Below are 60,948 nucleotides of genomic sequence, written 5' to 3'. Positions count from 1 at the left end.
TTGTATTTTTAGTCTAGACAGGGTTTCACCATTTTGACCAGGCTGGTCTTGAACTCCTGACTTCGTGATCCACCCGCCTCAGCCTCCCAAAGTGCTGGGATTACCGTCATTAGCCATCGCGCTGAGCCACAAAGTCACCTACTCTCTAAAACGCATTTGTAACCTCAAAACTGAGTACTTGTGGTGCTTCTGTGGTCATTTGCAGACATGTGCAAAGCTGTGAAAAATGTGAGTTGCCTGACACGCAGTTCCCTGCTGCGGTCAAACAAGGCAAGGCTCTGCCTCTTGTTCTCTACACACAGGGTCTTTTCCTGGTCCATTTAGTGCCACATCTTTTGCATTTTGTACTTTTGGGTGGTGATTTTGCTGTTTAACGTGGTCCCCAGGCATAGTGCTGAAGCGCTAATTGTTCCTAAGTGCAGGAAGGCTGTGATGTGCCTTCCGGAGGAAACACACTTGTTAGAGAACCTTCATTCAAGCATGAGCTACAGCGTTGTCCAGTGTTTGAGGTGCCTTTATAGGACACAGCTACTGCCGGCTTCCCAGCCAGACTGAGAGCTCAGGGTGTGGGCAGCGCCTCCTTCGTGCATTCATAGCTCCAGGGCTGTTCAGCTTCAGTGGAACCTGGTGAGCGCTGCTCTCAGCAGGCTGAGTTTCCAAGGGGTCTACGGCCACATACAGCCTTCTCTGTACCCACAGAGACTAGCAGGGAGCTCTTCTTCAGCCACTCGTGCAGCCTGGACACCCCACCCCCTGCGAACCCTCTCCCCTGTGGAAGCTAGTAGGAACTAGAAGGGAAGGAAAAAGAGTCACGGAGCATGCACTGTGCATTCTCGGGCACAATTCAGGGAAATCGGCCCCATTTATGACTCTTAAATTCATATGTGCCTTTTTCAGTGCAAATATCTCAAGGAACTTAAGTTCCTATGAAGGTTTTCCGCGTTACAGATGGGCAATGAATCCAAATGTTCTTTCTGGGCTAAGCTGGTTAGAGAAACATCAGCCACATCGAGAGAGCACCTCTGTCCTTGGTGACCAGATGGGCTTTGCGATCTCTGGTAGGGCCAAGCCAGCATGCAGGAGGGGTGTGGGAATCACCCCAGGCCCAGTGGATAGCCAGCTATAGCTAAGTGAAGGGTCCCTGCAGGAAGGCTTCCCAGCGTCCCCAGAAGGCAGGCTGTGAACTCTTGGTAATCCTCCTAATGTCCTTCTGCTACACAGTTAACCGGCTAACAAAGTAGTTCTTGGGTGTGAATATCGAAGATCCTCCATATTTTTTGCTCTTGTGATCCTTTAAAAAATTATGTAATCTGAGCCAAGACAGACAGATCAGGAAAGATCTTTTGGCTGAAATAGGTCAAAACACTCTTGCTGGAAGACTTGTTTGGTGCTGTCCATTCTGAGTGATGGAACAGTGGGGAGGTGTTGCTAAGCAACACTGCACATCCTTCCAAAGCCCATCATCTCCTAGCAACAGGTGGCAGGGTGCGAACCCCCTGCTGCGGGAGCCACCGCAGGTACACTGCCTGATGCCCATTTCACTCCCCTCTGGTCACAGCCATTCACTCTTAAGACAGCTGGACTTCTTGAGTGCCTACAAATCCCCTTACCAGGAACCGGGGATACAGGAATCCAAAGTTGAGGTCTCTGCCTTCAGCGGGAGTCCAGCCTGGTTTAGAGTGAGATACAGAAACAAACAAAAAACTGTGTCATCTCAACAGTTGACCTCAGAGTTCTTCATCAGGAGGGCACTGGCTTTATTTAGGAAAGATCTTGATAAACTTCTGCAGCACCACAATTTGGTTCACGAGGGCATGGATGTTGTCAGAGACAGGAATTGGTGGTTGGAGTTACTGAAAGAGAGGGGAAGAGAAAGCAGGACGTGCACAGGTGGCCCAGCTGTGAGAAAGCCTGGCTGGAGGACCACTTTGAAGAGTGATATGGATTTTTCAGTGCTTTGCCTTTAAAAGTACCTTCAGTGACCCACAAATCTTCAGTAAACATTCTGTGGCTCCCAGCAGAATTCTGTTCACTGTTACTGCAGATGCAGTGATCAAAGAGAAGGGGCTCTGTTGGGTGCATGCCAGGGCAGAGGTCAAGGAAAAGCCACCGATAGAGACAAAGAACAGCTTGACCAAGGCTGAAAATTGGCACAAAGGTGACCTTGAGAACACAAGCCCCCTGCCCCCAAAATTCAGAGAAACATCGGGCAGGACACTGACTCCAGTCTGAGAAGCTGGGTGGTGGGATCTGAATGGGTCCTATCCAGATCTGAAGGGTGGGGAGCCCCCACTGACTCCTGGCTGTCTGGTGACAAAAGTGAGGGGAGGAGCTTCCAGTTCTACCTGGGAGGCAGGGAAAGGTGCCCAGAGGAGGTGATGCCAAGCAAACTCCTGCAGGAGGAGACAGGAGGAGGTGCTGATGAGAGGGCTCCAGCCAAGCAAAGGGAGCAAGGGCCCATCTGCCCATTGGATGTCAAACCTCTGAACATGAAGAAGTTGTCATTTAGTGAGGTGTGGGGCAAAGGTGGAAAACCTCAGACATGACATTCCAGCTTCGGAAAAAAAATACCTTTTTTTTTCTCAAATTCAAATCTCACACCAGGATGGCCCTGTCTACCTTCAAAAATGGTGCCGTATCCAGAAATAGATGATGGCTGGATGGATAAACAGACACCAAAGAGAAACCCATTACCCTCTCTCAAGAAGATTGTCTATGAGTGTATTCTCAGAGCAGCCTCTGATGCTGGGCATGGCAGAGCTCACAGAAGGACTGAACTTTTCAAAATTCACACTGTGCTATCTGGCCTGCTGAGTCAGTTTGCAAAGCACTTGAATCGTTAGTATCTGGCTTGCCTCCTTATGTCAGGGAGAAAGTTTCCCGGCCTGTGTTGGCTGCCCCGAGGTGGCCTGCCAGCTTCCCTGTGTCTGCTCTGCCTCAGTCATCTCAGGGTGCAGGCAAAGCCGGACCTTCTACCCGGCAGTGCTGAATTGGGTAAAAGTTTGCTCAGCAACACTGAGCAGCCGGCCCTGGGGATGGGTGCGTTCAACGTGTCTGCGCTGTCAGATACAGCTGGCTTCTGCATTCAGGACAATTACGGGGCACTCTGCAAAATTACTTACTGAGATGGAGGGCCCGAGAGCACTTCTGTTGTGACAGTGGAGACAGCCACTCAGACAGGCTGCCCTTTAAAGGGCGATGGAAGTGCTAACGGAGAGCCCGGCTCCCAGGCTCACCCACATCTTCCAGGGCATGTGGGTGGACGTGGAAGTCAGTAAAAAGCAAGGGCTTCTCTCAGCACATGGGCCTGGGGCTGGAAGAGGGAAGGGCATGGGGGCCCTCTGGCTCTGGTCCTACCAGCTGGTTGGGAAAGGCTTCTTATGAGCACTTCACACACAAAGCAAGACTGATGGATGTTCTGAGAAGCCACCTTGCATGCCGGTGTCTGTTGAAGGAATGAAAGTGTGGACAGCGCGGGTGCATAGATCCAGGCTTCCTCACTGGCTATGGTGATCTCACTGATCCACATGCCCCCTCTGTTCTTACAGGAACCAAACAGTCCATTTCGAGGTGGAACCTCACAACAGCCCTCCGGGCCTTCCCATACACACCCTGGAGTGGGGAGGGGAGTATGCTCTAGGGCTAGGGTCACCTGGGGTTATTTTGTTTCACAGTTGTCAAACAGACCGACCCTCAGCAGACAGGCAGGGCGAGGAAGGCAAAAAAAGGGAGACCTGGGCTACAACTGAGGTTGCCACTGTTTCTATCTCTGCTCAGGGTCTTGCGTCTGCGGATTTGATTCAGAAAGTGGAGCTGGTAGTATACCAAGAAGGAAGGTGTCTGTAGGAAATTAATTTGCACTCACAGGGCTTGTAAGCCAGAAGGCTGGCTTCCTTGTTGATTGTGGGAGGCATAAAGATGACCTTGCCTGTGAGCCCGGCCTGAGCACTTTGCCAAGCTGTCCTTCAAGTATAAAGGTGACAGAAAAACGTTCTCCAAGACCAGAGGGAGACAGCACCCAGGGCCCTTTAAAAATGTAGTTGATCATAGTGAGATCCTGTCTCTACAAAAAGTAGAAATAAAAAATTAGCTGGGCATGGTGGCACATGCCTGTGATCCCAGCTTACTGGGAGACTGAGGTGGGAGGATCCTGTGAGCCCAGAAGTTCAAATCTGCAGTGAGCTATGATTGCACCGTTGCACTCCAGCCTCTGCGACAGAGACAGACCCTGTCTCTAAAAGAAAAAAAGTAGTTGAAAATGAAGTCTGGCCAACCAAGAGATGAAGCAAAATGAGAAATGAAGTGAGGGAGAGGCCATGGGGAAAAGACTGGTAAGAGAGATGACTCCATGTAAGCAAATAGTTAAAGCTAGACTATGGAAGAGATTGTGGTTTCAGAATAAAATGTAAATCTTGACAGGAGAAAGCTAGCAAACTCAGGGGGCCGAGGAGAGGAGGGAAGAGGCAATGTAAGAATGTCAATTTCCTTATTCATAACAAGCAGTTAGTAGATACCATCTGTAATTAAAATACATTTTAGAATAATTGCTACTTATTAATATTTTTCATAAACCCTTTCCTTAATTTTAGCAGGTTATTTTATAAACCAGTATTTCTTTTCCTTTTTCTTGTTTTAGTTGTTTTGACACGGGGTTTCATTCTGTTGCCAAGGCTGGAGTGCAGCAGCACAATCATAGCTCACTGCAGCCTCACAACCTTCTGGGCTCAAGCAATCTTCCCACCTCAGCCTCCCAAGTAGCTGGGACTACAGATACGTGCCATCATGCTCAGTTAATTTTTTTTCTTTTTCTTTTTTTTTTTTGTAGAGACGAGGTCTTGCCATGTTGCCTAGGCCGGACTTGAACTACTGAGTTCAAGCAATCCTCATGTCTCACCCTCCCAAGTTCCTGGGACCACTAGTATTTTTTGTAATGAAGAAATACTTCTCTGAAATTCAGCAATTTCTTTCATTTTACTTCAGTTTCTTTTGTGTGGCCAGGGCAGAGGGTGGGAGTTGTTACATTTAAGCACAATTATCCTCAATATTTATTGTTTAAAATAGGACTTAGGCACTAATCATAAAATAAGAAGCTGTCATCAAGAAACAACATTAAAGGAGTTCAGGGAGAAGCCAATAGGATGTGAAAGGTATTTGCAATGTAATCCTAAAAAATCAGTGAGAAAAAGGCAAACCTACCCAGTAGAAATAAATTGGGTGAAAGATTTGAACAGGCACTTCACAAAACAGATAGTAGCTCAATTGGCCAATAAATACAAGGAAAGGTGCTCAACCTCATTAGTCATCAAAGAAATGTATATTAAAACCACAAGAAGCTATGGCATCTTACTCAGAATAGCCAAAATGAAGGGGAAAAAAACCTGAAATATCAAGTGTAGACAATGGAGATCCCTGGAGCTCTCATGCATTGTTGGTAACAGGGTAAATGGGTACAGCTATCTGGGAAAACTGGCCCTCCCCTCCCCTTCCCCTTCCCCTTCCCTTTCCCCCCTCCCCTGCTTCTCTCTTTACCCTCCCTCCCTCTCTCCCTCCCTCCCTCCCTCCCTCCCTCCCTCCCTCCCTCCCTCCCTTCCTTCCTTCCTTCCTTCCTTCCTTCCTTCCTTCCTTTTGTCCTTTCTTTCTTCAGGATCTCACAATGTTGTCCAGGCTAATCTGGGCTCAAGCTATCCTCTTGCCTCAGCCTCCCAAGTGACTGGGACTACAGGCATATGGCATCACAGCAGGCTGTTTGGCCTTTTCTGATTAAAGTTGAGTGTATACATTCTTCGTGAACCAAAAATTCTACTCCTGGGTAACAATTCTATTAGAGTAATATCTAACAAATATATACATATGTATACCAAAACATGGACAGGAATATGCATAGCAGCATTATTTAGAAAAGCCCCAAACTGAAATAATCCAAATACTCACTGGCAGTTGAATGCATAAATTGTGGCGAAAATGGAATAGTCATAGCAACCAAAATGAACGGGTATGTGAAATGTTATCGATAATTCTCACAAAGACAATTTTGAGCCAAAGAAGCCAGACAGAATAATACTTAATTCCTTTTATAAAAAGTGAAAATGAAAAGATGAAAGGAATCTATGCTTTTAGAAGTCTGGGGTTGGGCGCAGTGGCCCATGCCTGTAATCCCAGCATTTTGGGAGGCTGAGGCAGGCAGATCACGAGGTCATGAGTTTAAGACCAGCCTGGACAACACCGTGAAACCCCGTCTCTACTAAAAATACAAAAAAAAAAAAAAAAAATTAGCTGGGTGTGATGGTCGGTGCCTCTAATCCCAGCTACTTGGGAGGATGAGGCAGGAGAATTGCTTGAACCTGGGAGGCGGAGGTTGCAGTGAGCTGAGATGGTGCCACTGCACTCCAGCCTGGGCAACAGAGAAAGACTCTATCTCAAAAAAAAAAAAAAAGTCTGGACAGTGATACTTAGGGGAAGAAGGAGGGAATCATGGTTAGGAGGACTTTTGCTTTGTTGAGGACAGATGGGAAGCTTTTGGGATGCAGGTAATGTTCTATTGACCTAAGTGAAGGTTGTACAGATGTATTTATTTTGCAATAATTTTTTTTTTAGGTTTTTTTTTTTTTTTTTGAGATGGAGTCTCGCTCTGTCGCCCAGGCTGGAGTGCAGTGGTGCGATCTTGGCTCACTGCAAGCTCCGCCCCCTGGGTTCACGCCATTCTGCTGCCTCAGCCTCCGGAGTAGCTGGGACTACAGGCGCTTGCCACCACGCCCGGCTATTTTTTTTTTTGTATTTTTAGTAGACACAGGGTTTCACTGTGTTAGCCAGGATGGTCTCGGTCTCCTGACCTCGTGATTCGCCTGCCTTGGCCTCCCAAAGTGCTGGGATTACAGGCGTGAGCCACTGCGCCTGTCCTTTTTTTTTTTTTTTTTTTTTTAGATGGAGTCTCTGTTGCCAGGGCTGGAATGCAATGGAGACATCTTGGCTCACTGCAACCTCCACCTCGTGGGTTCAAGTGATTCCCTTGCCTCAGCCTCCTGAGTAACTGGGGTTACAGGCATCTGCCACAGTGCCAGGCTAATTTTTGTATTTTTAGTAGAGACGGGGTCTTGCCATGTTTTGGCCGGGCTGGTCTCCAACTCCTGACCTCAGGTGATCCACCTGCCTTGGCCTCCAAAGTGCTGGGATTACAGGCGTGAGCCACCGTGCCTGGCCTTTTTTAGGTTTTTACTATTTATTTATGACAAATATTCCACTTCCATGATTCTCTTCAGTCAAAAGTTCTTTAATACAATCCGTCGGCTTTGGCCAATTGGAGAATGGAGTCATGTGACTTACCCATCCTGCGAATGGCCCCGCAGATAGTATAGGTTTTAAACTGGCGGTTAAACCTGCCTGCTACCTTGTCAACCTTGGCCCCATTCATCCAGATGGATTTATGGTCCTTGGCATCGATGATGCAGTTGCTATTGGACCATTTCCATGGCACCTACAGGTCTACGGACTCACCAGTGTAATTCTGCATCTCAAAGCCGCACCTGTTGCCACCACACTGCGCGTCAGCAGAGAAAGCCATTTTGTGATAATTACTGCATTTGCAATTTTAATTTGTTCCCAAGCTGGTAATATGTATGTATGCTGTACTTCCACAAGAGTTTTTTGATAATAAGGTTAAAATTGAAATTTAAAAGTAGAATTGTGATATCTCATTTTGGTATAATTATTTTTTCTATGTGTAGGTAAGCATTCAGAGTTTTTTTTTTTTTTTTTTTTTTTTTGAGATGGAGTTTTGCTCTTGTTGCCCAGGCTGGAGTGCAATAGCGTCATCTTGGCTCACTGCAACCTCTGCCGCCCGGGTTCAAGCAATTCTCATGTTTCAGCTTCCCAAGAAACTGGGATTACAGGCATCTGCCACCACATCCAGCTAATTTTTGTTTTTCGTAGAGGCGGGGTTTCACCATGTTAGCCAGGCTGGTCTTGAACTCCTGACCTCAGGTGATCTGCCTGCCTTGGCTTTCCAAAGTGCTGGGATTACAGGTGTGAGCCAGTGCGCCTGGCCTGCATTGAGAGATTTTTATTTATTTATTTTTTAGACGGAGTCTCACTCTGTCACCCAAGCTGGAGTGCAATGGTGCGGTCTTAGCTCACTGCAACCTCTGCCTCTTGAGTTCAAGCTATTCTTCTGCCTCAGCCTCCCAAGTAGCTGGGACTACAGGCACGTGCCACCACACCTGGCTAATTTTTGTATTTTTATTTTTTAAATTTTATTTATTTATTTATTTATTTGAGACGGAGTCTTGCACTGTCGCCCAGGCTGGAGTGCAGTGGCGCAATCTCGGCTCACTGCAAACTCCACCTCCCGTCCACACCCAGCTAATTTTTTGTATTTTTAGTAGAGACGGGGTTTCACTATGTTGGTCAGGCTGGTCTCAAACTCCTGACCTCGTGATCCGCCTGCCTCGGCCTCCCAAAGTGCTGGGATGACAGGCGTGAACCACTGCACCTGGCTGAGAGATTTTTATAAGGATCTTTGCTAAATATTCATAAAGGTTTTTTCTGGATGGTAACATTTAAGGTGAGTTAAAATTCATATTACTGTTTGAATTTCTTTTTGCTTTCTTTCTTTTTTGAGATGGAGTCTTGCTCTGTCCCCAGGCTGGAGTGCAATGGTGCGATCTCAGCTCATTGCAACCTCTGCCTTTCGGGTTCAAGTGATTCTCCTGCCTCAGCCTCCTGAGTAGCTGGGACTACAGGTGCCCACCACCACACCTGGCTAATTTTTGTATTTTTTTTTTTTTTCAGTAGGATGAGGTTTCGCCATATTGGCCAGGTTGGTCTTGAACTTCTGACCTTGTGATCCGCCTGCCTCGGCCTCCCAAAGTGCTGGGATTACAGGCGTGAGCCACTACGCCCGGCCTATTGTTTGAATTTCTATAATGTATGCATCATTTCTACAGAAATCGAGCGATGGCATTTTGCTACAATGTAAAAAGACCTTGTTTAATGGCAAGGATGGGTGAAAACCAAGAGGTATTAGAAGAGGAATAAATGTAATTAGGACTGCCCAGCAACAGGACAGAGCAGTGTGCTTTACAAGGGAGTGATCCTCTGGCTTTGGAAGTATCCCAGCAGAAGAGGATGAAGGGCTGTCTCTGCAGAGATTTCACCCTGTGCCTCCAGCCCTGATTCCGTGCGTCTGATGCCATGACTGTGCTGCAGTTGGCTACTGTTCAGCGACATTTGAGAGGCACTGGTCTCATTAGAGCCTTTTGCTCAAAGCCAACTGGAGGAGGGGTTATTTCTGGAAATTATTTCTAGACATGTCTGTTGTCTTTGCTGATGTGTGGATTCTTGTTAGCCTCAAACACAGAGGCTGTTCCTTTTAATATGGGTGTTCTATCATCCTTTGCAGCCTATCCCCATTATTCCTTGAGCACTTTTTACTTTCTGGTACAAGATGCTCCAAGCTTATATTTTCTGTGCTTCAGGCCTGGAATCAGCCATTTTTCTTAGAAAACCTGATTTCTTTTGAGGAGAGAATAATATCTAAAAACCAAGGTCTTGGGTGCTCACTGTGATAGGTGAGTGTATGGCTGCAGGGGTTTTCATTGCTCACAGGCTTCCTCAGTGAACAGAGCAGGGAATACATGGGTATACATAAATATGCATACATGCACGCATACATTCACCTATATTTCTGTATTAAAATATGTTGAAACCATGGGTTCTCACCAATACTTTCAATTCTAATCCAGTTTCATAGTGTTGATTCTAGTTGTTCCCTTTAGTACAGTTGATCCTTAATGCAGGGACTAGGGGCACTGACACCTCTCCACAGTTGATAATCCACATAAAATCTTGTAGCCACTTCCTGTTGCTGTTGCAGTGAGCTCAAGTGTAATATCACTTAAAGTGCTGTGTGATGCTTATCCAGGGTCTATGCTACCTTTTTTATAGGGATTACCTCATTTTGGAAATACTTCCATTCAAAATGGGTTTAACTAAAAGTATTTTGATATTTGAAACTGCAGTTGGCTGAAAAATCCATTTATATGGAAAAACTAATTCACTATGACGGATTTGGTTAAATGATGACTTTTATGTACTCTGTCTTCTTACTCTCTCCATAATTGTATGTGTGTGTACATATATATGTATACAAAGAAAAACTTCTTTTATATATAAATATTCTATATATATGATACAAATATGTTCTCTCTCCATTTTTTTAAAATATATAATTGACCTTTTAACAACTTGAGGGTTAAGAGTGGCAACTGCCACTCTGACCCACCCCCTGAACAGTTGAAAATTCACATATAACTTTTGAACCCCCAAAAACTTAACTACTACTAACCTACTGTTACCAGAGGCTTTGATAACATACACAATTGATTAACACATATTTTTGTTGTTCTTGCTGTTGCTGTTGTTTTGAGATTGTGTCTCACTCTGTTGCCCAGGCTGCAGTGCAATAGTGCAATCTCAGCTCACTGCAACCTCTGCCTCCTGGGTTCAAGAGATTCTGCTGCCTCAGCCTCCCAGGTAGCTGGGACTACAGATGCCTGCCACCATGCCTGGCTAATTTTTTTATTTTTAGTAGAGAGGGCATTTCACCGTGTTGGCCAGGCTGGTCTCGAACTCCTGACCTCAAGTGATCTGCCTGCCTCAGCCTGCCAGAGTGCTGGGATTACAGGCGTGAGCTCCAGCGCCTGGCCCAATTAACACATATTTTGTATATTGTGTATATTATATACTGTGTTCTTACAATAAAGTAAACTAGAGAAGAGAAAATGATATTAAGAAAATCATAAGGAAGAGAAACTATATTTACTAGTCATTAAATGGAAGTGGATCATGATAAAAATCTTCATCCTCATCGTCTTCATGTTGAGTAGGTTGGGGAGGAGGAGGAATGTATATATACACAAGCTAGACACCTGAGGCTAATTCTTCTTCTGAACCAGTCTCTGTCAATTCCCCATTCCCCATTCTCTTTAGTCTTGCAGTTGGTTTATGTCTTGTATATCCTTCAAGGGCCACTGGAGCCGAGCCTCCTTGGGGTCACCTTCCTCAACTGCCCTGGTTCCTAGTCTTCTCCTTCTCTGAGCTCCTGGAGCTCTCTATTCCTTTGCAGTTCATTCAGTACACATCAGTGCAACCTGGTTTTGCCGTTCATCATTTCATGTGTATAGAGGGAGCCACTGATGCTAGTGCCAAATCCTTTGAACGATCAGCACTTAGTGCTCCGAATCCCTCCCAGCTCCTGGGATGCTTGCTACTGTTGAAGATAATTACTCAAGTCACTGTATGTCATTCATTCTTCCATCCTCTGAGAGCTGCAATTTTCTCATCTGCATAACAGAGATTATATCACCTACCTCATGGGTGGTGTTTTAGCCATTAAGGAGAATAAGTTGTGAAAAAAGTTTTTTAACTTCAGCATTGCTATATCATTGTTATTTATTTGTGGTGCATTTTAAACAGGACTTAGTGTACTGAAATGTGGTTTGCACTCAGCTTTTTGGGAACATTCCTCGAGTGGATGGTTAGGAGGGAATCTGTCCAGCTTGGGCCTTAGGCAGGGCCCCACCTGCTGCCACTGGACTTGTAGAACTAATACTGGAGACAGCCCTTTCTGGGTACACTTGCTTGATCATCTGGCTCAAGCTGGGGTACTCAGATTTTCTCCCTTAAATTTAGGATTGAGCTACTGAAATGTTAGTTATTCTTTGCTGTAGATGGAATGTTTGTGTCTTCCCAAAATACATATGTTGAAACCAAATCCCCAGTGTGATGGTATCAGGAGGTGGGACCTTTGGGAGATGATTAGGTCATGAGGGTGGAGCCCTCATGAATGGGATTAGTTTCTTTACAACAGAGACCTCAGACAGCTCCCTTGTCCTGTCTGCCATGAGGACACTGTGAGAAGATGGTTGTCTATCTATCAGGAGCTGTCTACGAACCTCACAGGACACCTGATCAGCTGGCACCTGCATTTTGGACTTCTAGTCTCCAGAGCCATGAGAAATACATTTCTGTTTGTTTCTGAGCTGCCCAGTCTGTGGTATTCTGGTATAGCAGCCTGAATGGACTAAGAAATTCTCTATTAGGTGCTTGAAGTGGAAAGCAATACAAACTTTAAGCCATCTTTGGACAAATCTACACCGTAGTATAGACAGCAGCTTTGAGACAGTGAGAGTGAGGTAGATGTTAAATGAACAGCTGGTAGAAGACCCTTCCATAACCCTGTAGAGATGGAGATAACATCCTCAGTCCCAACTTTCTGTTTCTGGTTCTTGCTTTGCAGGAGCCCCAGCTGTTCATCGTGCTACTAGATTCCAGCAGATGCTATTATTCTATGTGTTACCAAATTTTGCCTAAGGTATTTTGCGTATTTTCTATATATATGTATTTTTTAACTAAAAGCACCTCAGTGAAGGCAACCAATAATGTTAGGTGCACCTGTCCTGTATTTTCTGATCAAACCAGTTATTCTAAACTTGAAAACAATAATGAATTTCAGAGCAGTAATATAAGACTATTTTATGAGGCAAATGCCTTTTTATTACCAAAATGCCCTTAAGGACCAAAAAAAAAAAAAAACTGTCACAATATGTTTTCCCAGAAATTTCTTTTCTGCGTTTGAAATGTCAAGGGAGTGTATTTTGTTTTTCAAAACATACTTCTGCATTTTATAAGCACTAGGGATTAGTGCTTATAAAATACAGCAATGCAAGCCTGTTCCAAGAAGTGGGTGGGGGCTGGGGCAGGTCACACTCTGCTTTTCCATGTCCAAGTCCAAAATCTGCTTTTAGTTTTCATGCTCTTGACCTATTTATAATCCTTGCCACTATCTATTAATTGCTTTCATTCATTTACTTATTCATTCATTCATTTATTCATTCATTCATATGGGCTACCTTCACATGAAAATCTTTTCATTCAAACAAAAGGTCTTTTTTTCCATTACCAGACTTTTTTCTTCCTTTTTGTATTGACCCATAATATTGTACATATTTATGAGCACATGTGATATTTTGATACATGCATATAATATGTAATTATACATGCATATAATATGTAATGTGTAATGACCAAATCAGGATCTCCATCACGTCAATCACTTATCAAATGTACTGTGAACATTTTACATTTTCTCTTCTAGCTATTTTGAAATATACAATGAATTATTGTTAACTATAGTCACATTAAAGTGATTATAGTTGTAGTAAATTAGTTCTATTATTCTACCAAACAATATAACTTATTTTTTCTATCTAAATGTGTGTATCTTTTAACCAACCTGTCTTTGTCCCCACTCCCCCACCTCCCCAGCCTCTGGTAACCACCATTCCACTGTCTACCTCCGTGAGACCCACTGTTTTAGTGTCCACATATGAATGAAAACGTGATATTCGTCTTTCTGTGCCTGGATTATTTCACTTAACATAACGCCAAATGGTCTTTTTATCTCAATGGATTCTCCTTTGCTGAATTCTGAAATGTAGGTTTTCTTTCTTTTTTTTTAATTCTCTTTTTCTCCCTGGTCCTCTCCTAGGAGAAGAGGGAACAAATCACGTTGTTCCCATGCTCAGGAATTTTAAAATGACTCATTGTAGCCTACAAGTAGAAATCTAAACTGTTTACCATGGAATTCAAGGCCCCTCAAGGTCTTCAGCATGGGGTTTTCTACTTTCCAACCACATTTTCTACTCCACACACCCTCTGCCCCCCACGCTGGGTTGTGTGCCTGCCCGGAGCCTGCCCCTGTTGTCATGTCACACCTTCTCTTGTCCTCTCTTGTCTTCCTGGATTGGCTTTCCCCTTCTCTTTGCCCATGACAATACTCTGGGAAACCTGGTCCTCTCTGTTGGATTTAATGGTACTCCTTGTGGCCTTCCCCATTTCCATGCTTGCACTACAAACATGGTCTTTGTTTCTTTCTGCCTCGTATTAGAGCTGCTTGTCACTGCCACCTTCCTTGTTAGGTTGTTAGTTCTTACTTAGGAAAGGCGGTACCTCTTATTTTTATCCTCCCCTCATCTGCCCATTGCTTTGTAAGTGTGTTCAATACACAGTTGCTGAATGTTGAGGACGTTGAGTGTAGTGGTTAAGAGATCTGGACCCTGAAATCAGACTATAAAGGATTGGAAGCCAGCTCTATTCTGCACTCAGTGTGTGATCTCAAAAGCTATGCATCTGTGATATGAGAAGAATAATAACTCAATAACTGATGTCCTAGGCTGTTGGGGGATTAAATGAGATAGTAGAAGATGTAGTACAGTGCTTGACACATAAACAATGCTCTGTGTTTGCTCTTATTCTAAATTAACCTAAGTGCTTAGAGCATCCTTAAAAACTAAGTTCCGGCCGGGCGTGGTGGCTCATGCCTGTAATCCCAACACTTTTGGAGGATGAGGCCAGCGGATCATGAGGTCAGGAGATCAAGAACAGCCTGGCCAACATGGTGAAACCCCGTCTCTACTAAAAATACAAAAAAAATTAGCGGGGTGTGGTGGTACGCACCTGTAGTCCCGGCTACTCGTAAGGCTGAGGCAGGGGAATCGCTTGAACCTGGGAGGTGGAGATTGGGAGGCGAAGATTGCAGTGAGCCGAAATTGCGCCACTGCACTCCAGCCTGGTGACAAAGCGAGACTCCATCTAAAACAAAAACAAAAACAAAAACAAACCAAAATGAAACAAACAACAAACAAAAGAGCAAAAAAAAACCACTAAGTCACAAAGTATTTGTACCCAGGGGAGTTTACATAGAGGGGAAGAGTATTTTCTATTTCTTTTACCTTGGAGAGGGCTTGGGTGCTTATAGACTGATTCCCACCTGTCATATATGCACTTTTATTTTTTCAGGATCTGTCTATACCAGCTATTTCTGTCCTGCTCATTTCCTCCTTGAGTCAGAGCCCATCCATTATTAGTTACAGGCGTTTTTAAACTTGAATGAGCAGCAGGATTCCTTGAGGGGGCGGGGACTGCTAAAGCACAGATGGCTGGATCCTGCCCCAGAATTTCTGACTCTATAGGTCTGGGTGGGCACTTGAGAATTTGCATTTTGAACAGGTTCCCAATGATACTGGTGCTGCTGATCCAGCGACCCCACTTTGAGAACCACTGCACTCTCAGGACTCAGCTCCCCAACCCAACAGCCTTTTTTGTAGTCTTTTAGGGTAGGGTACCCAGTAGAGGAAAGGTCACCAGATCCTTTGATCCCCAGACTTGACTAAATGATTCTGTTAATATTAACTTGTCAATCTCTAAACTTCCTTAAATTATTCAAGTTGACATCTCAGGTGGAAATATTTCAATGTCACATTAGACAGGTGCTGAGTTGAGGATTCTCAGGTTACCATCCTCATTAACTTGATGCTGTGATGTTGCCTCTGTCGGCCAGGTTAGCAAGCCAAAGGTGTGTCCTCCTGGTGTAGATGTTGGCTGCCCCTACTATAGTGTGGTCCTTGCTTGGTCGCTGATGTCAGCTCCTCTGCCAGGAAGGAGCTGTCTCTTTTGCCAGGCAGATTGGCAGGAGAGATGGAACATGAGCCAGGAGAGGCTGGAAGCACATCCCTGCACTCTATAAAAAACACATCCCTGCACTCTATAAAAAACATGCTCCCAGCTAGGCATGGTGGCTCACGCCTGTAACCCCAGGTTACAAGCCTTTGGGAGGCCGAGGCGGGCGGATCATAAGGTCAGGAGATCGAGACCATCCTGGCTAACACGGTGAAACCCTGTCTCTCCTAAAAATACAAAAAATTAGCCGGGCATGGTGGAGGGTGCCTCTAGTCCCAGCTACTCGGGAGGCTGAGGCAGGAGAATGGTATGAACCCGGGAGGCGGATCTTGCAGTGAGCTGAGATCCTGCCACTGCACTCCAGCCAGGACAGAGTGAGACTCCATCTCAAAAAAAAAAAAAAAAATACATGCTCCCAGAGATTGCGCCATTGTACTCCAGCCTGGGTGACACAGCGAGACTTCATCTCAAATAAATAAATAAATAAATAAGTAAAAATAAAACACTCCCTCTGGGATGGACACAGCACCCCTGAACATTGCCTGCCTTTTGGTATACAGGTGCCTGCCTTTTGGGGTACAGGGTTTCTTAAACCTGAGATTATTTTCATAGTATGTGCATGGGGTGTGAGAGGGAGCTGGGAGATGACATCAGCTTGTTTAATCATCACAACAGCCTCTGTGAAAGTATTTACTACTGTCTTCATTGCATAGATGAGGAAACTGGGGCCTGTTGAGACGATGTTCACTAACATCTCCAGGTTCTCACGGTGTGTTAGTGTCAGAGCCGGTGTGTGAGTCCGTTCTCACATTGCTACAAAGAAACACCTGAGGCTCGGTAATTTGTAATAAAAAAAAGGAGGTTTAATTGGCTCACAATTCTGCAGGCTGTACAGGAAGCTCAACTTCTGGGGATGTCTCAGGAAATCCACAACCATGGTGGAAGGTGAAGGGGGAGCAGGCATGGCACATGGCGAAAGCAGGAACAAGACAGTGAGATGCCACACTTTTAAATAGCAAGATCTTGCCAGAAGTCACTCACTACCAAGAAGACAGCACTCAGGGGATGATGCTAAGTCATTCATGAGAAATCTACTCCCACAGTCCAATTACCTACCACCAGGCCCCACATCCAATATTGGGGATTACAATTCAACATGAGATTTGGGTGGGAACACACTTCCAAAGTATATCACCTGGGTTATAATTATAACTAATTGGGCCCCAGCTAATGGGCGATGGAGCTACAGAAGTAATAGCCTTGTGTCTTCATGGCTGAGGCTCTGTATCAGACAGCTTGTGGCTTCCTTCATTCATTTATACATTTATTAAGTACCTACTATATGCACATCATCATGTAAAGCATTCTGGGGAATAAGAATATGAATCAGCCAAAAATGTTACCTTGAGAAATTAGTCTAGTCTTTTTCAAACAAAACATCTTGCATATTTATTACTAAACCTACCAATTAATGGAGAACCATAAAACAACAAAAATCAATATTTTCTCCATAAAACATGTCCAACTATTCATAGTAGTGACTTTTTCAGTTTGATAAGGTAAGAATGTAGTGACCTCAATGCAGTGTAAATATATGAACCACCACATATGTGATTCCTTATAACTCAGCTTGGTTCTTTCCCAATGTCTCCTCTTGGAGTTAAACCCGATTTTATTACCGGTTTTCATTTAAACTCATTAATGATGAATTCAAGTGAGCAATGAATCATAACATGACAGAATGGAAATATTGGCTATCACTGTTATTTGATAGACGAACAAATAATAGAATAAGGAAGTAAAGAGGTTGGAGTAATGGCAAATCCAGGATTTAGTATAGCATAATGCTGCTACCATCATTAAATTTCATTACAAAGGGTCATAATTGAGAAATTCTAGTAAAAACAGTTGTAAGGTAAGAAGATTTTGGATGTAAATAATCCCAAATCAATTGACTTAAAACAAAGGACACTGAGCGTCAAAAGTCCCTGGATGTCCAGAGAAAGGGCATGGCTCAGCAGTGGCTCTGTAATTTGGTCAGGTGCCAGGTTCCTATGTCCTTTCTCTGTGCACTCCTTAGGTTGGGCTTCATCCCAGGTTTGCTTCCCAGCCAGGATTCAAGATGACAACAAGTAACAACAAACATCACATCCGGATGTGACAAGGTCTGGTTGGGAAGAGGAGCTGTTTTCCCCTGTGGCCCTTTCTGTGAGCAGGGTATACTTTTCCAAGAAGTTCCACAGCAGACGCTCCCTCAAGTCTCAGCTGGCCACTCCTAAACCACTTCCTGATAAGCGCTTCCCAGGTTTGGCTTAGATCAATCATAATTTACCTGAGTCTCAGAGCAAAACTCGGGCTCTGCCAACATGAAAGGGGCAAGGGGCTGTTGCAGGCAATAAATGTGTCTGCCTGAGTGCTATAAAATGTAGGCTGCCCCAGAGAGGTATATTGTAAAATGACATGTACAGTAAGTGGCCCTGAGGGTAAGCCCTTTGTGCATTTCTTACTTTGAATGAGAATAGCAAGTGAAGTATATTGCCTTTCTTTGCCTTGTAAATCACTATGATAGGCATGTACAATCTTCTGCATATAGCTGACAGTAGGCTTTCACTGATCCATTTGAATATATGCCCACCAACTTGATGGAATTCATTTCTGTTCAAATGAAAATTTAAAAGATGTTGGCTGGGCGCGGTGGCTCACGCCTGTAATCCCAGCACTTTGGGAGGCCAAGGCAGGTGGATCACAAGGTCACGAGATCAAGACCAACCTGGCTAACACAGTGAAACCCCGTCTCTACTAAAAATACAAAAAATTAGCCAGGCCTGGTGGCAGGCGCCTGTAGTCCCAGCTACTCGGGAGGCTGAGGCAGGAGAATGGCGTGAACCCGGGAGGCAGAGCTTGCAGTGAGCCGAGATCGTACCACTACACTCCAGCCTGGGTGACAGAGGGAGACTCTGTCTCAAAAAAAAAAAAAAAAATTTAAAGATGTTAACAGGATCTGTGGTCATATTTTCAGTAATTGTGTCAAAAGCTATTTCTCTCAGGTGGATTTTCAACATGGGGGATTGTATGAACTCTGGGAATTATATATGTGATAATATGATTCAGTAGAAGGTGCAATGTCCCCACATTCAAACCGTAACAGTACCTATATGGTTAAAAAAAAACACTAGTCTGTGGCTGCATTGCTTGTGGTTAATATGGCATCATCATTCCCATCCCATCTGAGTTCGGGGATCATTTTCCTACTTGGGTTAGAATTGGCCAATGAGAAAACTCATGAGATTTGGAAGGTAAAGCACATCAGAGGCCATCACCCTTGGGAAGTGGTAAGGGTCAAACACGTAGGTTCTCAGATCTTTTCAAAAGCTCCAACTCTATGGACACAACAGTTGTGCCACCCTTTCCAGGAAGCTTTGTAGATGTAGTGGAACCCACCACTGTCGACTACTCTGAGTTTTGGTGGCACCTTTCCCGGCATCCCCTCCTGCTGTTCTTGCAGTGGGCATGAAGGCCTCAATTCTATCTTAAATGCTTCACACCCAGAATGCAGAGAATGGCTACTGCTTTCTGCATCAAACCCTGACAGGTCAGAGCCTCTTGCATCTCTCTTTTCAAATCCATCCCTCAGTGTGCGGGGTGGGGGTGGTTATCGGGGGTCGGAGGGTTAGGGGAGTTGGGTGGGGGAGGACACACACACACACATACATTTTGTTAACTCAACTTCCTTTCCCAGAGTTAACTACTATTCACAGTTTGGTGTGTATCATTCCATTTATAAACACACAAATATCTTGCATACATAGTATTTAACAAAAATAATACAAATGAGATGGTACAATATGTATCATTTAGCAGTATTTTTTCCTTTTATAGATCTTAAATTTATTTTTATGACATAGATACTGTATTATTTTTAAGAATTTCATAGTATTCTTTTATATGACTATAATACAATCTGTTTAACCATTCTCATATTGATTAGCAGGTAGGTTGTTTCCAGTATTTTGCTACCATTAATAGTGCTGCAATGAACATGGTTGTAAGGTTATCTGTGTGTTTGTGGGAAGTGTTTCTGTAGGACACACCCTAGAGGTGCAGTTGCTGTTACTGAGGGCACGTATATTCAATATTTTGATACATATTGCAAATTTCCCTCTAAAAACTGTGGCAGTTTTTATCCCATCAACATTATATCTTGATTAGTAATTCCTTATTTGCTGTGTAAAATGTCAAAATAAAGGGTCCCTTGTCACTTCTCGTAACTCCATAACCTTTTCTGATTTACATTTTGTATCACTTTATCTCTACAACTTTCAGGATAGATGTGAATTTAAGGGTCAAAAATGTTGGGACAAAGAGTTATGAGGGGTAAATAGACAAAGAAAATTTGGTTACCTAATTTCCAGTCTTAGGTACTAAATATGTCATTTTAATTCAGCACTTTGCCTATAATTCTTTCAATAAGGGATTTAGAAATAATTATTAGCAGCTTAGTATTAGGGTGAGCCACATAAAATTATTGTTTTTGAAAATTAAAGATGGTCCTATATTCACAATTTCATATGGTTCATCCCAATACATACACAATACAGGAAATTCTGTACACATCAATTTAGCAAACATTTATTGCTGGAATTATTGTATGTCTATTATGTACAAGGCAATGCATAGGACTCAAAAAAAATATTGGGGATAATATTGAGCTTAAGGAATTCATGATGATGAACATGAATGACTGGGTCTTTATGGTTTGAGATGTGTTTCTCCTTTCTTTCCACAAAATCATAGCACTCTGAGGCAGACATCCAATCTGTCACTTCTTTTGTCTCATCTAGTAGAACATATTGCACATAGTAGGTCTCACAGATTTAGGCACTTTTGTGGTTTATATTCTGGTAGAAGAAAGACAACATAAAAGTAAACAAAATAATATATACCTGTCAGGAAGAGCTATACCCCATAGAGAGTGGCTGGAATTAACCTGCCACTACTCACAGGTACCAAAAGTAGACACAGAGTTGCACCAATCCCCCATACCCCAAGTGCATGAAGTGAGGCCACATGGGCCTAGCTGGATAGTACACATGCAGTGGGTTGCACCCAACCACAGGAGTGCAGGGTCAAAGGTTTTTTGTCTTGGGAGGTGAGCAGCCAACGAGACAGCTCCCCTCCTCTGAGGAAGCAAGCAGTTACACAGTAGTCACTGTGTGGTTGTGGTCATCTTGACCTGTTGAGCTTCATGCCTTTGAGAAACTTATCAGTAGATTCAACACAGCCAAAGAAAGAATCATAGAACTTAAAGAGAGATAATTAGAAATTACATTGATTAAAAGACAAATGAAAAAAGAGTTAAAAGAACAGGACAGAGAAACCAAGAGCTGTGGGACGATATCAACTGATGTAATGCACATGTATTGGAATTCCAGAAGGAAAAAATAGAGAGGAAGGGGCAAAGAAATATTTGAAGAAGCAATTGCTGATAATTTTTCAAAATTAATGACAGATACCAAACCACATAACCAAGAAACTCAGAGAATGCCAAGCAAGATAAATATAACATGAAATAAAATAAAACAAAAAACAAACCAACCAAAATAACAACAACAAAAACCTACTAAAAACCTATGCATCTACATATGTCATATTTAAATTTCTCACAAGACAAAAAGAAGATTCTGAAGGCAAGAAGAGAAAAAAAGACACATTACATACCAGGAAACAAATGTAAGAATTACATTTGTTTATATATTGTTATTGAATTATACTGTCAGAAGTTACGTAAGCCAGAAGTTATCTTTGACGTGGTTAAAGAGAAAAAAAATCTGTCAACCTAGAATTGTACATATAAGTAAAATACCTTTCAAAAATGAAGAAGAGGCTGGGCACAGTGAGTCGCACCTGTAATTCCAGCACTTCAGGAGGCTGAGGTGGGCAGATCACTTGAGGTCAGGAGTTCGAGACCAGCCTGGCCAACATGGTGAAACCCCGTCTCTACTAAAAATACAAGAATCAGCCAGGCGTGTTTGCGCGTGTCTGTATTTTCAGCTACTCAGGAGGCTGAGGCACAAGAATCACCTGAACCCGGGTGACAGAGGTTGCAGTGAGCCAAGATTGCGCCATTGCATTCCAGCCTGGGTGACAGAGCGAGGCTCTGTCCCCTCCCTTGCAAAAAAGAGAAGAAGAATAAAGTCTTTTTTTTAGGCAAACAAAAATTGAGAATGGATTGTCAACAGATCTACACTAAAGGAAATGTTAAGGAAAGTCTTGAGGCAAGAAAAAATATGGTGCAAGACAGAAACTTGGATCTTCACAAAAATTAAGGAAAACTGGAAATAGAATAAATGAAGTTAAAATAATTTTTCCTATTTTTAATTTTTCTAAAAGAGAACTATCTAGAGCAAAAATAGTAACAATAAATTATATGTTTATAGAATGTATACAAGCAAAACATATGACAAAAATAGCACAAAAGATGAGAGGGAAAAATTGTATAGAGTCCACCTTCAGTATCCTTAGAAAATTGGTTCCAAGACCCTTGGGGATACCAAAATCCACTGATTCTCATGTCTCTTATATAAAATGGCATAGTATTTGCATATAACCTATGCATATCTTTCTATATGCTTTAAATTATCTGTGGATTATTATAATGAATACAGTGTAAATGCTGTGTAACTTGTTCTACTGTATTTTTTGAATCATTTTTATTGTTATATTGCTATTTTTTATTATTATCAATTTAAATATTTTCCATTTGTAGTTGGTTGAATCCAGGGCTGACTGTGTTATTGTAAGATCTTTATATTACAAGCAAAGTAACATCATATTATTCAAAGATAAACTGTGATTATTAAAGGTGTACACTGTAAACACTAGGGCAACCACCAAAATTTTGGAAAAACTGTTTTGTCCTTTCATCTTGGCCACTGACATGCCATGCAGACTGAGGAAGATTTGGAATCTTTGGGGCCACGTGAGTCTCTTGCTGCATCGACAAGCACTGAAATTACCTGGGGGGCCAGGATCCTGCTGGGATCATGCATCACCACAAGATCAACTTCCACAAATATCACCTAGGTTCCTTTCGGAAAGTTGGTATGAGGTATTACCACTTGAAGAGGAACCAGAGCTTTGCCCGAATGATTGCCTTACTGTAAACTTTGATAAATTGTGGAACTTGGTCAGTGAGCGGACATGGGTAAATGCTGCCAAAACCAAGACAGGAATTGGTCCCATCATTGATGTGGTGTGGCCAGGCTTCTACAAAGTTCCAGGTAAGGGAAGACTGCTAAAGCAGACTGTCATCATGAAGGTCAAATGCTTCAGCAGATTTGCTGAGGAGAAGATTAGGGGTGTGAGTGTGGTGGGCCTTGTAGCTTGAAGACACATGGAAGGAGAGTCATTAAATGCTAACAAATGCTTTTCAAATAAAATAATAGATATGAATAATGACTCCATAGGGAAGATAAAATGGATAATAAAAAATCCCCAATTAATCTGAAACAGCAGGAAATGAGGGAAAAAAAAACAAAGAATAAATAGAAAACAAGTAGAAACATGATCATTTTAATCCAAGTGTATCAATAATCACATTACATGTAAATAGTTTAACTGCACCAATTTAAAGACAGTGAGTATCAGATTGGATGAAAATGTAAGACTGAAGTTTATGCTGCTTAAAAGAGACCCATTTCAAATACTAAGGTATGATGGGTTAAACGTAAAAGGTTGAAAATATATATGGTGCAAATATTAACCAAAAAAGCTGGAATATCGGAAAAAGTAGACTTTTGAACAAAAATATTGTCAGAAAGAAAGAGAGACATTACTTAGTGATGAAAGGGTCAAGTCTTCAAGAACACGTGGCAAATCTAGAGGTGTAGGCACTGAACTAGAGAGCTTCAAAATAGATGGAACAAAAACTGCTAGAAATGAAAAGAAAAATAGACAAATCTACAATTATGGTTGGAGACTTAAAAATCCTCCATCAGGAACTCACAGAACAAGTAGGCAGAAAATCAGTACAGATAATGAAGACCTCCACAACACTTTCAATTGCCTTGACCTAGCTGACGTTTATAGACCACTCCACCTGATAGCAGAACACATATTTTTTTCCATGTGCACATTGACATTTACCAGGATAGATCACATTCTGGGCCTTAAGAAAACCTTAACACATTAAAAAAATAGAAATCATACAAAGAGTATTTCATGTTATAATTAAAGTAGAATTCAATAGCAGAAAATATTCTTGAAAATTCTGAAATATTTAGAAACTAAACATCATATTTCTAAGTAACTCATGAGCCAAAGACGACATCTCAAAGGAAATTTTTAAATGTTTTAAACTGAATTAAAATAAAAAGATATTTTTATCAAATGTGTATGATGCAGTTACAGCAATGCTTATTGAGAGTTTTATAACATGAAATGCTTATATTGGAAAATAAATGTCTCAGATTGATCATCAAACCTCCATACATAGAAACTACAGAAAGAAGAGCAAGTTAAAGCCTAAAACAAGCAGAAGTAGGAAAATAATAGTTATAAGTTAAAATCAATAAAATTGAAAACAGAAAAACAATAGAGAAAACAAAACACAAAAGCTGGTGATATGGCTTGGCTCTGTGTTCCCACCCAAATCTCATGTTGAATTGTAATCTTCAGTGTTGGAAGAGGAGCCTGGTGGGAGGTGACTGAATCATGGGGGCAGACTTCCCGCTTGCTGTCCTCGTGATGGGGTTCTCATGAGATCTGGTTTTTTGAAAGTGTGTAGCCCTTCCCCCTTTGCGCTCTCTCTCTTCTGCCAGCAATGTGAAGATGTGCTTGCTTCCTACTTTGCCTTCTGCCATGATTGTAAGTTTCCCGAGTTTTCCCCAGCCATGGTTTCTGTACAGCCTGTGGAACTGTGAGTCAATTAAACCTCTTTTCTTTATAAACTACCCAGTCTCAGGTTGTTCTTTATAATGGACTAATACAGCTGGTTCTTTGAAAAGACAAATAGCACTGATTCTGAGATGCACAGAAAACAGAAATTATCAACATCAGGAATGAAAGAGGGCACATTACTACAGACATTAAAAGGTACTAACACTATATGAACAACACTGTGTCTATAACCTCTATAATTTAGATGAAGAGGAGCAATTTCTTGAAAGACACAAACCTCAGGAAGAAATATATAAGCGAGTGAAGAAGAAATATAATTTGAATTATATTTCAATATCTCTTAAAAAATGGAATTTGTATTTAAAAACCTTCCAACAAATACAATCCCAGGCCCAGATGGTTTCCCTGGTGAATTCTACCACCATTTAAGGAAAAAAATACTGTCAGTTCTAACACAACCCTTTCCAGAAAACAGAAGTATACTTCCCAACTAGTTTTATGAGACCAGTATTTACCCTAATTACAAAACCAGACAAAAACATTATAGGAAAACTAGGGACAAATATCCCTCATTATCCATAGATGCAACAATCTTTAACAAAATATTAGCAATTTGAATCCAGCAATATATAGAAATACTGCATCACGGTCAAAGCAGGGTTTATCCCAGGAATACAAGGCTGATTCAGCCATTCCAGATTGATCAATATTATTCCCCATGTTAACAGAGTAAAAAAAAATGCGTTAATCATCTCAATGAATGCAGGAAAAGGATTTGATGAAATTCAACTTACTTTAGTTCAAAATTCAATTCAATGAGTGAATTCAATTTATTCATTCATGATAAAAATAAAACTGCAAAAGCTAAAAATAGAAGATAATTCCCTTAACCTGAGAAAGGATATCTATGAAGCACAAATAGCTAACCCTATGCTAAACAGTGAAAGGTTGAATGATTTATTTCTCCCCCTCCCAGAATTTGATCACAATCTGTCATTGTTTGATGTATTATAGTTTGTTTATCTATTCATAGATTGAAGGACATCTGGATTACTTCAGAGATCGGTAATTATAAATAAAACTGTTATGACTATTCATATATTGCAGGTTTTTGTGTAAACATACATTTTTGTTTTTCCTAGGTACATACCTAGAAATGGGATTGCTGGGTCACATGGTAAGTATGTGTTTAATCTCATAAAAAAACTGATAATATATTTTCTACAATGATTTAACTATTTTGCATTATATCAGCAAGATAAGAGAGCACCAGTTTCAGTTCCTATATCTTTGCCAACTCTTCAGATTGTTGGTGTATTTTTCTAATAGATAGATATGTTTCTATCTAGTAGACATGTCTGGTATCTTATTGTGGTTTAAATTTGCACTTCCCAAATGACTAATACTGTTGAGGATTTTTTCATATGCTTGTCACCTGTATATCTTCTTCGTTAAAGATTCTATTCACATTTTTTGCCCAATTTTTAAAAGCTGATTTTATTTCTTATTGCTGAATTTTAGGAACTCTTTATATAGTCTTGGTGGATGAAAGTCCTCTGTCAGAAATGTGATTTGAAAATATTTTCTTTTAGTTTGTGTCTTGTTTCATTCTCTAAATTGTATCTTTTGCAGAGCAAAAGTTCCACATTGTAACAAAGTCTAATTCATCAATGTTTTCTTTTACGAGTCATAGTTTGAAGTTGCATATAAAAACTCTTCACCTAAATCAAGGTCATGAAAATTTTCTACTATGCTTTCTTATAGAAGGTTTATAGTTTTAGCATTTTTTTTTCCAGTCTGTTTTGAGTTAATTTATGCATAAGGTGTGAAGTATGGATTGAGATTTATGTTTTTGTATAGGATTGTTCAATTATTCCAGTGTCATTTATTGAAAAGACTGTCATTTCTCCATGGAATTGCCTTTTCCAGCCTTGTCACAAATCATTTGTCTACTTTTGTGTGTACCTCTGTTGTGTTCTGTTGATTTGTCTGTCCTTTCACCAATGCCACACTGTCTTGACTGCTGAAGCTTTAGAGCTAACTTGTCCAACCCACAGCCCGCAGGCCACATGCGGCCCAAGATGGATTTGAATGCAGCCCAATACAAATCCATAAACTTTCTTAAAATATGAGAATGAGATTTTTGCAAGAAATTTTTTTCTTTTTAGCTCATCAGCTATCATTAGTGTTAGTGTATTTTCTGTGTGGCCCAAGACAATTCTTCTTCTTCCAATATGGCCCAGGGAAATGAAAAGATTCGATACCCCTGCTTTAGAGTAAATCTTGAAATCATGTAGGGTGAGTCCTCTGATCACTTTTTTTTCCTTTTCAAAAAGTTGTTTCTGGCTATTTTATTGGCCTTATGTATATTTTAGAATCAGGTTATTTATATCTGTAAAACAGCCTGCTGGAAGATTGACTGGGACTGTGTTGAACCTATAGACTAATTTGGGAAGAACTGACATTTTAATAATATTGAATCTTCCAATCCATGAACACAATGTATTTCTTTTTGGACAGTATTAGTAGCCTCTATAGCATCTGTTGGTTAAAACATAGGTGAGTGACATAGCTTTCTCCTTTTTAACCTCTCTACCCTGTTTATGCTACAATGTCATCAAGTCTCAGAACAAATTTTACTACATGAACAATAATTATCAAGTAGGCCCAAGAACACACTAACACGGTTTTTGAGTCTACTATGGTACGCTCTCTAATATATATTACAACTGTCTCTGCTGGTTTAAGATGAAGATAGTTGAAAGTTCCTGGTAGCCTCCAGGGTGAGGGTTTTGATTTGACTCTTTCAGCTGCTAATTAACCATCCCTTTTGAAGCGTGTAGGCCTGATTAGGGTGGTGATTCACATACAGCATCTTCCAACATTCGTGAATGATTGTTTAGATGGCAGAGTTGTAGAGCAGAGGTGTGGCATTGATGAGAATGCTTCTGGCTGAGGACGGACCCCATGGAGCACACCTGACCAAGGGCCCAGCTGCTGCACTTGAAATCCGTAAGTGCTCTTCCTTTGAGGCCACACCTGCCCCAGGCTGCTTAGAGCCAGTGACCGAGTGTGGCAGGGATACCAAAGCAGATGTGATCCTGAGAGGCATGGGGCCCCTTTGCTGGCTGACTTTAGCTCAAGGACTCCCCAGCATGTCCTGCAATTTCCGTGTGCAGCAGCCTAAGGTGCTTGCACCCAGTCTTCTGTCCCTTTCTCCTTTGGGCGAGGTCACACTTGCACTGTGCTGAAATGGCTCTCCCCCTCCCTCCCCACTTCTTTTCTACCCAAGCACTTTTCCTAATGAAATCCTCGCTCATTTAACCCCATCTTGACGCCTGCTTTTTAGAATATGCCCACTAACAAAGCGTCACAGGCAGGTTTTTTTGTTTGTTTTGTTTTTTTGAGGCAGAGTCTTGCTCTGTCACCCACGCTGGAGTGCAGTGGGGCGATCTCGGCTCACTGCAACCTCCACCTCCTGGGTTCAAGTGATTCTCGTGCAGCCTCCCGAATAGCTGGGATTACAGGCGCACGCCACCATGCCCGGCTAATTTTTGTATTTTTAGTAGAGACGCGGTTTCACCACGTTGGCCAGTCTGGTCTCAAACCCCTGACCTCAAGTGAACCCCCACCTCGGCCTCCCAAAGTGCTGGGATTACAGGTGTGAGCCACCGCCCGGCCAAAACTATTTTGTAAAGGCGGGGTCTGGGCCTGGTGATGATTTCAAAGGGGCATGTGCAAAGATTTTCACAAAAGTTTCTAATTTTACTTTTAGGAGACCATCCTTCCAATCACAACCCTGATTCAGTAAAATGGTCAGACGACAGAGGTGTGCCACGACAATTTCGCAGTAAGCCCCAGGACCTGGGGCGCGTTTTGAAGCCAATGGCCGTGAAGGGGAAGGAGCGACTCCATTTGGGAGGAAGAATCTCAAAAGCGCCCTGGTGATGCCTCTGGGAGGCAGGGGCGGTCCTGGCAGGTTGGTTGATGTGGCCTGCGCAGCCTGCAGCCCTTGGCCTCCCTTTCCTTGACTTCCCCGTGGGTGCGACCAACGTGAGGCGCGGGTCCTGGGTGGGCGCAGAGAATGTCCAGGAGTTTGTTTACCTTCCTCCCCGGTCCCTGCTTGGCTCGCGCGGTCCTGCTGCTCTTCGTAGCTCAGGACAGCTGGCCTCTCCCACGCAAGGCACGGAGGAGAGCTTTGTCTGCACTCCAGTACCGCATTCTTGCGTCTTTCAGGCCTGGCAAGGTCGCCGCTTCCTACAGTACCTAGCCCCTGGGTGCTTTCTGCTGAGTTCCCTCCTTCTGCCCAGCTCCCACCTCTGCCGATAGCCCCTTTAGTAAACTCCTTTCAGCAAAACTCCTTGAAGGTTATTAAGAAGATGGAATAGGATAAGGATTGCAAAGTCACCTGGGCAGTGTGGAGCCCCACGTGGATGTGGCATTGCTTTATGATCTGTTTGCTGAATTACAGTTCCTAGTCTGTGAGGGGCCTCCAGGTAACTCATGAAAAACCTGAAGCTCCCAGAGGGCTCTATTAATCTCCAGCCCCCGCCACCCCACCCCATTTTTTAAATTACTCCGCATTCAGTGCTATTTTAATCACCTCACACTGCTTTAGGTGGTATAAAATCAGAATATTAACCAAATTGAAATGTCTGAGAATAGAAATAAGGGATGTAATTCCTAATTTCTCCCTGGTAATGGCCTCTCATTGGTATTTCTCCTACTGCAGGCTTCCTTTTAAGACTCATGGCTTCAACTCCCAGCCTCCTGTAGTTCTTCTTTCATCCTGTTTTAAAATACAAGATGAATATTGCCTGAGGTCTCGTGTTTTCTTGGAGGGTCATATTTGATCTACTGTACATAGTTGTATATTCTTACTAATGGACACTGAAATATTTGTATCAGCAGGGTCCTGCCAGGTGACTTCTCTTAGAAAATGCTGCCTTCGTTGTTTTTGCTAAAAATGATTGGCCTGTCTGCACCGAATTCATTGGGACTGCACTTTTTCTACAACTAACCATTTCAAAGAAAAAGAAATGATAAATTCATACTTGTAACAGTTAAATCAAGGCTACCAGTATTGCTTGTAAACCAAATAAATCAAGTCACTTTAAAAGAGCACTTCATGGCCGGGCACGGTGGCTCACTCCTGTAATCCCAGCACTTCGGGAGGCCAAGACAGGCGGATCACAAAGTCAAGAGATCAAGACCATCCTGGCCAACATGGTGAAACCCCATCTCCACTAAAAATACAAAAATTAGCTGGGCGTGGAGGTGGCGTTCGCCTGTAGTCTCAGCTACTCGGGAGGCTGAGGCAGGAGAATTGCTTGAACCTGGGAAGCAGAGGTTGCAGTGAGCCAAGAACGCACCACTGCACTCCAGCCTGACAACAGATCGAGACTCTGAAAAAAAAAAAAAAAACCTCATGATGGATTACTTATTTATTTAAATAACTTCCAACAATCAAAACATTAAAATGCAAAGAAATTTGAGTTTACTCAAATTTCTGCACAATCTCGGCTCACTGCAACCTCCGCTTCCCAGGTTCAAGCAGTTCTCTTCCCCTCCCAAGTAGCTGGGACTACGGGCATGTGCCACCACGCCAGGCTAACTTTTGTATTTTTAGCAGAGATAGGTTTTCACCATGTTGGCCAGGATGGTCTCGATCTCTTGAACTCATGATCTACCTGCCTTGGCCTCCCAAAGTGCTGGAATTACAGGCGTGAGCCACCACAGTCAGCCAAGTTTACCCTTTAACATGGACACAGGGAGGGGAAAATCACACACCACTCTGGGGCCTGTCGGGGGGTGGGGGGTGAGGGGAGGGATAGCATTAGAAGAAATACCTAATGTAGATGACGGGTTGATGGGTGCAGCAAACCACCATGGCACGTGTGTATACCTATGTAACAAACCTGCACCTTCTGCATATGTATCCCAGAACTTAAAGTATAATAAAAAAAAAGAAAGAAAAAGAAAATAACTGGAAATCTATAATTTAGTTGTCAACAGGTAATTGTTAGTAACGGTAACATTATAATGTGTGTCAATTTGTTTAGTTAATCACTAAGCCACCCTATAATCCTACTGCATTTTTAAGGACAAAGCAATTCATCTTAAAATTGATTACTAGTTAATGACATCTATAATTAGGGGCTGGGGGAGGGGAAGAAACACTCTTATTCTCTAAAGCCTCAGGCAGTAGAACAAGAGCCTTAGCTTGAAAGGCCTTTAGTTTTCTGGGGAAAAAGTGTTCAAGGCTGCTGCTTCTTTGAATGGGTGTGCAGTTTTCTGCTATTGAACCCATGAGTCTTTTTAATGTGGGGGCCTCTTGAGTTTCTTTTGATGCTGGTTCATTCCATATGAAACAATGGCATTCTTGGTAACATTTGGCAATAACCAAGTCTTGGGAGAAATTTAGTTTAAAAAACCCTTCAGGGTGGGTTTTATAGGACAGTGGCTCTCTACCAGGGACAATGTTGCCCCTCCCCAGGGGATATTTGGCAAGGACTAGACATGTTTTTGATCACCAGGACGCAAAAGGGGGGTGCTCCTGGCTCGTGGGTGGACACCAGGGATGCAGCTCAACATTCTACAATGCATAGGACACCCCCCACAACAAAGAACAATCTGGTCCAAAATGTCAATAGTGCTGCCACAGAGAAACTCTGGTAGAGGATGCTGAGAATGACGGGGGCTCTGTGCTTTCCTCAAAGATGGCATGGGCCTCATGGATCAACTCTGTGGTAGAAAGGGAATTACAAATGAACGACAGCTGATGTGTGGGAGCATCAGATCTTATTGGCCTCTCAGGGTCTCTCCTCAAAGCAGGCCGCACTCAGACATTCTTATTGACTGGATTCCCGTTTTTGTTTTTTTTTTATTGTTGTTGCTGTTTGTTTTGAGACAGAGTTTCGCTCTTGTTGCCCAGGCTGGAGTGCAATGGCTCAATCTCAGCTCACTGCAACATCCACTTCCCGGGTTCAAGCGATTCTCCTGCCTCAGCCTCCCGAGTAGCTGGGATCACAGGCATGCGCCACAACGCCCAGCTAATTTTGTATTTTTAGTAGAGATGGGGTTTCTCCATATTGGTCAGGTTGGTCTTGTACTCCCAACCTCAGGTGATCCACCCGCTTGGGCCTCCCAAAGTGTTGGGATTACAGGCGTGACCCACCATGCCCGGCCTAGATTCCCGTTTTAGTAAAACTCAATTGTTTAGGCTTTTTCTTTTAACTTGTTTGAAAAGGTCAATATATATATGTACTTTGTTTAACTTTTCAAACAAGTTAAAAGAAAAAGATCATATATATATATATATATATATATTTAAGCTGACTAAAACCAAGGAAGTATTTCCTTTGGGATTTCTACAAATTTTCCTTTCTTCCCTCTTTTTTAAAAAAAATTCCACATGGACCACCAATGTTCACCATTGTCCACTGTGTTATAGATACAAAGAAAGCAGGCTGATCGGTGGGAAACTTTTCCAAACACAACCACAATAACCCTCCAAAGGAAAATGGCCCTTCAGCCTTTTAAGATGTTTCTGAGAACTGAACAAAGCGAACTGCACTATATAATGAATTTGAGCTTCTAATTGGCTAAACCTCTTTTTGTTTAGGAGAAAGAAATGAAGAGGGCCATGTCATGCCCAGGGTGGAGTCAAGTTTGAGTTAAGCAAAGGGAGGTTTGATTTCGAATTATCTTGGTTGCACCACTTCCCTCTGGGGCTTTCAAAACACTGCATCAGAGAGATGAAAATCGGTAAGATAAGATTTGTATAGCACTTTTGGTTTTTCGGAGGAAGTGTCACGGAGATGGAAGCAGTATCATTATTCACATTAGACTCGGTGCAGTCATATAACAGAGAGGAACGTGCTGAGCAGAGTGCTTTGTGATGACTTCATCTTTTTCTGAGCTAATCGCTGTTAGCCGCTAACATAGGTCCATATGGAGAGCCTGTCACATAGCTCATATTACCAGCCTAATGATTTTGTCGGGTTCCTTTTATTTATTTCTTTTTTGTCATCGTCAGTATTCAATATAACTTCTTTTTGAAAGTCTAACCAAAAATATAAGCAAGTGAATTTTAAAAATGTATACAATGAGCCCTCAATAAAAGCCTAGGAAATTGTCAATTTGATTTTCAGGATTTGTTTCACTGGTAATATGTGTATATATATTTTTTGAGATGGAGTTTTGCTCTTGTTGCCGAGGCTGAAGTGCAATGGTGCAATCTCTGCTCACCGCAACCTCCGCCTCCCAGGTTCAAGCGATTCTCCTGCCTCAGCCTCCTGAGTAGCTGGGATCACATGCATGCGCCACCATGCCCAGCTAATTTTGTATTTTTAGTAGAGACGGAGTTTCTTCACGTTGGTCAGGCTGGTCCCAAACTCCCAAATTCAGGTGATCCGCCTGTCTTGGCCTCCCAAAGTGCTGGGATTACAGGCGTGAGCCACCGCGCCTGGCCTCACTGGTAATATCTTAAAACAAGTTATTGGCATGTAAAAATGTGTGAGAGTGCAAAGATAGATATAAACTCGAAATAGTAGAATATTCTATGAAATCTTTTAACATCTCATCTTATTTAGCCCTTAACATAATAATTATTGAGCATTTATGAAACACTGTGTTTTATATGGAAGTGATCAAAACAGACCATCAAATTGAAACATAGTTGAAACCTAACAAAGATAGGAAAACTATATATTGATCAGAGATAAGAGAAGATAGAGAAATATTTATATGGAGAAATTTTATAGCAAGTGATAAATCTATTTGGAATACAGCAATTGTATTAGTGGGATTCTCCTCTGAACAAAAAGATTTCAATGTGAAGAGAAAAGAAATTGTACTGATTGCCTCCAAAGGGCACTGGGCTTTGGTCAAAAATAACAACTTCACAACAGAGGAGGAAAGTAAAAAGCTTATGTTCTACCAGGCAGGAGATGGGGGCTGTACATTGGGTCGAAGGTGATGTTAGGCCAAAGTGGATGGTGTTCTGCCATGGCTTCTGCTAAGGTCAGGGTCATAGGGGTGCATCCTCAAGGCCAGTTAGGAAGCAGGTCTTTGTACAAGCCATAGGAGCTAAGAACAAAGTCAGGGGAAGGCAACACTTTCCTCAAGAGACTGCGGATATCCATCACACTGTTCAAGAAATGGGTATGAGCAAGTTTATAAATGCATCAACAGAGACTCTCGAGATCCTAGCTAAGGTCAGGGTGAAATTTTTTTCTTTTTTTGAGACGGGGTCTCGCACTGTTTCCCAGGCTGGAGTGCAGGGTCGCCATCTCAGCTCATAGCAAGCTCCACTTCAGGTTAGGGTGAAATTTCTTTCGGGACTAGAAGTTTAGATATTAGGGATGTATCCTTTGATATAATTCTATCCTTTTTTGTCCTGTCAAGGGACCTATTGTATCAGGTCTCTGATCTTCCCTCACTTAATTAAGCATTTCTTACTTCTACATACATACTGGCCTGAAAGTTAATATAAGTTGAACTCTGCTGTCCTTCAACAGCGAGCTGCGGGGCCAAAGCACAGGCTTCCTATGCAGGGAGGACTGCATCTGAATTCTGAATTTGCCACTTGATTGTTGTGTATCCTCGGGCAAATTACTTGCCATTCTCAAACCTTACTAATTTTCTCATTTTACTTACAATATTGTTAGGATTAGAGGACATGGATTTTTTTTTTTTTTTTAAGACAGGGTCTCACTGTGACGCCTAGGCTGGGGTGCAATGGTGTGATCTTGGCTCACTGTAACTTCTGCACCGGGTTCAAGTGATTCTCCTGCCTCAACATCCGGAGTAGCTGGGATTACAGGCACCCGCCACCATGTCCAGCTAATTTTTGTATTTTTAGTAGAGATGGGGTTTCACCATGTTGGTCAAGCTGGTCTTGAACTCCTGACCTTGGGTGATCCACCTGCCTCGGCCTCCCAAAGTGCTGGGATTACAGGTGTGAGCCACCGCGCCCAGCCGAGGACATGGATTTTTAACATGACAAACAGGGTGCCTGGAATATAGTAGGAGCTTACAAGATGTTAGCGCTAATTAATTTGGGACACACTGGTCACCTATCAGGTTAAAAGAATCAAACACATTTTGGAGTATCTAACCCATCCAGGGCTCCAAGAATAACTTGGCATCAGGGATGAAACTTAGCAGTGAAAGCAACAGAATGTTTTCAAGAAACCTCACCGTCAAGCTCCCAGGCACCTCAGTGTTTGCTGAATTGATTCCAAGTGCTTATTTGTTTATTTAGGGGAGGTAGCCAAAAGAACTCTAGAGTCTTAAACAAACACAGGCAGCATTATAAACACCATTCATGCTGCAGATCACAAACATCAGCTTCTCAATTTTTTTTTTTTTTTTTTGTGAAGACAGAGTCTTTCTCTATCCCCCAGGCTAGAGTGCAGTGGCGCAATCTCGGCTCACTGCAACCTCCTCCTCCCAGGTTCAAGCGATTCTCCTGCCACAGCCTCCCAAGTAGCTGGGATTACAGGCCATCACGTCCAGCTAATTTTTTGTATTTTTAGTAGAGACAGGGTTTTGCCATGTTGGTAAGGCTTGTCTCCAACTCCTGAACTCAGGTGATCTGCCTGCTTTGGCCCCCCAAAATGTTGGAATTACAGGCGTGAGGCACCGCGCCTGGCCCTCAAATTCATCTTTTGTGTAGGAAGAAGCACCAAGAGCAGAGGCCTAATTCTCCCCCAGGCCACTTTGTATTGATCTCATTTCCTCTCAGGATGTTTAGTTAAACTAGACATCACGGTCATACTTGATAGAAGAGGGGCCTGTCATAGTAATATTAGGGCCCACCTTCTAGGATACAGGGAAGGGCAGTTGTCAGATGGTCTCTACGAATAAGAACTCTCTTGGTCATTAATTATTTGGCAGATAAAGAGCTTTGTTAGAATCAGAAAGTGTCTTCTATGGTCTGATTGTTTTTCCTACCCAGGAGAATTGATGTTAAGTTATCCCACCCTTACATTTGCAGGTACTTCAGAATGTCCCTCTAACAGATGAGGACTTATTTATTTAAAAATGTAATCCCAATGCCAGGATCACACCTAAAAACAATTCCTTCCTACAATCCAGTCAGAGCCCAGATTTCCCCAATTGTCTCACGAATATTATTTTACTGTTAGGCTTTTTTGAATCAAGAAGACCCAGAGAAAAGCCACAACCTAAATTTGATTGACATATTCCTTCTTATTCCTTCCTTGTCATTTTTTTATTGTTGTTGAAGAAATTGGGCCAATTATCTCATTTGTTAGATTTAGCCGGACAATGGCAGGTATGAAATGGGTACTTTTATGGCTTTGAATCAGTTTCTGAATATGCTGCTTAATTAATGATTTTTTTTCTTTTTCTTTTTCTTTCTTTTTTTTTTTTTGTGAATCTCTGATTGCCAAGCCCCTCAAACCCTGCTGCTTCCCTCTGGCTCTGTCTCCTACCTGGTGTTTGAGCATCATGCTGGGTCCTGCTGTTCCTGCTGCTTCCTCTCTCTCACTCATCACCTATGTTGTCTCTTAGGTCTCAACTCCAGGAGTGTGTCCTGTCCACACAGTAGCTCTCTCCAGCTCCCTTGACTAGGTAAAGCCCCCTAGTATATACATCCTTATTGTTTCATGTGCCTTCACTTTGTACCATTTATCAGGGTCATCACCTTACTTTTATTTGTGTGTCATTGTTTGATGTCTATTTTTCCCCCTACTCTACTCATGTCCCATTGTATTTCGACAGTGTCTTTTCGTCATTGTGTTCCCAGTACTTAGCACCATGCTTGCCATATGGTAAATGCTCAAGGAATATTTGTGGAATGAAGACATACACTGTCTATGGGCTTTAAAAAGTATCTACACAATCCTGTATATATAAGATACGGAAATAATTGTACATTCCACCCTCTGCCTCTGTGACTTCCTCCACATTTAGATGTCTGCATTTATATAACTCTCACAATGGCCTTGGATAATGTGTCCGTGTTGAACCATAATTACTGCTGTTTTGTAATTTTCAATCTATCTAAGTGTGTTCAGTGCTCACCATCTGTTCTTCTCCCATGCTAATGGCAGTTATCTCTGAGTTGCTGGCTTTAGTCCCTAAGATGGTTCTTCAAGGAGGGCTCATGAGTGCAGTGGTCCATGACACATTTAAAAATACCTGAATGTGGGCTGGGCGTGGTAGCTCACACCTGTAATTCCAGTACTTAGGGAGGCTGAGGTGAGTGGATCATGAGGTCAGGAGTTCGAGACCAGACTGGCCAAGACGGTGAAACCCTATCTCTGATAAAAATACAAAAATTAGCTGGGCGCAGTGGCGGGCGCCTGTAATCCCAGCTACTCGGGAGGCTGAGGCAGGAGAATTGCCTGAACCAGGGAGGTGAAGGATGCAGTGAGCCGAGATCACGCCACTGCACTCTAGCCTGGGTGACAGAGACTCCGTCTCAAAAAACAAACAAACAAACAAACCTGAATGTTGTAATGGTGTTCAGGAAAATGCTACTCCAAAATATGACACCTTGGCACTTGAGAAATGGCAGAAGCAGGAAGGTTACCCTCAACTTTCCAGCCCCTTCTCCCCTGAAACAGACTGTAAAACCTACGAAGGATTTTCTGACCTTTCCCTGAAGCAGATTGTAAGGCCTTCATGTGAGAGGTGCTCTCTCCATACTAGAAAGAAAGGAAAATCCTTATCTCTGAGGACAAAGGGACAGAGAAAAATCTGAGCAAGCAGGCCTTGCTAAGTTCCTCCTGGTTTATTGCCATTAGATCACACTCCTTTGTCCATTTATATTTCTCCTTGATGGTTCACTCCTCATCAAACGTAGCATAAAAATACACAAGTGTAACTGTTTCTGTGAGCCTGCATTTCCCTATGAAGGCTCCCATGTCCTGGAAAGCTTTTATTAAGTAAATACACTTTTCTCCTGTTAATCTGTCTTCTGTTATAGGGACTTCAGCCATGAACTGAGCAATGGGTGAGGAAAAGATATTTTTCTTCTCGTCTTTTTTTTTTTTCTGAGACAGAGTCTCGCTCTGTTGCCCCGGCTGGAGTGCAATGGCGTGATCTTGGCTCACTGCAAGCTCCGCCTCCCAGGTTCACACCATTCTCCTGCCTCAGCCTCCTGAGTAGCTGGGATTACAGGTGCCTGCCACCACGCCTGGCTAATTTTTTGTATTTTTAGTAGAGACGGGGTTTCACTGTGTTAGCCAGGAGTGTCTCGATCTCCTGACCTTGTGATTTGCCCACCTTGGCCTCCCAAAGTGCTGGAATTACAGGTGTGAGCCACCGCACTTGGCCTAATTTTTGTGCTTTTAGTAGAGATGAGGTTTCACCATATTGGTCAGGCTGATCTAGAACTCCCGACCTCATGATCTGCCTGTCTTGTGCCTGGAGTTGGTTCCTTCTGGTGGGTTCATGGTTTTGCTGACTTCAATAATGAAGCCACCGACCTTCGCGGTGAGTGTTAAGCTGTTAAAGATGGCAAGGACCCAAAGAGTGAAGGGTAGCAAAGTTTATTGTGAAGAGTGAAAGGACAAAGCTCCCACAGTGTGGAAGGGGACCCGAGCAGGCTGCCTCTGCTGGCTGGGGTGGTCAGCTTTTATTCCCTTATTTGTCCCCTCCCATATTCTGCCATATTCCATTTTTGTCCTATCAGAGTGCCTTTTTTCCAATCCTCCCTGTGATTGGCTACTTTTAGGATCCTGCTGATTGGTGCGTTTTACAGAGCGCTGATTGGTGCATTTTACAGAGCACTGATTGGTGCATTTTACAATCCTCTTGCTAGCTACAGAATGCTGATTGGTACGTTTTCACAGAGTGTTTATTGGTGCATTTTACAATCCTCTTGCTAGCTACAGAGCACTGATTGGTGCATTTTTACAGAGTGCTGATTGGTGCGTTTTACAGTCCTAGATACAGAGTGCTGATTGGTGCGTTTTACAATCCTTTTGCAAGACAGGAAATTTCTCCAAGTCCCCATTGGACCCAGGAAGTCCAGCTGGCTTCACCTCTCAGTTTCAGCCTCCCAAAGTGCTGGGATTACAGGCATGAGCCACCACGCCCGGCCCCTTCCCCTGTCTTTATACTTGAATGATAGCTTGGTTGGGAAGAAAATGTTGAGTTACGTGTGTCAGACAATTAAGAAGAATATTAAGATTTTGCAGGTTGTGTGTGTGTGTGTGTGTGTGTGCACGCGACAGAGAAACAGTCTATTTCAATGACCTTCTAGTAGGCTTTATATTTCAAAATATTTCTAGTCTCAGTGCTTTAGATGGAGAAAAAAATGGAGTCTTTCATTGCAGTCTCTGTAATGAATTAAATCAACTGTTGAATTAAAATACAAAAACTTGCTGTTTATCTCGTTGTGTAATCATCATTTTTGTTGTTGATATTTATGTTAGAGTAGGCTGATAGCTAGACATGAGCAGTAGGGGGAGGAAGCCTCACACCTGAGGGACCACCCAAAACGTGCACACTGATAACATTGCTAATGCTGGAGTGGGCCAGCAATTAGTCAGATGTGGGGGAAAAAGGAGGGGAGATACCTATGCAGAAAGGAATGCCCCCAAACACCGTGTAATAATTCACTCTGCAGTTAGCCTGTCGGAATGTATCTAGCTGCATGCAGATAAGAAGGGAAAAAGGACAAAGGGGAAATTTCTAAGAGACAGCCCAGTACAGGTTTAACCTCCATAGACCTTCCTGGGGTGGTGGTCACGAGCAAGGCCGCTGTTAGGAAGGATTCATGGCCAACATCAACTTATGCACGAGCCTCAACTGATGGTAAGGGGGCATCCACAGACCGGGGCAGGGAACGAGGCTGGGGGAAAAGGCTGAGACCTAAGACATGGCCAGGCACAGTGGCTCACGCCTGTAATCCCAGCACTTTCGGAGGCTGAGGTGGGCGGATCATGAGGTCAGGAGATCAAGACCATTCTGGCCAACATGGTAACACCTCGTCTCTACTAAAACACAAAAAAATTAGCCAGGCGTGGTGGCGCGTGCCTGTAGACCCAGCTACTCGGGAGGCTGAGGCAGGGGAATCACTTGAACCCGGGAGGCGGAGGTTGCAATGAGCCGAGATCATGCCACTGAACTCCAGTCTAGCGACAGAGCAATACTCCGTCTCAAAAAAAAAAAGACAGAAGCAGGAACTTAAGTTTTAAACAGTCCCTCTTAATAAAAACCACAACGCAGGGCTCTTGGGACTGTTTCCAGCCCTGTCAGCCTGCTTCTCTCTTGCAGTGTTCTTTTATTTCCTTAATAAGCCTTTTGCTTACTTGACTAATTGGTCTCTTGGCCAAATTCTTTCCTCTGAGAAGGCTAAGAACTGAGGACCCCACACTTCCTGATAACATATAGCTTAAATCAAGATAATTATTATAAGAGGAGGATTGAAACATTATGTTGTTATTTATCGCAGAAATTCCAATCCTAGTTTTGTACCCTAGAGAAATGTTCACACATATGCTGAAAGAACTGTATCAAAGAAGGTTTATTTCAACATTGTTTATAAGAGCTTAAAATGTGGAAACAAGCTAAATGTCTCAGCAAGATGATTAATTTCTGTTTCTTCATATAATGTAATATTACAAATCAGTGGAAATAATAAGCCAAAGCCGGGCATTAGAAATATAGATAAATTTCAATTATATGTTGAACTTAAAAGAGAAAATTGCAAAGGAATACTATACATTGTATATGAATATGGAGAAATGTACCAAGGACAGACAATGCCAAATGCCAGATGCCAACGAGCTGGAAGTGGGAGCCTTGGGGAGGGGCAAGAGAAGGAGGGAATGCGTTTGGGCAGAGGCAGGTAAGTGAGGCTTTCCATGTATTTGTATCATTTTATACATCTTCTAGCGTTAAAATATTTAATAGCACTAAAGAAAGCTATGCTGTTGAGTAAAAGTTAACCTCCGGTAATTAAAGCCTACCCCATTTTTTTTTTACTAAACACGTAGTGGCTCAACAGTTCATAAAACCTCCCCACCCATGTTATTTTCTTATCTCTTTCCTACTTTTCTCTGATTCCTTTCACAACTCTTCCTTCCTTTCTTCCCGCTGATGATGCATCTGAAAAATTAAATGTATGTCCTATCTATCTATTGATTGATCTATCTATTCTCTGTATATCCATCAATTCATATATCTATGTCTATCTTTCTAATTTATGTGTCTGTTCGTCCATCCATCCCACTCATCCATCCATCCATCCATCCATCCACCCATCCACCCACCCATCCACCCATCTCTCTATCTCTCTCTAACTATTCATCCAATCAGCAATCTATCTGGCATGCATCTGTCTGGATGTATATCTCTAGGGAGAACTGCTGGTTTACTCTACTGATGCCAGGTTTGACTTAAATCCCTCTATCTGACAGAACCAGTTCTCAAATGCTTTGAACTTGAGAAAAGCTTCCTCAAAAAAGAGGAGGAGAAGTATAATCCCAATAGCTTTCCAAAAGACCAGCACTAGTTACACTGAATTTGTCAGCTCTGCTGAGCCTTTGAGTTCTGTTCTGAGCAGAAGAAGCTGTCAGAAGTCCCTGTGATTTCCTTTCGGTTGCCGGAGGCAAGCCACTGATGGTTATCTTTTATGCTGTTATTTATCGCTTGCTGATCTTTCTTGGAAGACTGCACTTAAGTGTTTTCATTTCAGGCCTCATTCATAGCTTCCACGCTGTGACTGCTGAGAAGCTGTTCATTCCGCAGACATCTCTCACCTTACGTTTGAAGTGAGATTGATGTTGGGTCTGAAGGAAAAATAGGAGAAAATGTGTCCTACACAATATGTAATTTTTGGGGGTTTATTTGCCCAGAGTTCCCTAGAGAGTAGCAGCTAAATGGTTTCCCTTGCTGTCTCTTTGAGGCATTATTAAAGGTGATTATCTGTGGGGAATGGATTGTTACTCTATTATTATTTTCAGAAGAGTGAACAAAATGTTTAGTTTTCCCCTGCATTTGAACATATGATATATCGGGGTGATGTGGTGACTCAGCTGGCTGGGACACACTGCACAGACGGCACACATCGGCACAGGATGGGGAGATGAAACAAGCAGACTAGGATACCACTTTTGCTTGACCCAAAGCAAGAAATGTCAAGTAGCGAGCTTTATTCTGGAACCTTTCAAAATGTTTTTGCCTGGTGCAGTTGAATACATATATTAGAAATCTATACAGAGATGTCATCTGTAGGGTCTCAGAAAATAATAGCCCCAAAATGAGGGCTTCAGAAGTAGCTCTCTCTGGCCTTTTCCTGCCCTCGTGTCTCTCACCCTTCATTCTCCCCTAAATCAAACCATGGAAACTAGAACCCCTCTTCCTCAAGGTGGCTCTCCAATGCCAGACATAAAACCTAAAAATATTACTCAATTTCCCCTCTGCAAATGTGTAAAAACTGGCCATGAAGAAATGATCTGACTTATCTTGTTTGATTGTAGGTCATAGGACCCTCATTCCAGAGAAGGTCCTACCCTATACCCAGAAGGAAGTATCAAAGAAAAAAAAAAAAAAACAAGCTTTTAAATAACTGGGCCGGGCACAGTGGCTCACACCTGTAATCCTAGCACTTTGGGAGGCTGAATGGGTGGATCTCTTGAGTCCAGGAGTTTGAGACCAGCCTGGGCAACATAGTGAGACTCTGTCTGCAAAAAATACAAAAATCAGCCAGGCATGGTGATGCACACCTGTAGTCCCAGCTACTCAGGAGGCTGAGGTAAGAGGATCTCTTGAGTCCAGGAGGTCATGGCTGCAGTGAGCCATGATAGTACCACAGCACTTCAGCCTGGGTGGCAGAGTGAGACCCTGTCTCAAAAAATAAGAAAAAGAATTAAAGTTAGTTCTATTCAGAAGTCTTACTGAGGACTGTAGGCAGAAGCCTATAGTCAGGAAGCAGTTCTGTGAGACAGCTCCGGCTGTGTTTTAGCCACTGCTTATACACAGGAGGTGGGGCTCATATGGGCAAAATTACATCACACTTGCTCAGAAGTTATGTCAAGCACAATCACATCAAGGTTTGGGTGTAAGAACACATCTGGTTATAGATCACTAAAGTACATTTGGTTATAGATTATAGAAGCATAATCACTAACTCTGCCAGATGTTTTCTTTCTTTCTTTTTTTTTTTTTGAGATGGAGTCTCACTCTGTTGCCCAGGCTGGAGTGGAGTGCAGTGGTGCGATCTTGGCTCACTGCAAGCTCCTCCTCCCGGGTTCACACCATTCTCCTGCCTCAGCCTCCTGAGTAGCTGGGACTACAGGTGCCCACCACCACGTGCGGCTCGGGTTTTCACCGTGTTAGCCAGGATGGTCTTGATCTCCTGACCTCGTGATCCACCCGCCTTGGCCTCCCAAAGTGCTGGGATTACAGGTGTGAACCACTGCACCTGGCCCAGACATTTTCATATTTGCAGGAAAAGGCAAGGAGTAGGATCATTTATCTTTTAAGGAATATAGTGACTCAGGCAAGAGACATGGGGGGCCATGTGCTTTATTCTGTTTTGTCGTCAAAGCATCTTTCCAAGAGCTGCACAGTGTCCTCACAGAGTCAGGGGCTTTGGGAAATTATGCTGGCAACCCTTCTTCTGCTTGTTACTTCATCTCACAGAAGGAATCCTGCTCAGAGGCCAAGAAGAATCTAGACAGACAGGCCTCGCTGGGTTACCCTCTCCACCTATTAGCATTAGACCCCACCCCTTTTGTCCAATCCTGGGGTAGGGTCTAATGCTAATAGGTTATGAATTTAAGCATACACATGGGCGTTTTCCCCTGTATCTTTGGGTCTTCATTCTGAAGGCTCCTGTGTCACATAAAACTGTGGTCACATAAATTTGTGTGCCTTTGCTCCTATTAATCTGCCTCTTGGCAATGATTTTCAGCAAACCCTCAGAGGGCAAAGGGGAAATTTTCCCTCCATCTCTGCAAATCTACATAGAGACTAAGGGATCTGGGACTGGCCTGAGATTTCTCTAAGCCAAGGACCCTGCCTGCCCTCCAGTCCTACCAATACCACCATCTCTTCAACTAGGGTCCACTAAGAGCCTCTGATCCGCACTCTAGGCATTATTGAACTACAGATTAGAGGAAACTCAGGTTTCTAGGGCAGCAGCCTCTTTCTTATCTTCACAAGGGCAGGGAAGGGTCTGAACTCCTTTTGTGTGTCTTTTAAAACCAAGACAGTATGTGTTCAGTTAATATTGATTAAAGGATCAGCCCTACATCTTTCAGTCTAAATCGTAACACTGTATCATGAAGCCACAATGATTAAAACAGTGACCTGCTGGTAAAGAATAGACAAATTACTGGAATAGTGTAGAGTCTTGAAGTAGTCCCAAATAGTTAAGAAAATTTAATACACGATAATTTCAAAGCAGTGGGGGAGGAGATGGGTTATTTAGTAAATGGTTGAGACAACTGATGAAAAAGATTATAACTCTCCTGATACCAAATCCATTCCAAATGACTTAAAAATTTAAATGTAAAAACTGTCAGCATGGGAGAATTTTAAAAGAATATTAAGAAAATAGTAAGAGCTGGGAAGATCCTTTCAAACAATACTCAAAACCAAGATACCATGAGAAGTAAACATTAATACACGTGACTACATTTTAAAAATTTCTACGAAGCAAAAAATGCAAAAAGTGAAAGGTAAAAAAAAGTTAGAATTCAAACCACAAACTGGGCAAATAAATACTTGCAATGAATATAACAACCACTTAATCATGTAATATAAGATCATTAGCCCACCAATAAGAAACAGACCTTAGAAAATATGCAAAGGATATGAATAAGCAAGGTATTAAGAAAGAAATCTAAGTGACTGAACCACCTAAAAGGATGCTTGTTCTCACTGAAAATTAAAGAAATATAAATTAAAATAATGAGATGTCACTTTGTACCTATCAGATAAATCAGATGACCCATCAAAATCAGAAAATTCAGTAATACACAGGGAGTGGGGAAATGGCATTTCCAACATTCCTACACATTGCTGGTGGGAGTGTAAGATTTTTAGAGGGCAATTAGACAATATTCTTCAAAAATGCATAAACTTTTAAATTTGGTAGTTCATCTTTTAGAAATTGATTCTACTGATTTTCATACAGATGCACAATGAAACGTAAATATTTATTGTGCCACTTTTTATAGGAGCCTAACTCTAGACAAAACCTAAGTGTTTACCAAACAAGAGGACTGGTTAAACAAATTATAAAATAGTATTATCTGATAATGAAATTATTAACATCGCTGTTATAAATCAAGTAGATCTATGCATGCAAAGAGGAAATAATCTTCTAGATATACTGTTTAGTTAAAAAATGCACAGGGGGTGGCTAAGCCTGCAATCCCAGCACTTTGGGAGGCTGAGGCATGTGGATCACGAGGTCAAGAGATTGAGACCATCCTGGCTAACACGGTGAAGCCCCATCTCTACTAAAAATACAAAAAAATTAGCCGGCCATGGTGGCAGGCACCTGTAGTTCCAGCTACTCAGGAGGCTGAGGCAGGAGAACGGCCTGAACCCGGGAGGCGGAGCTTACAGTGAGCCGAGATCGCACCACTGCACTCCAGCCTGGGCGACCAAGTGAGACTCCGTCTCAAAAAAAAAAAAAAAAAAAAAAAAAAAATGCACAGGGGCTGGGTGCAGTTGCTCATGCCTGTAATCCTACCACTTTAGGAGCCTGAGGCGGGTAGATTGCTTGAGCCCAGGAGTTTGAGACCAGCCTGGAAAACATGGAGAAGCCCTATCTCTACTAAAAATACAAAAAATTAGCCAGATGTAGTGGCAGATGGCTGTACTCCCAGCTGCTTGGGAGGCTGAGGTAGGAGGATCACTTGAGTCTGGGGAGGTGGAGGCTGCAGTGAGCTTTGATCATACTACTGCACTGCAGCCGGGGTGACAAAGTGAGACCCCATTAAAAAAATGCACAAGATAGCACAGGATAGTGTATTCCTCTTTGTGGGATTTCAAGTAAATGAGCAAATGATGAAATACTCTAAAAATCAAATTGGGCAATTGGCTATCACAATACATGCAAAATATAATTTAGTTTCAGGAACAGGAAAGAACACAAGATATAATAATAATATAGTTTGAGCATCTGTAATCCAACAATCCAAAGTGCTCCAAATCCAAAACTCTTTGAGCTCTGACATGCTCAAAGGAAATGCTCATTGGAGAGTTTTGCATTTCAAATTTTTGGATTAGGAATGCTCAACTGGTTTGTATTCTACAAATATTCCCAAGTCTGAAAAAATCTGAAATCTGAAACACATCTGCTCCCAGGAATTTTGGATAAGGGCTGCTCAACTTATAATAATAATAGTAATACCAATAATACCATATATAATATGAGAAAATGTAGAAAATAATTTTTTAATAAACTTTGATTGAGGAAAACTCTAAGCAACTGCAAAACCCAGTAGTCATAAAATTAAATAAGCTGACAGATTCCACTACAGGAAGATTTTTAAATTTCTGAATATGAAAGGACAGCAGAAACAAAAAGGGAATTAATGGAAGAAAATAGTTAATGTGTAGAAGAGATACATTAATATGTCTGCATGTGCAAAGAGCTACTAAAAAATCTACTAAAAACAAAAGGTAAATAACCCAATAGAACAGGAGTTGTAAAACCAAGTGCCTGCAGAGGTGAGGCAGGTCACAGGGGAAGGTCAGTGGCCTGTTCCAAGAGGAAAGGAAAGTGGGGCCCATGGGTGCCCCTGCCCACTAGAAGAGCCTTTCCTCTGCTTCAGCCATTTGTTGCCAGTGGGGGCCCAATGTTGTCAGAGCCTCCACATTTTTTAAAGAAGCTGAAAATACACATTTAAAAAATATTAACTATCTCAATATCTAAATGTTGGCAACTGGCTTAATTTGAAAAGAACTATGAAACACTGTGTGAAATGAGCAAAAATATATGCCTTCAAACCTTGTTATAGAAAAATGAACAATGGTCATAAACAGGCATTCACAAGACAAAAGTCATGGCTGACATTTATTCGTTGGAAAAAGGCCACAAGATACACTTTTTACCCATCATATTGCCTGGAATGAAGAAAAACAAATACTATACAAGACTTTAAGTAAAAGGGTAACTGCATGGTCAGTTGTTAGCAGCTTAAATGTTGATGTCCTCTTACTGAAGGGCATTTTGACACTATCAAAAATTTTAAAGGTATGTCCTTTGGTTCAGTAATTCTACTTTTAAATATTTATTCTACAAAAATATTTTTACTTGTGCAAAAATATGCACTTAGTATTCTTTGTCACATTGCTTATAAATACGAAACACCAGAAAACCCATTCCCTATGAAAGGATAGTTAAGTAAATTATGGTTGAATCTGCACCGTGTAATGCTCTGTGGCCACTGAAAAGGATGAATTAGCTCTTTATGGCCTTCAAAGAGCTCCAAGGTATGGCGCATGAAAAAAAGCAAGTTATAGAACAGTACGTATTATATGATCTCATTTATGTGGAAAATTATTTGTATGCATACATCTGTGTCTATAAATGTATACAGAACAGCTTGAAACTCTGTATTCCAACTGTGAGCAGTGTTAGTTCTGGGTAAAAAGTGTGATTCATGGTGGTGGTAGTGGTGTTGTATGGGGAGACTTTACCTTTTTATTTGGATCAAGGTCAGCAAACTATATCTGTAAAGAACCAGATTGCAAATATTTGATGTTTTGTGGTGTATTAGTTGGGGTTCTCGAGAGAACCAGAGGAGATTTATTATGGGAATTGGCTCATGCAATTTTGGGGGATAAGAAGTCCCACAATCTGCTGTCTGCAAAATGGAGACCCAGGAAAGCCAGTGGTGTAATTTAGTCTGAATCTGAAGGTCTGAGAACTAGGAGCTCTATGTCCCAGGGAAGCAGAAGGTGGATGTCCCAGCTCAAGAAGAGACAGAGAGAATTTGCCCTTCATTCACCCTTTTGTGGTATCTGGGCCTTCAGCAGATTGGATGAGGCCCACCCACTTTGGTGTGAGCAGATCTTCTTTACTCAGTCTACTAATTTAAATGCCAATCTCTTCTGGAAACACCCTCCCAGACACACCCAGAAGCAATATTTTACCAGCTATCTGGGTAAATCTATTGGGATAACCTACCCCCAGTATTTCAACGTAGGTCTTTCTATTTTCCATAAGTGTCAGCTGGCTGAGAAATAAAGAGAGACAGTACAAAGAGGGGAATTTTAAAGCTGGGCCACCGGGGGTGACATCACATATTGGTAGGACCGTGAGCCCACCTGACTCTCAGACCAGCAAGTTTTTATTAAGGGTTTCAAAAGGGGAGGGGATGTAAGAACAGGGAGTATGTTCAAAGATCACATGCTTCAAAGGGCAAAAAGCAGAACTGCTAATAAGGGTCTAACAAGGATCACATGCTTTTGAGGGAACAGGGCAAAGGGAAAAAGCAGAACAGCTGGTAAGAGTCTATGTTCAGTGGTGCACATATTGTCTTGATAAACATCTTAAACAACATAAAACGGGTTCAAGAGCAGAGAACCAGTCTGACCGCAAATTTACCAGGGCGGACTTTTTCCCCACCCTAGTAAGCCTGAGGATACTGCAGGAGACCAGGGTGTATCTCAGTCCTTATCTCAACTGCATAAGACAGATATTCCCAGAGCGGCTGTTTATAGATCTCCCCACAGGAATGCATTCCTTTCCCAGGGTATTAATATTCCTTGCTAGGAAAAGAATTTAGCGATATCTCTCCTCCTTCACGTTCATTTATAGGTTCTCTGCAAGAAGAAAAACGTGGCTTTTTTTGCCTGACCCTGCAGGCAGTCAGACCTTATGGTTGTCTTCCCTTCTTCCCTAAAAATTGCTGTTATTCTGTTCTTTTTCAAGGTGCACTGATTTCATATTGTTCAAACACACATGTTTTACAATCAATTTGTACAGTTAACACAATGATCACAGTGGTCCTGAGGTGACATATATCCTCAGCTTACAAAGTTAACAGGATTAAGAGATTAAAGTAAAGACAGGCATAAGAAATTATAAAAGTATTATTTGGGAACTGATAAATATTCAAGAAATCTTCACAATTTATGTTCCTCTGCCGTGGCTCCAACCGGTCCCTCTGTTCAGGTTCCCTGACTTCCCGCAACATATAGCTTACCTCAGTCAAGTAGCCATGTAAAGTTAACCATCACTGTGAGTTAATTAATACAAGTAAAGGGCTCACAGCAGTGCCTGGCACAGAGTAGACACAGATGAGAGTTTGCTGCTGCTATTATTTAATGCTATTCCATGGTAATGACACTTATCACTGTTTTCAATGCGAATATAGCTCTCCTTTGCTGGAGTCTGTTTTAGGCAAACTTAAGAGAGCTTACTTTATTATATGGAGTTTCCTAAGTAACTTCTTTTGTCCTACAAAATGAACGAAGGAAGGAATATGGATCCCCTTAGGAGGGGCACAAGGATTCTGCCTCAGGAGAAGACACACATCTTCACCTAAAAAATTCCCAGCCCCTAAAAGTTATTTCTGGGACTCAAGGCTTCTTTTTTAGTTCTCTGTATCACCAGCACTGAGTGAGGAAACTGACACATCTGAGTGTGAATCAATATTTTTGAAATGATTTAAATGTGAAAAACACTTCTGCTATAAAAATATGTGGAAAGGCATGATGTACAATGATGTATACACAGTTGATGGTAAAAAGTTTTAGGGTAAAAAAGATAAATATCCAGAGTGGTGACTAAAAATAACACCCCACTTGTTAACCACAGTCATGTGAGTCGTGGGACTCAGAGAGCCTTTTTCATGTCTTTCGTCTACCGTTAATTTTTCTGTAGCAAAGATGAATAACCTTGAAGATGAAAGTATAGCAAGAAGTACAGTTTTTCTAAGATTTGACCCCAGAGGATCTCCTAGGGCAGTGGTTGCCAACCCCCGGTAGCAGTCCGGGTCGGTTAGGAACTGGGCTGCACAGCAGGAGATGAGCAGCAGGAGAGCAAACAAAGCTCCATCTGTATTGATAGACAATCCTCATTGCTTGCCACCTGAGCTTCATTTCCTGTCAGATCAATGGCAGCATTAGATTCTCATAGGCATGTGAACCCTGTTGTGAACTGCACATGTGAGGGGCCTAGGTTGCATGCTACTTCTGAGAAACTAATGCCTGATGATCTGTCACAGTCTCCTATCACCTCCAGATGGGACTGTCTAGTTGCGGGAAAACAAGCTCAGGGCTCCCACTGATTCTGAAACCAACCCAATAGTTCCATAGACAGTTCTTTTGGATAAACAGAGAAATTAACCTTCCTGATCTTAAGCTTGAAGCTTACATTTGTTTTTGTCTGGGTTTCTTCTTCAGGAACGGACCTTCAGTCCTCTCAAAAAGAGTATCAAAGAACTGAAACTCACCAGATCACCACATCCAGACAATGAGACATGGATCCCTCATTCATTATGATTGCTTTCTTACCCCTCCCTAGTTCCGGTTTTCTTACATATTGTTACCTTTCTTCCCTGTTATAAAAGCCCCTAGTTTTGGTCAGAGAGATTGATTTCAGACTGAGCTCCCGTCTCCTTGGCTGCGCACCCAATAATGCCTTCTTCCTTGGCAATACTCATCCTCTCAGTGATTGGCTTTCTGTGCCGTAAGCAGCGGGACCTAGACTGAACGCTTGGTATTTTGGTAACAATTCCACATTATGGTGAGGCATATAATTGTTTTGTTATATATTACAATGAAATAATAGAAATAAGGTACACAGTAAGTGTAATGCACTCGAACCATCCAGAAACCTCATGGGAAATATTCCCTCTTTCAAAGACCTTTGGTTCTACACATTGTTTTATTTGGCAACATTTATTTATGATGATATGCCTTTCGCTGAATGATTTCTGTTGCTTTTCTCATTTCTTAAGCTCCTTGCCAAAACACAGTGCTGAAGTGCTACTGTGTCCGGCGTTGGTTCCTTCCAGTGGGTTCTTTGTCTCCCTGACTTCAAGAATGAAACCATAGACCCTTGCAGTGAGTGTTACAGTTCTTAAAGATGGTGTGTCCAGAGTTTGTTCCTTCAGATGTTCAGATGTGCCTGGAGTTTCTCCCTTCTGGTAGGTTCGTGGTCTCACTTGACTTCAGGAGTGAAGCTGCAGACCTTTACAGTGAGTGTTACAGCTCTTAAAGGTGGCGTGTGCAGAGTTGGTTGTTCCTCCCGGGGGGTTTGTGGTCTCGGTGACTTGAGGAGTGAAGCCGCAAACCTTTGCAGTGAGTGCTACAGCTCATAAAGGTAGAGTGGACCCAAAGAGTGAGCAGCAGCAAGCTTTATTGTGAAGAGTGAAAGAACAAAGAGTCCACAGCATGGAAGGGGACCTGAGCAGGGTGCCACAGCTGGCTCCGGTTGCCAGCTTTTATTCCCTTATTTGGCCCCACCCACATCTTGCTGATGGGTCCATTTTAAAGAGAGCTGATTGGTCCATTTTACAGAGTGCTGATTGGTCCATTTTACAGAGTGCTGATTGGTGCATTTACAAACCTTTAGCTAGACACAGAGCACTGATTGGTGCATTTTTACAGAGTGCTGATTGGTGCAGTTACAAACCTTTAGCTAAACACAGAGTGCTGATTGGTGCATTTACAATCCTTTAGCTAGACAGAAAAGTTCCCCAAGTCCCCACCCGACCCAGAAGCCCAGCTGGCTTCACCTCTCACTACTGTCCTGTGGGTCAAGTTAACTCTAAGTTTGTTGTATGGAAGGGATTCCTGCATTGGCTGGGCTGTTGGATGAGATGGGTTCTGAGGTCACTTCCAACACTAAAGCTCCTTAATTCTTTTTTTGCTTTGTTTTGTTTTTGTTTTTGTTTTTTGAGACACAGTCTTGCTGTGTCACCCAGGCTGGAGTGCAGTGGCATGATCTTGGCTCACTGCAACCTCTGCCTCCTAGGTTCAAGCCATTCTCTGGCCTTAGCTTCCCGAGTAGCTGAGATTAGAGGTGTGCACCTCCATGTTTGGCTAATTAAGGTTTCACCCTGTCAGCCAGGCTGGTCTTGAACACCTGTCCTCAAGTGATCCACCTGCCTCAGCCTCCCTAAGTGCCGGGATTGCAGTCATGAGTCACCATGCCTGGCCTCTAACTTGTACAAGATGCTCATCTCCTTCCTGGAACTCTATTGAATTAAAATGCAAGCCAATTAAATACTGTTTAAGACTATGGAGGGAACAAAGCTTTGAGGGCACAGGTTGTCCACAAATCACCACTTTGACCCAGAAAGGAGGGACAACGTTCAGTTTTGATATGGGTTCACATTGCTATGTGATACACATTTCTCCCTCTACTTTGAAGGGTCACATGAAAATGGTTTCTTGTGCTCTCCTGATCCCTATAGTGCCCTGGAAAAAATATCTAAGGAAACATGTTGGTTTTTAAAAAATGTCCATGTCTGGTTTTTTTCATCACGTAATTGGATAAGATTTCCATGCCCTCAAGTTAGAGCATTCCTTCTTAGACCTGATCCTCAGAAAACTGAAGACAGATTTATATTGCCTGGGGGGGGTCTGGAACTGGGGTAGGTCCTTGTTCCATGAAGTCCATCAATTCCATAATCAAGTTTGTATTGCCTTTGAATTATTAGTACCAGTTATTAACACTTGGCCTGCAGGTTTAAGGCCAAGCCTTTATCCAGGAGTCTGAGAGTTTCCTGAATTTGTCCCTATCTACTTTTTAACCTTTACCCTCAATGCCTGACAAAGAATTCCCAGCTAAAGTGCATGTCATATGGGATATGCACTGTTCTCTAAATAGACCTTGGCATTCAGTCATTCATTTATTCAACAAATATTTATCCAGGGCTTATTGTTTCTATGACCAAGACCGTGTGACAACAGCTTTCAAGGTACTTAACATTTCTCTTTGTTCTTTTTAAACTCAGTGTCCCAAGTCTCTCTGAGCCTCAGCGTTATTCTTTCTTTTGAGGCCAACACAAATTCCATCTCTTTGTGAGGTACTCCTAGCTCATTTCACTTTAAATTTATGCCTACAAATTTCTATCAATTCTCAACCTCAATCCTGCATTTCTCTGGTAATTTACACCCACATCTTCTCTCTTCTTAAAACTCTGCCTATCAGTTCATAACTCCATCTGTTACAGAGAAAACAGAAGCAAGGAGAGAATAGCCTACTTTTCCATTTACAAGTCTGCCAAAATATCTATGACCCTATTCCCTCTCGCCTGCTTAAGGGATCTACTCCTGCAATTACTCCCCTTCTCTCATGAAAAATGCAGTTTACCTTTCTGCTGAATTATTACCCGAAGCATTGACATATGCTGCAATAGGCTGGGCTCAGTGGCTCACACCTGTAATCCCAGCACTTTGGGAGGCCAAGGCGGGCAGATCACGAGGTCAAGAGATCGAGACCATCCTGGCCAACATGGTGAAACCCCAACATGGTGAAACCCTGCCTCTACTAAAAATACAAAAATACAAAAATTAGCTTGGTGGCACATGCCTGTAGTCCCAGCTACTCGGGAGGCTGAGACAGGAGAATCTCTTGAACCCGGGAGGCGGAGGTTGTAATGAGCAGAGATGGAGCCACTGCACTCCAGCCTGGCGACAGAGTGAGATTCCATCTCAAAAAATGAAAATAAAAAACGCTGTAATAATAGGTAGGAAAAAAAACCTCCTTCCTAGACCCCATGTCTCCCTCAACTATGGACCATTTCTCTGCTCACCTTCAGAGCAATCATGCCGGGCAATATTAGTCTATATTCATGGTCTCATTTCTTTCTGATTCTCCTGTTGCACACTACAGTCAGGCTGTGAAGGCCCTCTTGTCAAATCCACAGTGACTCTCAGTTCTCATTTCATTTGATCTCTCAGCAAGTGCTTGACATAGTTTATCAGCGGCTTTGTTCTTATCATTCTTTTTCCTTGGCTTCTTGGATGCCATGCTCTGCCAGTCTTCCTTTCCTCTCTTTGGCCGCCTTTTCTAAGGGTCTTGCTGGCTCCTCCTCTTCCCTTTGACTTCTCCATGGTGCAGTGCCCTGGTTCCCTTCTCTGCACTTTCCTGGTCTCATCCAGTCCTGTGAACACGTAGAACACCATTTATGTTCTGATGGTGCTCAAGTATGTATCACTAGCCCTGACTCTGTCTCCCTGGGAGTTTTCTGAACAATCTTGACCAGATGATGTGATGGAAGCCTTCTAAACCTGCAAAGGTTTTGCAGCAGAGCCAGAGTTCAGTCAGACTCCTGCCTTTCCTACTCTCTGCTCTAGCTGCACAAGTTTCTTTGTAGTTCCTCCAACAAACCAGGACCCTTCTAGTTCTCCCTACTGAGCATTTTCTTTCCATAGATACTCACTCTCTCACTTTATTTAGATCTTGTCTCCTGTGTCACCTTATTAGAAGGCTTCCCTAACTACCCTGTGTAAAATACTAATCAAATAGATTACTCTCTAAACTCCCTTCACAATCTGTCCCCTAACCCTGCCTCAGTTTTCTTCACTGCACATGCACCTGTCATTATATCATTCATCTTATTTGTTTGTTAATTGTCTGTCTCCTGCCCTAGAAAGTACATTCCATGAGGTCAGTGATTTTGTCTTGCTCATCTTCAGATCCCGTGTACCTAGAATAGTGTCGAGCACATGAGTGAAGGCATGGATGTTCCAGGCATTAGTGATCTTGCCTTTCCCTAAAGAGCTGTTGCAATTTTAAATCTGCACATTTGGCAGGAAGCCTTGCCTTGCTTTATTGTGTATGTGTTTGTCTCTATGTTTTCTTTGCCAGGTCAGTGTCAGATAGCGCAAGACAGGGACTGTGCTTCATGGCCTGTCATGCTTTTGCACAGCAGTGCTCTGACCAGTAAGTGTTTAGTATGTGGATGTTAATGTGGTTGTGGCTTACGTTTTCCTTCTGATGTAAGCATTTCTTTCTTTTTCCCTTTTCTTTCTTTTTTTTTTTTTTCTGAGATGGAGTCTCACTCTGCCACCCAGGCTGGAGTGCAGTGGTGCAATCTCGGCTCACTGCAACCTCTGCCTCCTCGGTTCAAGCGATTCTCCTGCCTCAGCTTCCCGAGTAGCTGAGATTACAGGCATGGGCCACCACACCTGGCTAATTTTTTGTATTTTTAGTAGAGATGGGGTTTCACTGTGTTAGCCAGGATGTGTGCTGTTGACTGTACTGGGCCAATTCTTTCTTTTTTTGAGATGGAGTCTCGTTCTGCTGCCCAGGCTGGAGTGCAGTGGTGCGATGTTGGCTCACTGCAATCTCTGCCTCCTGGGTTCATGGGATTCTCCCACCTCAGCCTCCTGAGTAGCTGGGATTACACCCGCCACCAGGCCCGGCTAATTTTTTGTGTTTTTAGTAGAGACGGAGCTTTGCCATGTTGGCCAGGATGGTCTTGAACTCCTGACCCCAAGTGATCCACCTGCTTTGGCTTCCCAAAGTGCTGGGATTGCAGGTGTGAGCCACTGTGCCCAGCTGAGTCCTCAATAATTCTTAAGAGTGGAAAGAGTTCCTGAGACTGAGGCATTTGAGAACTGCTGTGGTAGAGGCAGTGAGGGTGGGAACAGGACATGGCTGTGTCTCATTCTCCTGGGGGATGACAATTTAGATAAGACCTGCTAATTTGGATGGTAGTCACTATGGGCAGGAATGAACAGCCTTTGAGAGTGCTACACTTTCTGACTGGTCCAAGAAAGACCAGATGTTATGAGTCAAATGGGCCAGAGTGCTATTTCTCTCTTCACATACTTTAGGTTACCAAAACAACATAAATGCACATTTTTGAGTATTTCACTATAGAATGGAGAGAAGCTTCCTTCTGGCATCTCACGTCCTCTTCTCCTGCCTCCCCTGATTATCAAATGTACTTACTTCTTTGTGCTTCACATACAGTGTATTTGACTCAAAACTTCACACGCTGGAGCACCTGGATCGTTTTGGTGCCTTTAGCCCTCTCTCCCTGTTGGAATGTGGGCTTCTGCAGAGCAGGAACTATGCCCAGCCCCCTGGATCCAGGCAGAGCCACCCTGGCATCCGGTCTGGTGCAGAGGGGGCCATCAGAGCATGTTTGCTGACTGAATGAGTAAATATAGAAAGGTAATGCTATTTGGGGTAAAGATGAAACTGTTCTGTGAGTCTGTTACTTAATCCCTTATGCTGCATGCTCTTTCCTCCCACTCAGAGGCAGCTGTTTGAGGAGCACAGATCTCCGTCTTCTACAAGCTGAGAAGCAAATGGGAATTGTTGACGAAGCCCTGGTCTGGGGTTAGGAAGCCAGGCGTCTAGTCCAACCTTGCCTCTAACTAGCTGTGTGCCATCAGGTCTGTAAGTGCCTTCCGATCATTACTTACAGGTAGACACTCAGATAGACGTGTGTCCTCTGAATGCAGAAACAGTCACATGGACAAACACCTTGACCCCTGGCTTATCGGAAATGCTTAAGCACCAGGGTGATGAATTTGATGTGAGAAAGGCTTTTTTATTTTACACTCCAGAGGCAGGACAATTTAAAAATACCATCCACTGTGGGCCTGTATTTTTTAAGTGATATTGAGTAATCATTGAGAAGCAAAATAAGATACAGAGAGAGACTGAGAAACTAGAATGTGTCTCACCTTGCCCTCAATCAATGAGATTCATGCATTCATTCCTCAAATATGCATTGCTTACTGTGTGCCCATGTACCAGGATTGGTGTGGGACTTGGGTGATCACAGGGTGATCAGGTTATGCGGGGTCCTCGCCCTTTCTGGGGCTCAGTTTCCTTGTTTCTAAAATTAAAACTTAGAAAAGATGTTCTTTAAGAGCCTTTCCAGATTGGATCTTCTGTGATTTTCATCAGCCATGGAAGCAGTCCCTTGCTTCTTGTTTATGTATCTATTAAAATCTTGGGTAACAGAATTTAACCATTTTTTGAGATTTAACCACATTTAAGCCCTTTGAAACTTCATGCTTTCCCAGAAGATGAATCATGAGATACTCCAGTGTATCTGGATGGGGGAAAAAGAACAAATATCTTGGGAAATTTGAAGATCTCTGTGTCTGTGCACAAGTCCCTTTCACTCAGCATTAAACCATCTCTAAGTAGGAAACATCAAATTTCTCCCACCTTGGAAACTCATCTGTGTCTCCACATGTGGCTTCGTTTTTGAGAGACTGATTAATTTTTCATGCCTGTAATTCCCTGGCTTAGCCCCATGCAAGGACATGACTACTGAAGGCCTGTCATAAATGTAATTATTTTTTTACAAATTCTACTGTTATATGAGCAGCTGTGATGCTATGGATGGGGCTGCTCACTAGTTCTGATGGCAAAGCGCAGGACACTCTCTGTCCTCTTCAGGGCCTTTCCTCCCCTTTTTTCTTCCACGGCTTTGCCATGTTCTACCCTTCTTAGCACGGTCGATAAAATCCAAGGTCACCTATTCCTGAAACAGTATAGAGATTTATGAAGCAGGAAAAGATAGCAAAGGGCTCCTGATTTGATACATCTCAGGAAAGAATCCAGTTTCAAAAAATGAGTTTAGTTTCACCTTAAAAGAAAAAGAAATGTTTAATATAAGGAAAGTTGATTCCCAGGGTTTGACTCAAGTCTGTCAGCTACAGTAGCTGAGCCTTCAAGGTCTCAGGAGGAAGGAGAGTTCTAGAGATCTGAGCTGCATCACTATGTTTTCAAAGGAAGATGCAAACCCCTAAGGCCAGTACATGTCAAGATAAATTTTCTCTGCTTTGAAAAGATAAACAGTTTCTTTTTTCAGTGAATGTTTGATACTCTTGAGGCCCCGATTCCCTTAGTTCAATGCCAACATTTTTCTTGTATTAATCTTATTTTCTCTCTCACGTTTAGATTGTAAGTCCCTTGTTCTTAGCCCAGTACATAGTACAGAGAAAGCCCTTAAATGAAGAATGAATGTCTGACTCTGTTCTCTAATATGGGGTCCTATGTCATGCTAGCAGGAAATGCTTGTTTTTACAGTGCGCAATTTAGGCATATTTATTCTACTACTGGTAGTTTCTAGCGATTAACCAAAGACCAAAACCTGCCTACTCAAGCCAAAGGGCCTGACAGTCACGTCTTGAGGCTCTGACACTGCCCAAAGAGGGGACCAATCACCTTTCATGGAAATATTTCCTCTTCACCCACGTATCAGAGATTTATTAATGACCTATTGTGGGCAAGGAACTCTACAGGGCTCCAGGTATATAATGTTAGGTAAGCCATGGTCCTTCTCCCATGAAGTGGGGGTGATAAAGTAGAGTTACCTGCTTTAAAAAAAAAAGTGTGATGAATTGTGTTTTTATTTCAGATTAGCTTGGAATAATTTTTTTAGTATATTTATAGTATAAGCATGCTCCTTGCAATATGTGGGCCATACTTATACTACAGAATTATTCTTAGTCTATCTGAAATTCAAATTTACTTGGGTATCCTGTATTTTATTCCTGTGTTACAGTGGCACCCACTGTCGTAGTCAGACTGTTGTCTGAGTTCAGGAAAGATAACCTAATTCTGCCTGAGCAAGGCAGGGCAAATTTCTCAGTGGTACTGGAACAGTAGGGATTAGCTCATTTAATCTCTTGCAATTGTTGTCACTATTAAACCCTTTTTTTTTTTTTTTTTTTTTTTTTGAAGTGGAGTCTCACTCTGTTACCAGGCTGGAGTGCAGTGGTGTGATCTCGGCTCCCTGCAACCTCCGCCTCCCGGGTTCAAGCAATTCCCCTGCCTCAGCCTCCTGAATAGCTGGGACTACAGGCGTGCGCCACCACGCCCAGCTAATTTTTGTATTTTTAGTACAGAAGGGGTTTCACCATATTGCCAGGATGGTCTTGACCTTTTGACCTTGTGATCCACCCACCTCGGCCTCCCAAAGTGCTAGGATTACAGGCATAAACCACCGCACCTGGCCTATGCCATTTTTAAGCTGGGAAAACTGACAGCCAGAGGTTAAGTAGCTTGCCTAAGATCAGTTAGCTAGTAAGTGTCTTTGCTGGCATTTGAACCCAGGCAGAGTAAGCTATTAGCACACATGTAACCACTATGCTATCCTTATATTGCTACTTCTAATAATTTATTTATGTGATTTGCTGTACAAACCATTTTCATATTTCTTGGCTTAAGTCTTTCATGTGATCCACACAGGGACTGAGAAAATCAGTAATGAATGCCACTTTGCCTTCAGTCAATGCGATTTATGTATTCATTCAGCACATGTTTATTAAGCACTCTGTGCTTTATGACCATATTGTCAGGTTTGGTATCATGCTTTCTTTGGTATAAATTGGGACACATAGATTAGGTAAATTGCCTTTAATATCAAATATGTCATCTGGGCCAGCCCTGGAACTCCTAGACCACCTCCGGTGTCTATGACGGAACCCAGTTCTGCTTGGTGGGTATCTATTTTTCATTCAATAAAATGAGGAAAAATGAAAATAAATTCATACTATGATATGATGATCTTATCATCCATGTCAGGTATAGAAATACCATCCTTTTAGGTCTTTAAAAACAAAAATGACCTTCCTATTGGGAGAATGTGTTATAGTACGTGGGTCTCACCCTTGAGTGGCCATGAGAGTCCCCTAGGGGCTTGTGGAACACAGATGGCCTGGCCCCACCCCCCAGTTTCTGATGCAGCAGGTCTGGGGTGACCCTGAACATTTGCATTTCTAGCTAGTTCCCAGGAGATGCTAATACTGCTGGTCCAGGGACCACCTGCAGAGAACCTCTGGCACAGCAAAGGGAAGGGTGAAATCAGAAAGCCTGGGGTCAGTGTCCAGCTTCCAGCCTTGAACAAGGTCAAGTTATAGAGCCCGATGGAGTCTGTTTCTTCATCCAGTTAGGCTCTTGGAGCCCTTCTGAGAATGAAATGGCATAAGGTAAAAAAATAGTTATTTTTCTTGCTCTTATCCTTTGGGGATACTACAATTATGCTTCAGCGACACACACAGCATGGTGGATTGCCTGTCTTTATTGCTTCCGTGTCTCAGCTGAGAAAAGGCTCCTGACTGATGGGTGATGTGGAGAGTGCAGGAATCCTATTTGGCTCGATGCTCAGCCCAGAGATGCCCTTGGTGAGGTGAGATGCGCACCGGGGTCCTGCAGGCTGTGCCTGGGCGGTAGGACTACACCCTTGTCTTTACTTGGTTTTCCCGGAAGCAGACCCTGAGACAAGGTGCAGTTTGTTTAGGAGGCGATCCCAGAAAACGCTGGCTGGAGAGCAGGAAGGGAAGCCAGGAGGGAAGAGAGGCGTTAAGAACTCCTCCATCAGGCCGGTTATCACAGTGGGCATGGTGGCCTGGTCAGGCTGGGGGAGCTCTGGCTTTCTTTGGAGGCTTCTCTGGGGATGCTGCCTCAGAAAGCCTCAGGTGGGAGGTAGTTTAGCTAATGCAGACAGCCCCAGGGCCTGAGGTCCAGAGATGCCCATGGCAATCTCCTCCATCCGCAGACCTCTCGCCAAAGCTCTAAGGCCCCCACTGTTACTGGCCATATGCCGCGCGCTTCACGTGCGCCAGGCAGAGACAAGCTCAAGAGCCGCTGGTCTCCACTGCGGGTGGCTGGAACAGCGCACTTCAGTCGTTCCGTGTCAGCCTCCACCCCTGGTAGCACCAGAGCCTCCCAGGAGTCCCCGCAGTCCGAGCCAGCCTCAGCACCCAGCGCTTTCTTGCTGTTGCCTGGTTGTTCCCGCGGCGGCCGAGCTCGGCACTTCTCACACTCCCTGCCTCTGGAGGACTCTGCTTGTTCCTCATCACAGCACGGGGTTGCTCTGGCACCCAAGGCGGTGTCCCTCCTGCGCCTTACCACGATCGCCGCAGAGATCTCCTGCGGGGCGTCCGGGCCTTGGGAGGGCATCGCGCATCTCCCGCAGCGCCCTCCCGGACTAGCACAGCGGGCTGGCATCGCTTCCTGAGGTTTGGCCCCAAGTTTTACGGCTTAATGAGGCACATAAATAGATAAATTGTCTTCATCACGACAGCGATTGCTTTCACTTGGCAGGAGACCCACATATTACTGCACCTTTGGGATTCCCTTTCCTAAGTCGGAGGCAATCACCATTATTCACATTTTACGAAATAAGAAGCACAAGCTCAGAGGGGATTCAGAGAAGTTTAAACATGTATCTAGTGGTTAAATGGTCAAGTTAAGATGACCATTGAACATTTAAGTTTAAGGATTTATAAAACCATACAGACAGCGTGGGCATGTGATCTGTGCGCCGTGGTCCCCACGGAAGCGGTGAGAACGCACCTGACCAGCTCAGCCACACGGCGCGGTGGCCTAGGCCCTGCTGCGGGCTCTGGATCCAGCGGTCACGGTTTCGCTGAGAGCGCGCCTCCCGGGGGCTGCTCCGGCCCAGGGCAGGGCGTTGCAGGAGTGATGGGACAGCCTTGCTTTTGGGAGGCGCGGCACTCTGCCGAGGGCCACCCCTGGTAGCCCTGCCCAGCCTCCTTGGGAGCACACAGCTGTCTAGGATGCTTTTGGGCATCCTTTCCCTCCGTTCCACTCAGGGTCTGTGGTGCTGCAAAATGGCCCTAATGACC

The 60,948-nt window shown here is 42.9% G+C and overlaps 1 long non-coding RNA gene and 1 pseudogene across 1 annotated transcript; one reads left to right on the top strand and one right to left on the bottom strand.

The window, feature by feature from the left end:
• The first annotated feature begins 2,066 nt into the window (after nt 1-2,066).
• On the top strand, nt 2,067-27,424 carry LOC134732354 (uncharacterized). Its single transcript, XR_010115415.1, has 3 exons — nt 2,067-2,158; nt 25,554-25,588; nt 27,315-27,424. It is a non-coding gene; the product is annotated as an uncharacterized lncRNA (long non-coding RNA).
• On the bottom strand, nt 7,268-7,507 carry LOC129462956 (small ribosomal subunit protein eS21-like; annotated as a pseudogene).
• Nucleotides 27,425-60,948: the final 33,524 nt, after the last annotated feature.

Source organism: Symphalangus syndactylus, chromosome 14 (assembly GCF_028878055.3).
Source record: "Symphalangus syndactylus isolate Jambi chromosome 14, NHGRI_mSymSyn1-v2.1_pri, whole genome shotgun sequence".
Classification (NCBI taxonomy): Eukaryota; Metazoa; Chordata; class Mammalia; order Primates; family Hylobatidae; genus Symphalangus; species Symphalangus syndactylus.
The sequence above is the reverse complement of the archived record's forward strand: the minus strand, read 5'-3'. Positions and strand labels throughout refer to the sequence as shown.